The 72,089-nt window shown below is 39.9% G+C and overlaps 1 long non-coding RNA gene across 1 annotated transcript; it reads left to right on the top strand.

Annotated features, from left to right (window-relative positions):
- The first annotated feature begins 44,773 nt into the window (after positions 1–44,773).
- LOC122464319 lies at positions 44,774–70,092 on the top strand. The gene is made up of 3 exons (XR_006288259.1): positions 44,774–44,939; positions 65,571–65,575; positions 70,077–70,092. It is a non-coding gene; the product is annotated as an uncharacterized LOC122464319 (long non-coding RNA).
- The last annotated feature ends 1,997 nt before the right edge of the window (positions 70,093–72,089 follow it).

Here is a 72,089-nt window from a genome sequence, read left to right as displayed (position 1 = left end):
ATAGAACAGTCCAGTGGCCGAAGCAAAAGACTAGCCCGGCAAGCCAATGCCTGATGGTCCAGTGGTCTTGTACAGACACAGAACTTGAGTCAGGTTTGCAGTTCTTTGAAGGAATCTGGGCTCAATTTCAAATGAACTTGTGCTGATTCTGTGGCTGCATTTCTATTCAACCCTGTGAACAATGAAGTGAGTTTTCTTCACTTCAGTTTATATCAGCTGAAGAGCTGACCCAAGATGTGAAAATTAAAACCAAATGAAGTTGGCATAACCCTTTTTGAATAAAAAAGTATTGACTTTTGCACAGCACTGCTTATGCATATATAAACTGCTTTCCTGTACTTTTTTTAGCACTACTTTCTTTTTATAATATAGACGTAATGAGGCACTAATTAAAGCTTTGATATCGATACACATTTAGTTACAATTTGTGACCTTTTGCAAACTGATTTTAAATGTAGGAATTAACACAAGATCTCAGCGTGAATGAGCATTCTCTGAATTAATTTGTCTGGAAAAAATAACAATGTTGGCAGGGTTATTTAGCTGAGAAAAAAATAAATGAGTTGGATGAAAATATAAACATATGTTGTAACAATCTTAACAGCTAATGGTATTTAAATCCTGTTTGAACTAGGCTAAGATAAAATTTCCCATAAGAGTAAATTGGGATAGGAAGCAAGTGGAATTTGAAAAGAAAAAATAATTAGATAAAAGTCAACTAAAAAGCACTTGGCTATATATATATATAGGTATGTGATTATCATGTTGCATATCTTGGTGTTAGCTGCACAATTATTCCCTCTGAAGAATGGACTCAAACTGTAGCAAATTAAGTTAACTGTTGCTGTTCCTTGTGTCATCTACAACATAAATGGCTTTTTAAAGTTATTGGAGGCATGATTTGCATTCACCCCATCACAGAGGAATTACATTTTATCATCATGCATTTTAAAAGCTGGAAGGTGCTGTGACTTACAGTAGTGTGAACATCAACATGTAGGATTTCTGAAAGTTCTTCAGATATAGCCTGCACTTCAACAGGACCTTCATCTTTCCTTTCATTTTAGCAAAGTCAAAAGAAGGTGGATGATTGTTACCTTAAGTCCCCTCTGCACATAAAGGCTGAAGACCTGAATTTATTCAGGTTATACAACACACTGATTTAATCTTCCCTCTGACACCTACGTTTATTTTCCAGGGACCTGATCAATGGCCTACTGAAGTCATTAGAAGCCTTTCCAATGACTTCAATGGGCTTTGGATAAGATCATTGGAGAACTGGAATTCAACTTCTTCTGGCTTTACGCTCTGCCTTGTCTACACTAGAGCAGGCTTTCATGAAGCAGTGACAAAAATATCCCAGCCCTGTTTATGCCAGTGTTTGGTTTTCAGCCATAATGCAGCTGCAAGATGACACAGTTTTCTAGGGCAGATACATCTAATGCGGCCAGTTTTAAGGCTTAACAGAGATCTAGTTATTATTCCAGTTACTTGTTTCTTGCTGAGTTCAAGAGCCATTATTGCCTATGGGATTTCCTGTTAAAGTAATTGAACCACTTGCAGCTTTACCCATACAGCCCAGTAGCTAACACACAAGCACATTCATCACAGGATTGATGTGTCCCCCACTGAAGTGTGTCCCACTTTTAGTCACATCCCACAATGGCAAGCAATTTTCATCAGGGTCTTATCCTATTAAGAACATAAGAATGGCCATACTGGGTCAGACCAAAGGTCCATCCAGCCCAGTATCCTGTCTACCGGCAGTGGCCAATGCCCCAGAGGGAGTGAACTTAACAGGTAATGATCTAGTGATCTCTCTCCTGCCAACCATCTCCACCCTCTGACAAACAGAGGCTAGGGACACCATTCCTTACCCATCCTGGCTTATAGCCATCAATGGACTTAACCTCCAGGAATTCATCCAGTTCTCTTTTAAACCCTTTTATAGTCCTAGCCTTCACAACCTCCTCAGGCAAGGAGTTCCACAGGTTGGCTGTGTGCTGAGTAATGAAGAAGTTCCTTTTATTTGTTTTAAACCTGCTACCCATTAATTTCATGTGGTGGCCCCTAGTTCTTATATGGTGGGAACAAGTAAATAACTTTTCCTTATTCACTTTCTCCACACCACTCATGATTTTATACACCTCTATCATATCCCCCCTTAGTCTCCTCTTTTGCAAGCTGAAAAGTGCTAGCCTCTTTAATCTCTCCTCATATGGGACCCATTCCAAACCCCTAATCATTTTAGATGTCCTTTTCTGAACCTTTTCTAATGCCAGTATATCTTTTTTGAGATGAGGGGACCACATCTGTACGCAGTATTCAAGATGTGGGCATACCATGGATTTATATAAGGGCAATAAGATATTCTCTGTCTTATTCTCTATCCCTTTTATTAATAATTCCTAACATCCCATTTGCTTTTTGGACTGCCGCTGCACACTGCATGGACGTCTTCAGAGAACTATCCACGATGACTCCAAGATCTTTCTCCTGATTAGTTGTAGCTAAATTAGCCTCCATCATATTGTATGTATAATTGGGGTTATTTTTTTCCAATATACATTACTTTACATTTATCCACATTACATTTCATTTGCTATTTTGTTGCCCCATCACTTAGTTTTGTGACATCTTTTTGAAGTTCTTCACAGTCTGCTTTGGTCTTAACTATCTTGAGCAGTTTAGTATCGTCTGCAAACTTTGCCACCTCACTGTTTACCCCTTTCTCCAGATCATTTATGAATAGGTTGAATAGGATTGGTCCTAGGACTGACCCTTGTCAGTCCTAGGACCAACACCACTAGTCACCCCTCTCCGTTCTGAAAATTTACCATTTATTCCTACCCTTTGTTCCCTGTCTTTTAACCAGTTCTCAGTCCATGAAAGGATCTTCCCTCTTATCCCATGACAACTTAATTTACATAAGAGCCTTTGGTGAGGTACCTTGTCAAAGGCTTTCTGGAAATCTAAGTACACTGTGTCCACTGGATCCCCCTTGTCCACATGTTTGTTGACCCCCTCAAGGAACTCTAATAGGTTAGTAAGACATGATCTCCCTTTACAGAAACCATGTTGACTTTTGCACAGCAATTTATGTTTTTCTATGTGTCTGACAATTTTATTCTTTACTATTGTTTCAACTAGTTTGCCCGGTACTGACATTAGACTTACCGGTCTGTAATTGCCAAGATCACCTCTAGAGCCCTTCTTAAATATTGGCGTTACATTAGCTATCTTCCAGTCATTGGGTACAGTAGCTGATTTAAAGGACAGGTTACAAACCATAGTTAATAGTTCCGCAATTTCACATTTGAGTTCTTTGAGAACTCTTGGATGAATGCCATCTGGTCCCAGTGACTTGTTCCTGTTAAGTTTCTCAATTAATTCCAAAACCTCCTCTAGTGTCACTTCAATCTGTAACAATTCCTCAGATTTGTCACCTACAAAAGACGGCTCAGGTTTGGGAATCTCCCTAACATCCTCAGCCGTAGAGACTGAAGCAAAGAACTCATTTAGTTTCTCTGCGATGACTTTATCATCTTTTAGTGCTCCTTTTGTAATCTCGATCATCCAGGGGCCCCATTGGTTGTTTAGCAGGCTTCCTGCTTCTGATGTACTCAAAAAACACTTTGTTATCTTTTGAGTTTTTGGCTAGCTGTTCTTCAGATTCCTTTTTGGCTTTTCTTACTACATTTTTACATTCAATCTGGCAGCGTTTATGCTCCTTTCTATTTACCTCACTAGGATTTGACTTCCACTTTTTAAAAGTTACCTTTTTATCTCTCACTGCTTCTTTTACATGGTTGTTAAGCCACGGTGGCTCTTTTTTAGTTCTTTTACTATGTTTTTTAATTTGGGGTATACATTTAAGTTGAGCCTCTATTGTGGTGTCTTTGAAAAGTGTCCATGCAGCTTGCAAGGATTTCGCTCTAGTCACTGTACCTTTTAATTTCTGTTTAACTAACCTCCTTATTTTTGCATAGTTTCCCTTTCTGAAATTAAATGCCACAGTGTTGGGCTTTTGAGGTGTTCTTCCACCACAGGAATGTTAATTGTTGTTATATTATGGTCACTATTTCCAAGTGGTCCTGTTATAGTTACCTCTTGGACCAGATCCTGTGCTCCACTCAGGACTAGATCGAGAGTTGCCTCTCCCCTTGTGGGTTCCTGGACCAGCTGCTCCAAGAAGCAGTCATTTAAAATTTTGAGAAATTTTGGCTCTGCATTTCATCCTGAGGTGACATGTACCCAGTCAATATGGGGATAATTTAAATCCCCCACTATTATTGAGTTCTTTATTTTGATAAGCTCTCTAATCTCCCTTAGCATTTCATCATCACTATCACTGTCCTGGTCAGGTGGTCAATAATAGATCCCTACTGTTATAGTCTTATTAGAGCATGGAATTACTATCCATAGAGTTTCTATGGAACGTGTGGATACATTTAAGATTTTTATTTCAGTTGATTCTACATTTTCTTTCACATTTAGTGCCACTCCCCCCCGTCCCCGCACCTGTTCTGTCCCTCTGATATATTTTGTACCCCGGAATGATTGTGTCCCATTGATTGTCCTCACTCTACCAGGTTTCTGTGATGCCTATTATATCAATATACTCCTTTAACACAAGGCACTCTAGTTCACCCATCTTATTATTTAGACTTCTAGCATTTGTGTACAAGCACTTTAAAAACTTGTCACTGCTTATTTGTCTTCCCTTTTCTGATGTGTCAGATTCTTTATGTGAATGTTTCTCATCTGATCTGGCCCATACTTTATCCTCTTCCATCCCCTCCTCCTGCTTAAAACCTAGAGAATCTCTATCAATAGACTGTCCTCTAAGAGAAGTCTCTGTCCGATCCACGTGCACCTCTGCAGCAATCAGCTTCCCCCCATCTCTTAGTTTAAAAACTACTCTGCAACCTTTTTAATGTTAAATGCCAGCAGTCTGGATCCACTTTGATTTAGGTGGAGTCCATCCTTCCTGTATAGACTCCCCCTATCCCAAAAGTTTCCCCATTTCCTAATAATTCTAAACCCCTCCTCTCTACACCATCATCTCATCCACGCATTGAGACTCTGAAGTTCTGCCTGCCTACCTGGCCCTGCACGTGGAACTGGAAGCATTTCTGAGAATGCCACCATAGAGGTCCTGAATTTCAGTCTCTTTCCTAGCAGCCTAAATTTGGCCTCCAGGACGTCTCTCCTACCCTTCCCTACGTCACTGGTACCTACATGTAGCATGACCACCGGCTCTTCCCCAGCACTACACATAAGTCTATCTAGATGCGTGGAGAGATCCGCAACCTTCGCACCAGGCAGGCAAGTCACCATACGGTTCTCCCGGTCATCACAAACCCAACTATCTATGTTTCTAATGATCGAATCTCCCATTACTAACACCTGCCTTTTGCTAATGACTGGAGTTCCCTCCCCCGGAGAGGTAACCTCAGTGCGAGACGATACCCCAACATCATCTGGAAGGAGGGTCCCAACTATGGGAAGGTTTCCCGCTGTTCCCGTTGACTGCTCTCCTTCTCTGGGCCTTTCATCCTCCTTAACAGCACAGGGGCTGTCTGACCAGAGGTGGGACAAATCTACAGTGTCCCTGAAAGCCTCATCAACATACCTCTCTGCCTCCTTTAGCCCCTCCAGTTCTGCCACCCTGGCCTCCAAAGCCCATACTTTGAGGGCCAGGAGCTCCTTGCACCGAATGCACATATACGCCACCCGCCCACAGGGCAGGTAATCATACATACTACACTGAGTGCAATAAACAGGATAGCCCCCACTCTGCTGCTGGGCTTCTGCATGCATTTTCTCCTACAGTTACCTAGGTTAATGATAGGGTTTTTGTTTAAATCAAGAAGTATTCCTAAAGTTATGCTGCATTTATGAAGATGTATATTTAGAAGAGAGGTTAGTACTGAAGTTCCAATTAGAGTTTTCTTTAACCGAACTTAAAGTACCACATAGTAGGAGTAGCAGCTCCAAAACCACAAATCATTAAGACAACTCTCTTACGATCTATAGCTGAAACTCAGATCTACATGCCAGATTTGCAGAAAAGCACTGTCAGAGACAGACATGTCAGCAGAATGAATGAGGACAAACAGTTGCATTGTGTAAGTGAGACTCAATCCCCAGTGGACTCTTTTACTTATCTTGTTTTTATTCCATAAATCATCCAGTGTGTAAAAACTGAATATGTCTAGATAAAAGTCAGGCCTTCAACATACACAGAATTTACCAGCTCATATCATTTGGTGTATATGTGCCATTATTGGAAGGTGTGGGGGGGAACAAAAAGTAAAACCTAACAACTGATCCCTTTCACTCCCATATATCTTAAGAAAGAAGGTGGCAAAACCAGTGCTTGATTAGGTCTTAAAATGTGCATGAGCTCACCAGATCAAATGAGTCGGTGTTCAGTCTAGCTAACCAACGGGCTGGTTGTATATTCCTGTCTAGCTGAGGAAAATGCTTGGCAGACACAGGAAAAAAGCACTTAAAATAAACTTGTCAGCTATACTGACTGAACATCAATGGAGTAAACAACAAAGCAAAAGATAGGAAATGGACTACTGACAGGCAAAACAGAGAAGCAATCTACGACCACACAATTGTGTCAAAGAAAACAATCTTCTAGAAGCAGAAAACTTGAGTGTATAACACTTTCTGCAGTTTTCTGAAAGTTCTGTTTCTTTAATGATTAGCTAGTGATAATTACATCTCTGGAGTTACCTGCGGTAGCCAATCCTCCTCTAACCATGTTTGACTTGTGGTGATGGAAAGAAATGAGTGGTTGTAAACATCTATGTTATGAATAAGACGGGTCAAATCTACGGCGTTTCCCAACAGACTATTGCTTTTTTGGCCCTTTCTACTGATAAAATCAATATCAGCGCGACTCTGCCTATTTACTCCAGTTGAGGCTCCTGCCTTGTGTATTCAGAGGTAAAAGTATGCACAAATATGGATCTCTGTAACTGCAACTGACTATTCTTAATCTCAAGTATTTTCCAATGATTAAAGTTAAAGTTTAAGGTGCAGTATTCCTTCTGCAGACATTTGCTTTTAATTAGCAAAGGATAATCTGTTATCAGAAACTAAATATTGAACCTAGTAGAAATAGATTCTGGTTCCCAAGAAGTATATAAAGTCACATGATGTAGAGATGAAATGTTTTTTGCAAGTGAAACGTAATAATGTTTTAAAAGTTCTGCGATGGTGTAATTTGTTTGGCTCTTCTGTGGGTATCAATAAATGTTTTGTTAAAATATATATTTAATATCCTTTATTTATTTCATGTCAAATGGTATTAGGCCTAAGATGGCTGCAGACTGCAGTTACAGGCTCGGTTGAGGTAAATTTAAAGAGTAGATGGGTTAACTGGGTGCATTTATTCCAGCTTTTGCCAATATCTGATATCTTAAACATGCCACCATAAAATAAAATTTAAGACAGACAAATGCATCTAGCCAAACAATTCTCCTACATAACTCAATCCAGATTAACATAGTTAATGTTTGTTGGGCAGGGAAAGCAACTGGAGAAAATGGCTAACATATCAGCACCTGTTCAAATGTGCCGTGTCTCCCATTGTTTCTAAGGCTTTTGACCAAGCAGGCCTTTAATTTTTTGGTTCCCAATTGCATCCTGAGAGTCCAGCAGCAGAAGTAGCCAAATGCTCTTGTTATCATAACCATATTGCCAAGGGCATGTATGTTTGTTCATCTGAAATGTGATGCTGTAGATGTAATCCATGCTTTTGGCACTTTTTTGCAACATTACTGTGGTGGCAGGAATGGTGTCCCTAGCCTCTGTTTGCCAGAAGCAGTGAATGAGTGACAGGGGATAGATCACTTGATGATTTCCTTTTCTGTTCGTTCCCTCTGGGGCACCTGGCACTGGCCACTGTCGGAAGACAGGATACTGGGCTAGATGGACCTTTGGTCTGACCTAGTAGGGACATTCTTATGGTGCTTTCTACATGGGTTTACACCTTTAGGTACTCATAAATTGCATCCATCTGCTTGTTCAAGCAGAGCTTCAGCACAGATCATGTTATACCCATACTTAGTCACATGCACTGGCTACCAGGTGATTTACAACAAAGTTGAAAGTATTGGCTTTGCTATCTAAAACTCTTTCTGGTTTGGGTCCCAGCCATTTGAAAGATCACCTCTATCCTTGTGTTTTACCACAGCAATTGAGGTAATCTGAAGTGACAGCCCCAACTTGGTATAAATGGGAGAGGACCAGTGCCAGAGCACTCTTGGCTCAGAATTTACTTTCCAGCTTGGTCCACAGAACATGATTTGGCAACTTTCAGGACATAGTAAGACCAACATATTTTCCCAGACTTTACTGAGGAGGAGAGATGGATGGTTGGGGATGCTATGGGAGTATTTGAGGGGGGCAGGGTAATTGTTGGGATGGGGAAGGATGGAAATGACAAGTTTTGAGTACCTGAATAGCAGTTATGAGCTATTAGAGATAATTAGGACTGTCTTATAACGGGCAGTAGGCCACTGAGAAGGAGTCAAGATGTGTGGGGTTTCTTGTGACTTATTGAGACATTTATTTTTCTATGCTACCCAGAGAAGTGGAGGGGCCCTTCACAAAATTATTAGCAGGATCAATAGAATGATTATCCTGGGTCTAGTGGGAGGTCTGAAGACTTATGTATGAATAGAATTTTCTAAGCCCCTGGAAACACTTCATAGCTGGGCAATCTTCCTCGATATTTTCCTCATATAATTTCAGGATTTGGGTCCAGATGTATTAATAATAAATATGTCCCTTTGAATATAGTTATGTATTTCTTTATTTTTTAAATAAATTGTCTTTCCTTAACAACCCACATGCTAATCCAGTATATGCAATTTTGAGATTCCCTAGCTGATATTCCATGCCTGTTTTATTAGGTACAAATTCCCCATCAATGCTCATGTTGTTTTGCATTTTTTTTTCAAAATAGGGATTAATTGACCCACAGCTTTTAAAAGACAGAGCTTTTACCCATTCCACAATCAGTTCAATTATGGAACAGACCAGGAAGTCTGATTAGAGGATTGGGCCAAAAGAAATCTGATGAGGTTCAACAAGGACAAGTGCAGAGTCCTGCACTTAGGACGGAAGAATCCCATGCCCTGCTACAGACTAAGGACCGAATGACTAGGCAGCAGTTCTGTAGAAAAGAACCTAGGGGTTACAGTGGACAAGAAGCTGGATATGAGTCAACAGTGTGCCCTTGTTGCCAAGAAGACTAACGGCATTTTGGGCTGTATAAGGAGGGACATTGCCAGCAGATCGAGGGACATGATCGTTCCCCTCTATTCGACATTGGTGAGGCCTCATCTGGAGTACTGTCTCTAGTTTTGGCCCCACACTACAAGAAGGATGTGGAAAAATTGGAAAGCATCCAGCAGAGGGCAACAAAAATGATTAGGGGACTGGAATACATGACTTATGAAGAGCGGCTGAGGGAACTGGAATTGTTTAGTCTGCGGAAGAGAAGAATGAGGGGGGATTTGATAGCTGCTTTCAACTACCTGAAAGGGGGTTCCAAAGAGGATGGATCTAGACTGTTCTTGTTCTGTCATATGCTACCACTGAGGAGTAATGGTCTCAAGTTGCAGTAGGGGAGGTTTAGGTTGGATATTAGGAAAAACTTTTTCACTAGGGAACTGGTGGAATCTCCTTCCTTTGAGGTTTTTAAGGTCAGGCTTGACAAAGCCCTGCTGGGATGATTTAATTGGGGATTGGCCCTGCTTTAAGCAGGGGGTTGGACTAGATGACCTCCTGAGGTTCCTTCCAACCCTGATATTCTATGATTCTATGAAGCCTAACTGAATAGCAAAGGGATTGTAGGAACAGGTTATGTTGTGGGTCACTATCAGATTGGATTTAATTTTAATTTTATTGCACACGACTTCATTTCTTCCAGTTTAGAAATATACAGTTTAATACAAGAATACATATTAAGGAAAACAACAATGAATTAAATTGGTATTGCCTCAAATTTGGCTTCATTTGGACACATTAGTACTTGCATTTATCCATGTCATTTTTTTTTTTTAAATTTCTGTTATAAGAAGAACTGAGAAATAGGGAAAATCTCAAGTCTAATGATTCATCCAAACAGCAATTTAGTTCAGTTAGGGCCTGATCCAAAGCATACTGAAGTTAATGGGAATATTTCAGTTGACTTCCCTGGGCTTTGGAGGAGGCCCTAAATCTGAGCATGCATTTAGTAATATATGTATATATGATATCCACCTTATCTAGTTAAATCTAGAACTGATTCCTGGACTGGTATCTAAAGGAAGTGATCATAGATCAAGGAGTCATCAGAATGCCTCAGTGACAACGTACAGTGTTGGTCTGTGGCTAGTAGATGCTTCACATATTTGTGCATGCACATGCATCTGTGTATGTACATTTAAAAACACAAAAGACAATCTTACATGTCCTAAAGATAAGGATATATAAAGTAGAAAGTCTGTATCAAGAAAAGGTGAAATCAATTATATATCCTCCATCACATGAGAGAATTCAGTTGTTACCCCAAAAGTTCAGACCTAAGGTACCCCACAATGGCCTTCCTACACTCGCAATTCAATTATAAGCTTGGTCTGCTTTGGTGGGCAACAGGAGGTAGCCCACCCTAGAGGAATTGTCCAGGTTTTACCAGGGAGTTTGTCTCTAATGATCAGAGGACTTCCCAGAACAGATTAGTTCTGTTAATGCTTGGGAGAACATGGATACATCCTTCCGCTCAAAGGTTTAACACACAGGCAGTAATTTCTTTGAAAACAAAATAACTTTTATTTAACACAAAATATTCCCTAATAAATAAATCAAATACATATACCACAAAGAATAAACCATAAACCTTCTAATATATGCGTGTTATGTTAAGAATAGAAACAACTCTATCATCATATATGCACATTCAAATACCCAATATTATATTATCTGATACTATAATAATCAATACTCAATACTATAAAACCATGTTAGTTGTTTAGTATTCGTTGGTTACATTCAGCATGCAATGGCCAGTCACGTGCAGAATGTTGACAGAAAGGCATTAAACATATAGAAACACACACATACATCCAGCTTTATTAACTCAGGCATACACATACATGCTTCAACGGGAGTCTATTAAAAATCATCAGGCTTACTTTCTCTGCTGTCTTTTTTCTAACCCTCTGATTTGTTCCTTCTGCTCTGTCACCTGATGTTGCTCCAAGCTCTGCTTCTTTCTTCTGTGATTTCAGCTCTTTCTTCTTCTTCTAATCTTCTGAGGACGACTCCTCTGCTCCTCACTGGTGATTTCCAAGTGCACGACATGGACTGACTGAACCCTGTCAGCACCTTACCTCATATACAGTTGGCCCACCAATCAGCTTTGAGCCGTTTAGAATGTGGACCTGACTGAAAACGTGCACCTTTGGAGCTGGACCTGTTTGAAGACCTGTGTTCTACCTGCCTCGCTCCTCCTTTCAGATGTTGGAGTGTCTCACCCCAGTCTGCCTGCTCACCATTGGCGGAACATTTTAAGGTCACAATTTCACAGCTCTGATTCCTTTCAGGTGACATTTTGTTTTCCCTCTCTGTGACCACCTCTGTGATCACCTCAAACTATCTTTATTAAATTCCTATACACCTGAACAGTGTGCTTCACTGACCCCACTCCAATTTCACTAATTGACATAAATCCAGATCTAGATCTCTCCCTGCTTCAGCTCATGACACCAGATTAGCACCATTGATGCTGGACAGCGCATAGTGCTGAACAGCATTTTCAGCACACAGAGAGCAGCTGAAAAATCCTTTGCATCACGATATTCTGCTGTCATGCGTTACGGACGTTACCCACCAACGGTGCAAAGAGATAACGGGGTTGCAATAAGATGCCAGCTCCAGATGGAAGCACACTGATCATCAGCTCTATCAGAGGCTGCCGTGTATCTGCTGAACGTGCTACTATGATGTCATGGATCAGTTTAGAGTCAGGGGGAGTTTACTAACAGTAACACAAAGAATGCAATCAATGTATAGAAACTGTGTTCTAGTTTGGTATAACATGATAGAGCCTGCAAACCAAATGAGAGGGCCTTCTTCTTGGAACCTAATCTGCAGAGAGGAGAAATCTCAGGGGAGTTGCTGGGAAATCATTATGTTTGCAGAGAGCCCACTGCAGGAGACTGCTGATTAAAATCAAGAGAACATTACTATCCTTGGACTACACCAAAAAGGAAAGGGAAATTAACAAAGTTAGACCTTTTTTATACGATGGGAATCTACTTCTTGGCCCTGAAGCGGATGTTCTCTTAGGTTCAGCAAGATGAACCTAGCCACCACAGTCATCTGCAAACAAGATGAATCATCGCTAGGAGATTTAAGATTTGCTCCATATTAGAATAGATGACATTAAAAGAAGTTCATCTTCACTGAAGGGAAATGAGGCTTTGATGAAAACATGTGCACAACAATGAAGCATGGGTCATGATGAGGGACTGGACGTGAAAATATATCCATGCAAAAATTAAAATGACTAATATTCCTAGAATGGTGGTGTGATGCTTTCCCGGGGCATCCAGAATTGTAAATCACTTTGTTACCGCTCTGCCTTAGCTAAACAAATTTGCTGCTGCTAAACTGAGTCACATCTCCATCACCCTAGTTTGTCTGCTAGCCAAACAAACTCCTTAGGGTCTCTACCAGCCTTTACTTTGCCTTGCAGGTAACACTTGGTGTTAAAAAACAGTTCCCAAACCCCAGGTTCATCTGCAGTATCCAGCCCCTGTTACTGGACACTCACAGCAAATACTAAGTCTGCTGTCACCAAAGAGGCAATATACACACCGGCGTGTTAGCTCAGCAGTGTATTCACAGTTTAGTTTAATATTGCAGCACTAAGATGAATTAACGGTAAAAACTAAGAATAAGTTTATTAGAAGTGAACAGAGATTTAAGTGATACCAAGCAAAGATAATAGAAACAGAAAATAGTTGCAGAATGAAAATGAAAGTATAACATGCTTTCTAGTGTTTAAAACGTAACCAGATACAATCCTTGTCTAAGATAGTTTCTTATCTAAAGCCACCTCTCAGCGTCACCAGCCCACATGGCTGGGGATCCACTATTCATCGATACAAAAGCTGCTGACTTCTTTGTTCCCTCAGTGATGGTTACCCAAGGGGTTCCTTCTTCTTCTGAGAGTCCAGAAAATCTGTGGAATGTATGTGTTTGAAGTGTACTTCCAGACAAAGTTCTTCTCCCCCACTGGTGTGCAGATGCCATGGTGTCTATGCTGTTTCTCATCCTTCTGTTAATTTACTATTCCTGTTGACTTCATATGCAAACAAACCTTGCTATGCATTGGCTTTTACCATGATCGATTTACATCTAAGAGCTTGACAGAAAGTAAATCAACATTCCTTTGCCTAGGAAGATCTTATCTATCTACGCTGCCTGGTTTGCTCTGTTTAAATATATACATACAGCTTTTTAATGGTCACCCTACATATATCACACAATAATTAAAATGACCAGTATGATATATGTTTTCAATTGATACCTTAGATGGCGTTCTTTATGGATGAAAACCATGACAGCAATGTGTGAGGTGCAGTGAGTTTGTCAGGCAAGATAGGAGTTGCTGTTAATGACAGTGAGCATTGAGGGGCTCTTAGGGTCACAGGTATACTTGATAAGAAATTCTCATTCGGATGATCATCAACTAGACATGCTGGAGAATTAAATATGTTTGAACACTAGGGATATTGGTCTGAAGAGACAATATAATAATCAAGTTGTGGTTATGGAGTGTTTAACTACAGAGACTTGGAAAATAGACTCAATCTATAAACACAGATCAGAGTATAATGATCAAAAGCAAGATAGCACCATGATTTCAAAATTATTTGGATATCCAGGGTCATGAGAGTTGCAGACAGGAAAACTAGAGAAATTCCATATCTGCTCTGATGGAATTTTCTTCCCAAAAGGGAGAAGACTGATTTGTGATACTTGTCCTGTTGAAAGTGACAGTTCAGTTCAGTCTCTGAATGTGGTTTTGTTTGAACAAGGATTTACAAAGGTCAAGATCAAGAGAAATTTTCTATGTTTTTTTAAAGAGTCCACTGACCACAGTTGTGTTTATATTACACGTTATTAACGCTACTCTACTCCAGTATATTCTGCTATTCTGAGTGTGGGTTATGAAGGTGGCTGTTTCTCGGACAAATATTGCATGATGAAATTTCTGGAGAAAGGTTCCAATACTTGAAAGTGCTGAACAGTTCTTGTAAAGCTCCGAGTCCCTTAACTCCTACTAAATGTAACCATAATTGAAGGTGCAGAGTTTCTGGCAGGACTGGGCTCTAAGAAAGAGGAAAATAAACTGATGTTGGCTCAGAGTTTGGAGACTGAGGACAAATAACCATTACATCCCACTATATCTCAGCATGTCAAAAATAGTGACCTTCACCACTCCTCTCCACTGCAATCAGATTGTCAATCTATTGGGAAAGTAGATTACCCTTCCCCAGCTATCCGTAAAGGAACACAGCATTCAGCCTGTTCACTCCTGCTGGGAAATGATAAAGCTGTGCAAGGACGATGGGAATTAAGATTTTTACAGCAGTTCTCCAATGCCTGGTGTGACGGTGCCCCCCATAAGGCTTTATGGAAATATGCTTATGAATGTAAATATGACATAACTAGAATATGTTTTATGCTACATATGCCATGTAACATCTCTGTAAAGGTTATGATCTACTGAATCTATTAATCTTATTTGTATGCATGTATCATTTTGTATTCAAAGTTATGAATATTGGCAGTGTACTGGCTTGATTTTTAAGTAACCTTTGTGAAGCATTTGGTCAGCTTCTTAAGAAAGGAATGTCCAAATTAAGTATCCAATCAAGAAGCACTTAAGGGACAATGGATCTTGGAAGGATCCAATCCACATAAGAAGTCTACATGAGGATGTTCAAGGTAGCAGGTAAGCAATGGCACTTGCCCATGTGACTCCAAAACTCCATCTTGGAGCTGGACTTTGCATAGAAGAGAGGAGGGGGTCTCCACCCACAAGAGAAAGTCTATTTAAGCCCATGGAAGACCCATCCATTTTGTCTTCAGCTGGCTGAAGAGAGAGCCTCTCCAACCCCAAGGATACAAGAAACTGGAACAAAGGACAGTAATTAGAGGGGGTGTGAATGATTGCTGGACCCAGACTAGAAGGAGACTAGTCTGTAAAAGGAAGCTTAATGGAACACCAATGAGAGTGAGATTTTGTCTGTATTCAGTTTTCTTACACATAGATTTGCATGTTCTATTTTATTTTGCTTGGTAATTCACTTTGTTCTGTCTGTTACTACCTGGAACCACTTAAATCCTACTTTCTGTATTTAATAAAATCACTTTTTACCTATTAATTAACCCAGAGTATGTATTAATACCGGGGGGTGGGGGAGGGAACAGTTGTGCATATCTCTCTATCAGTGTTATAGAGGGCGAACAATTTATGAGTTTACCCTGTATAAACTTTATACAGGGTACAATGGATTTATTTGGGGTTTGGACCCCATTGGGAGTTGGGCATCTGAGTGTTAAAGACAGGAACACTTCTTAAGTTGCTTTCAGTTAAGTCTGCAGCTTTGGGGCACATGTTTCAGATCCTGGGTCTGTGTTGGAGCAGACTGGCATGTGTGGCTCAGCAAGACTGGGTGCTGGAGTCCCAAGCTGGCAGGGAAAGCAAGGGCAGAAGTAGTCTTGGCACATCAGTTGGCAGCCCCAAGGGGGTTTCTGTGATCCAACCCATCACACCTGGTAATTAGCAATAGAATAGGAACCATTTTGTCAAGTTATAAATTACTTGGTTAAAATGAAAATATAAGTTTAAAAAAGTAAGTTTTTAAAACACTCTCTATTAGAAACATGACTTCATAGCATTCTTTAAAAATATGTCTAGAACAAATAAGAGAGACACAGCTTTTTAATTTAAAAATTGCTTAATTTTGAAACCTTTTTCATAAAATGGATAGCTCCTGCTATAAATTATTCCCGATAGAGCATAGTCAATAAAGAAATGAATTGTTTACATAAGTAAAACACCCAACCTGAGCTCATACTAGTTTAATTTAATTAATCAGTGGGAGAGAAAAATATTGAAATACTAAGCAAATTTTGTATCTCTGCCTAACCAAAGTCAGTGTACTTTTGGTTTGTTCAGAGGCTCAGCTTGCTCAGTCTCTGCATTGTGGTTTCTGCTTCCTTGCTGTATGTGCAGAGAACACATGCTCTCTAGAAAATGAGTTTTAACATAGGGAAAGAAAGTCCACTCAGTTTAAAAGAAAAAGAATACAAATCTAATGGGGGAGGAGGGATTGGTGAACCTCCAATGGATCTCTTACCTTTCTCATCTATTCCAGTATTTCTAAAATGCCCATTCACCTTTGTATCAGGTTGCTTGTACAAAATTATGAACCACAAGGGACCAGCTCCTCAGCTAGCGGAGCTTTTCTTTCCATTGACTCCAACAGAGTGATAAGACACATCAGCTGAGGAGCTGGCCTAATGGGTGGAGCCTGAAGAGGTCCTGGGTGAGAACGAACTGTCTACTGAAGTACGATGGCACAAGACTTTGTGGTAGAGCATTGAGCAAGTCAAACAGTCCTGAGCTTGCACTTCTTAAACCAGATATGAAACTGCTAATTGCATCATATGGAGATGTGTTGAGTACAAAGGTATATTTACTAGTGACATACATGGTACAGTTACAATGGACTGATAGTACCCCTTCCAGACTATTCCAAAAGTGGGCACTTTCTTCCTTCTGCTTCACCAAGTGGAAGCTGTTTGGCCAATTCACCTTCCCACTTCCTAGGGCAATATTTGATAGTCCCACCCCAATTCTGCACAGAATTCAGTACTTAACATCTTCTGGCGCCACAAAGGCTAACTGCCCCAAATAATTCAGGAGTAGGAAATTCCCTAGCTAGCCCTACTGCAGTCATTGCCTTCAGCCTTCTAACTCTGGGTGTATTCAGAGTGTAAAATCCCTTTTCACATCAGCTGCTTAGTCACTGAAAATGAAGGGAAGAGAAACTGGCTAACAGGCTGCTCCAGAAGACTATAAGAGGTGGATTAATGGCCCTCTATGCCTTCTCCCAACAAGATCTCATACTGGAAGTTATGTTATGGCTTGATGAACAGAGAATGAGCAATGCAGAGGAGATTCACTTGGCTTGCAAAATTTGGAATCTCATTTGAAGCTTCCCAAAGTTCACTGATATTTATATTGGATGTCCTGGTTCAGTTCCACATCTAATCAAGATTCTGCCACAAGAATTCTAATAGGAATTTTGACAGGTTTCAGAACAGCCGTGTTAGTCTGTATTCGCAAAAAGAAAAGGAGTACTTGTGGCACCTTAGAGTCTAACCAATTTATTTGAGCATAAGCTTTCTTGAGCTACAGCTCACTTCATCGGATGCATCCGATGAAGTGAGCTGTAGCTCACGAAAGCTTATGCTCAAATAAATTGGTTAGTCTCTAAGGTGCCACAAGTACTCCTTTTCTAATAGGAATTTGGTGATGATGCATGAGTCAGAAAAGAAGCCCAGCTCAAAGCTGGATTGGCTCTGCAGTCCTAACAGGAGTAAAAAAAAAAATTGTAGTCAAAACTTACTTTTCTCAGTAAAGTCAATACAGTAGGTACCACTCTGAATACACACAGGGAGCAGATTAACTGAGTTCTGTAAGAAGGTGCCATTTTTAGACAGAATTTTGATCAAAACTGCATTGTAATATTGTGTGTGTGTGAGAGAGAAAGGAAGCAGAGGGAGAGTCTATCATTTTGGAATAGTCTCGAAGAAGAACATACTGTGTGTGTCTCTATGTGGAGCTAAACAGCACATATCATTATATAGATAGCCAAACCAAACCAAAAAGAAAGATTCATAGAAGACCCAGCAAATCAAACTTTATTTTCCAGCAACTGTGAGAGATCTAGTAGGAAGATCAGACTAGAAAATAAAACTGAAATGGAGTGTACAACAGAAACATCATGCCCAGACTTCTTGCTGGTGTAGATAGGCATGCATCATGCCAGTTAAAGTGGATGAAATAAGAAAGCTCTGGATGGTTTTGACAGCCAGTTACTGGAGAGAATTCAGATGGCAGCAGTAGTGAGACTCCAAAGGAAATGGCAAGCCAACCATTTGTATCTGACAGAAATGCCTACCTTGTTGAAGGAACCTGCCACGCTCTTCTCATCTAAGTGGCTATAAAGAGAGTCTGAGATGAGGGAGAGAGAGGGCACTCATAAAAAGGAAAGGAAGGCAGCAACAGGGGAAGCGTAAGATGTCTGGAGCCAATGAACAGGGGCCACAGGGATTATCTTGCCACTGGGTGCGAGTGACTTTAATGGGATTTGCTCATATTAAATCAGGCTCCAGTATGTTAAAAATGATGTATTATTTTCACATGAGGTATGCTTGATGAAGTATGACGTAGAAGTCGTTGCTCCGACAGCTGATCTGTTCCCTTCAGTTTTTTGTATTACACACATTGTCTTTAGTATCTGAGCACTTAAGGTAAAGATGCATTGACTCATAGGAGGTTTGGTTCAGGTCTCTATTCTTATCTGTGGGCTACACTCCCTGGAGGACTGCATCTCTGATAGAATAACATAGCCTCCCTATTGATCAAACTCTGTGCTGTATAGTGGATGATATTGTTGGCCGGGAATCCTGGCCCACAGAGAAAATGGAGGCATCTGACTCCCAAACTATAGTCCCCATGAGATAATGCACCATAATGGAGAACTACAGTTTAATGTTGAACTGACTCAAAATTAACCATTTTGTGTCGGTTCAACAAACTCAAATGAAACATTTAGGTTTCAGGAATGTCAAAATATTTCTTGAAATATTGAAAATGTTGAAATGAAATGTTTCAACATTTCCATATGTAAATTTTTCAGACTACTTTGGCAAAAATATTGATATGGCAATTTTCCATCTCAATTTGGGAAGAAAAATGTTGAAAAATTGAAATTTCCCACAGTATATAATTTCTGAATTTCATCCAGTTCTATTTCCATGTTTGCATGCCCCACATGAATGGAGAAGCTGTTGCAGTAGTATTTCTGGGTTGATATTAACATTACCTTCTCTCACTAGAAAACCTTTTGAGGTTACAAACTTGGCAAATCAGTGAGTCTGGTTAAAATCTGAATCTTCTATGGATGTATATTCAAACCAAGCCCAAACTTTTAGAGATTTGTCTATCAGTAGTTGTCATACCTACTTGTATGTAGAGTCAAACAAAAATTTAAACTTTACCCAAGCAAAATGTGGCTTTCAATTACAATTTCTCAGCGGTAATATTTCTTATTGATTTCAAGTACCATAGTCTTCTGTTTATGGGACAAATAGCTATACTATATCTATGTATTATATATACACAATGGGACAAATGCATGTACCAAAAATCACAATTAGAGCTCGTGAAACTATTGATCATCAACAGCTTCTTCACTGGATCCGGCCAATTTTTCTATTTAAGCTCTCCATGATTCCATATCACGGATTCCTTGACTTATGCAACCTCTGTAACTAAATCATAGTCTTACCAATCACTGATTGAACTGCAATTCAGATTTAACAGATATTTTCATGAATGCTTTTTTCACCACCTCTAACACAGCTATAATCACACTTAAATTGAGATTTTTGGCTTCTGTTAATTTTTAACATGCATTTCCAAGACTGTTCTCAGGAGCTTGTTTCTCCTTCTGCCATCAAGAAGCTGCACAACAGTATAACCAATGACTAATGCAAGAGGAAAATTACCAGATTCATCAGCTGTCAGAATTGAAGCCATATGGTCTAGACACGAGAGGGGTGCTAAATGATGCACTAGTAATTCAAAAATGCAGAGGAAACCTTTTTTACAGTATAACCTTGATGCATGGCAAATATACTTGCTGTGCAAGTTAGTGTCTAATAGGTATTCATATTTAAATGTCTTTATTTGCGGGGGGGGCATACTTTGGTTTAGTGTATTAAAGGTTTTCCTCCCAAACAAATTTAAAACTAAACTTGCTAAACTATTGCTCTATTTTATAATTTGCTCACCAGGCTTCTACAAAAATACTTATCAAGACACTCCTCCTTTGTTTCCCCACCCCATTAAGGCCAAGCAGCAGGGTTATGTCAGCCCTCGAAGTGCAGCAGTACTCATGCCCTATGCAATCCTTAGTTCAGATGCCAAGGTAACAACTGGGAATTGTGGGGCAGCAAGCATCCTTATTTTTGGCCTTGTTTAGCAAGACATCCTTGCCTTTGGATAGGCAGACAGCAGCCTCCCTACTTCCTGAGAATAATGCATGTCAAGTCCTGGTATGACGTCTCACCAGGAGAAGGCCCTTAAACTGTGTTAATGATTGATTCCATTGTTCTGTATTCCACACACATTTCTCTGATTCTGCATAGATAAACATTGACACGCCCAGGGGTTACAGTTGGGTGAAAAAAGTTAGAGGCTGGGACAGTGAAGGCTCCGCCAAGGAGGAGGGGAGGCAGCACAGCATACCCAAGCCACAGAGAGGAAGAGGAACTCTCCCTACGAGTTTAGCCTCCTCAATGTCTCTGCGTACAGCAGTTAATTTTTAATATACCTGAAGACTTTCCACCATCCTTCCAAATGGATCACTTTTAACATGATACTCTTGTTGAGCAGTCAGCAATGGATCCCATATTGTGCTTATTAATTTATCACACCACTTTAACTGTTCACACTGAATTTCTTCAAAAGCCACATTATTATGTCTTCAGCTAAACATGCTCTTGGGGAAGATACCATAGCTGAGCTTGGGAAAGGTTCTGATTGTGGTCAAGGGAGTTAAGAGAAGGAAAATTAGTGGAACAGGAAAACTGAGGATCTTAATGCAATTTTCAATGTATTTCCTAGTTTCTCTATATAAAAACCTTGCATCTTTTCTGCCTAGTGTATGCATAACTGTGAGTTCAGAATTTGAATCATTTTCCCCTCAAGGAAGTCCTAAAGGTTAAAAAGCTTGGGGGAGGGAGGGACAGAAAATATTTTTTATTCTCTCTGCTCTATTACTTAATGGTGTTTAATATAATGTCTCTCCCCACCAGTATTAATACCATGAATGTGTAAATTAATGTGTTCCCGAGTTTTGGGGTTTTGATCTTTATTCGGGAGGTTTTAACATGAAGGGAAACAGACTTAATTCAATGCTGTCAAGAAATAAGTGTAATTTGCTTCAGGAGTAAATTTTTGCCTCACAAAAAGACACTTTAAGTAGATGTTTATAAAACACTATGTTAAGTGTTAAAATGATAAACCGAAAGACCCTCCCAAGAGATTTATAAAGGAGAACATGAATTAAAAATACTTACTGTCTGCTTTACTTGTTAGAGATATATTTGAAAAAAAAAACCACACTTGGTTTAAATCCATTTACTTAAAAAGAGTTGAGCCAAGATAGTTTGGCTTGTGTGTCTGTGTGTGTGTGTGTGTGTGTTTGTTTTCAATTTAAAAAAAATCAGTTTGAAAAAATTTAGCTTATGCGGCTGAAATGATTCTACTTTCTTTCTAAAACCCAGCAGTCCATTTGTAGGCAAAAACAGACAGCATTACTGTAGAGACTGCAGGATCAGGCCCCTAAGGCTGTATGGAAAAAATCCTCCCTGCCTCAAAACTGGTGGGGGAGAAAGGATGATGTAAGGCAAATAATTTAGTAGGTTCAGTTTACAGCGATGAAGTGAATTTTCTTAGTTGGAAGTTTGTACAATTGAAACTGTATTTCCGTAAATATTTGTGGAAATGAAGAGCCATATGTACCTGTTGAATTGAAACCCATTTTCTAGTTTGACTGACTTTGTGAAGAGCTGTTATCATCATGATGAAGTAAAATGGGAATATATTTAGGGATGTGCTTTATACATGGCCTGATGGATTGTTGTGACGTTAATTCATACTGGGGCTTATTTAATGGTCAGAGTCTCCCATGTTACTACGGAAGGAGTCCAGTTGATATCAATGAGACTGTGTGCCCTGCACACTAAGGTACTACTCAATATGATTAAGCGTTGCAGAATCTGTCTGTAAACGAGTTAGCTGACAAACACTTCCTGGAGGTTTTTGGGCAAGTGCCTAATAAATGGGTGTGGTGTTGGAAGAAATTTTACTAACCATTTTTTTCCTGGCCTTGTATATGTAACCAACTTTGTTGATGATAGTTATGTGGAACAATTTCCCAAGCTCCATCTAAAGTGACTAGTCATTTGTGATCTTCTGCTTAGGTTACCCCTTTATTCATTTAAAAGAGCAGGACTTCTTGGCAAAAAAATGAAATCATTTGTATGTATAATAGGACAGCATTTCTGGGGTTTTTCTTTGGATAGTTTTATTTTTTATATTCTTTTCTTCTAAGTTTCTTTGAACTCCTCTTAGGAGGTAATATTATTAAATTTTGGAGCAGAAAAAAAAAAGAAAAAAAAAGCAAACGTACCTGCATGTTTACTCTACTTGACTTTCTACCATTCTCTGCCACTGAGACAACTTGATCAATGATGGGGAGGGCAGGAAAGAAAGATGTAAGCTTTATAATCAATGCAAACTCCACAAATCCACCAAAAATCAATAAAATATAACCCCATAAAAGGTTCTCGGTTCAGTTTTTCTTTTTATTTAAATTTATCTGGTGGCACTTTCCCCAGTTCCTACCTTAACTTCAGGAAAGTTTGAATGTAGAGCCAAACTCTGAATTTCTTGGCCATTTCTAATGTAGTGAGTATAGGAAAGAGAGGACTTTTCCTGTCCTGCCCATTTTTTACATCTGCCATGTTATCATGCTTCCACATAAATTGGGTTGGCCTCACCAACAAAGACAGAGAGCACTGTTCATTCCACCATTAAGCTTGTGGCTTTCTAAGCCACAGAAATATCTCCAATGAAGAGCCTTCTTTACCAGTTCATGTGAAAGATATCAGCTAGCTGAACCATATGGAGCAAGCAGGGTGGATCTGGTAGTGAGGCATATCACATGTGAGTAAGAACCTTCTTATTCAGGAACACCAAAAAAGCTTCTGAAATGGTCATTTCTCCTTACACCATATTAACCTTTAGAAGTGAGTTCTCCAAATGGCACTAGCCCAAAAGAAAGAAATACAAATAGGATGCGAGTCAGAAATATTTACAGATCTAATTTTGGTTTCCACCTTGTGATCTATGAGGGATGTATTAAAAATCTTCATAAATTATGATCTTATAAAACCCATTATGGTTGAATGACAAATCAGAATGAGAAATTATATTTCAAGTCCACTGCAGTGTTCAGAGAACTTTTTCTTAAACTGGCAATAAATTACCCAAATAGTATTTTAAGATGTCTTAATATGAATTGGTAAGTGTGAAAATAAGGTTACTATTGCTAGGTCTTTGGTCATCTTTAACCTATTGACTCTTTTTAATTGGTGAAAAGAAAAGGAGTACTTGTTGCACCTTAGAGACTAACAAATTTATTTGAGCATAAGCTTTCGTGAGCTACAGTTCACTTCATCGGATGCATTCAGTAGAAAATACAGGGGGGAGATTTATATACATAGAGAACATGAAACAATGGGTGTTACCATACACACAGTAACCAGAGCGATCACTTAAGGTGAGCTATTACCAGCAGGAGAGCGGGGGGGGGGGGGGGGGGCGGGGGGGAGGAAGGGGAAAACCTTTTGTAGTGATAATCAAGGTGGGCCATTTCCAGCAGTTGACAAGAACTTCTGAGGAACAGTGGGGGGTTGGGGGGGGGGTAAACATGGGGAAATAGTTTTACTTTGTGCAATGAGCCATCCACTCCCAGTCTCTATTCAAGCCTAAATTAATTGTATCCAGTTTGCAAATTAAATTCCAATTTTTTCACTAGGAGGGTGGTGAAGCACTGGAATGTGTTACCTAGGGAGATGGTGGAATCTCCTTCCTTTGAGGTTTTTAAGGACAGGCTTGACAAAGCCCTGGCTGGGATGATTTAGTTGGGGATTGGTCCTGCTTTGAGCAGGGGCTTGGACTAGATGACCTCCTGAGTCCCTTCCAACCCTGATATTCTATGATTCTATGAAGACAGCAATAGTGAAAACTTCTATAGGTGTATTAAATCTTTACAACAGCAAATTGACGAAGATGGTTAGGCTATTAGACAAGCTGTTCTATAAATTGGACTCATTACTCCAAAAGCATATGGAAAAGATGGAGGCACAAATCACTTATCTTGAGGTTCTGAAAAAAAGTGATCCAGGCCTGGTTGTCCGGTTGTTGAAGTAGAATGTGCACTTCCTAAAATCCCTTTTGTAGGAATTCGTACAGGAGTTGTTTTGATATGATGGCATTCTGCCATAATCCACTTCATCTGGCTTAAAGCACAAGAAATGCAAGTGATGAGTCCACCCATACAACCTTGAGTTCCAAGAGAAAACCTGAAGCATTGCTATGTGCGGTGATAACCATGTGTTCACACTTCATAAATAAACTGTGAATTTTTGCTGGAGACTAGGAAAACAGTCTCAAACAATATGTAGAAATCTTCTTTTTCAACCTAGACCTATACGTGAGGAAAATGAGTAAGCAACGATAATGTAACAATTGTAGGGAGCAGCTGATTAAAGATGTTCTGTAACCACTATATGGTGCCTTGAGCAGCTGACCATGTTCGATGGTTTAGTTTGTTGTAAGGAAATAGATGCTTTTATCTAGCCTCATGCGTGTAGTCCATCCAACCTTGTCTACATTGGAGACCTTACAAAGAACATTCCAATCAAGGTAGGAATCATAGCATAGAAAAGACTCCTGAAGCCCTAGCATAAACATCTTCAGAGATTAACACTTTACAGTAGCCAGGATTCAGACAGAACTTGAGAGCTAGGAAATCTCTGAAAACTATTTTCATTCTACTCCTTGCTGTTTCCCTGTTAAAACTGCCTGCAATCCATTCTGTTATTTGTCCCTGATGAATAAAGTAGATGCCGATGAACCAAGATAAATACTAGGATAACAGACTTTGATGGCACAGGGTTGACAGTCATGTTCAGAGGCTCTTGAATCTGAATGATCTAATTTATCACAGCCATTGACCAATGATATCCTGGAGACTGAAGTTAGAAACAACAATTTTATCATTGTTAAAATATTTAGTTATTGTTCGAAAGTTTGTGATTTGTTTATTCAAGCAACAGAAAATGGAATGGTTTATTTTTCATAATTGTCAAGGTCAAACGGATTGGAGATCACTGGGAAATCCTCATAACTGGGGCAAATCTCCAGCACCTATTTTTCCCCCTTTCAACTTGAATGCATGTTCTCTGGCTTTAATGGTGTCATCATAATTGGTCAGATTGCTTTGCTGGGATGATATTCAACATAATTGCCCTTTTAATTCCAACTATAGGTGTTAATATGGCACTTAAAGGTCGGAAATTTCTCCAGGCTACTGCTGTATGACTGTCTCATACACTAGCAACCAAGAAATTGACCTGTCAATTATAATTAGAGGTGTTAATATAGTGGTTAAAGGTCACAACAAATACTTTAATACAATGAATTCAGTTGAAAAGATATGTAGTTATAAATAATATTAAGTAATATTTAGATACATTTTGTGTAAATGGGACAACTACTTAACCGGGACAAATTTGGATCTTCCAAGGCCTCTTGATTAAGGAGTTTCTACTCAAATATATCTATTTTTCAGTAAGGAAAAACAATATGTTCCATTCCTCCTTATGCACAGATGCTTCATATTGGTTTGATTTAAAACGCAGTACCAAAGAATGCCCATCCAGAAAGTAAATGCTCTTAAATGTTAAAATACGGTAATTAAGTCAAGTCACACAATCAAAGGAACAGAAGCACTTCTCATTTTCCCCAATTTCTAACCACATATCGTTCTAATCAGCAGTCATCAATCAGACCTACTGTGAATTAAAGTGGCCAGTTCACACCATATTTCTCCCCAAACAGAAAATTCATCCCTAAATGCCTCAGTCCCTTCTTAATGCTCACCAGTATAGGTGGCATTTGCAGTATATCAGAAGGTCACCTGGTAACATAATAGCCTGGCTTGTTTAAATCTTTGAAAAATAAACAGGAACTAATTCATCACAATTAAAACTGCCTTCCATTTATCTTGCCACATATTTGTATCCAAAATGCACAATAAAGCCCTATAAAACGGCTTCCATGTTGGCATATAAATACACACTGGTCATGTACTGGTTTAATATGTTATATACTGAAATCATGGTCTGGTTTTCATAGTTCCAGAACTGACTGTACCCTTGAAACATGATGCCAGCAATGGTCCCGCTTAGAATTACAGAAATGTAGGTCTGAAAGCAACCTTGAGAGGTTATCAAGTCTAGCCCTCTATGCTGAGGCAGCACCAAGTGTGACTAATCCTCTGGTTTTCAACCTGTGGTTTGTGGGCTCCTGGGGTTCTGCAGACTATGTCTAAGATTTCTAAAAGGGGCCTTCACCTCCATTCAAAATTGTGTACAGTCCACAAATGAAAAAAGGTTGAAAGCCTTTTCATCATCCCTAGATCATCCCAACAGGTTTGTCCAACCTGCTCATAAAAACTTCCAATGCCAGGGATTCCACAACCTCCTTTGGAAGCCTATTACACTGCTTAACTATCCTTATAGTTAGAAAGGGTTTCCTAATATCTAACCTAAATTTCCATTACTGCAGATTACTACTTGTCCTGCCTCCAGTGCACATGGAGAACAATTGAACACTTTATAACAGCCCTTAACAAATTTGTAGACTTATCCAGTCCTCCCTCAGTCTTCTTTCTGGGCTAAACATCCCAGCTTTTCCTAAGTCATGTTTTCTAAACCTTTTCATCATTTTTTTTGCTCTCCTCTGGACTCACTCTAATTTGTCCACATTTTCCCTAAAGTATGGCACCCAGAATTGGACACAGTACTCCAGCTGAGGCTTCACTAGTGCCAAGTAGAGCAGGACAATTACCTCCCGTGTTGTACATAACACACTCCTGCTAATACACCCCAGGATGATTTTTAGCCTTTCACAACTGCATTACAATGTTGACAATCAATTTATGCTCCATTGTAACCCCCAAATACTTTTCAGCAGTACCACTGTCTAGCCAGTGCATTTGGTTTTTCATTCCTAAGTGTAATACTTTGAATTTCAATTTGTTTATTTGACTAGTTCTCCAATTTGTCAATGTCATTTTGAAATCTAATCTTGTCTTTCAAAGTGCTTACAACCCCTTCCAGCTTGGTGTTATTTACAAATTTTATAAGCATACTGTCCACAAACTTACTCATTTTGTCCTCTTCATGCACTAGATCTGCTGCTGCTGCTACCTTCATATGAAGTCTCTTGTATTCTGTCATTTTCTTCATACCTCTGAGAGGTTTGTTTACCAAAAAGGCAAAAATCTGCTTTCCTATGCACTTTCTGACACAGGCAGGCAGTATGGGGAAAAACAGTAAGTAGACTTTGTGTTGGTTGACCAGTTACCTATTCATAGTCCTTTGTTTCTTGTATTTTAACCTTATCCATGTCTCCACTCTCTCTGTTACCCTTCCCCAATCAAAATATGTTCTCAGACTATTTTCAACCCTGTGTTTTGTCTCAGTACAGTTTGTATAGGTTGGATTAACATGCAAAGCTAATGTCACCTTGTTATGGCATCCTCTTTAGGACCATCAGGAAACAATTCTTCAATTGTAGATACTAGAGCTGGTTAGAATTTTCCCTCCCATGAAAATTGTTCACATGAGTAAAAAGAAAAGGAGTACTTGTGGCACCTTAGAGACTAACCAATTTATTTGAGTATAAGCTTTTGTGAGCTACAGCTCACTTCAATGGATGCATTCAGTGGAAAATATAGTGAGGAGATTTATATACACACAGAACATGAAAAAATGGGTTTTATCATACACACTGTAAGGAGAGTGATCACTTAAGATGAGCTATTACCAGTAGGAGAGCGGGCCGGGGCAGGGGGGGGACCTTTTGTAGTGATAATCAAGGTGGGCCATTTCCAGCAGTTAACAAGAATGTCTGAGGAACAGTGCGGGGTGGGGGAACCTTTTGTAGTGATAATCAAGGTGGGCCATTTCCAGCAGTTAACAAGAATGTCTGAGGAACAGTGTGGGGTGGGGGAATAAACATGGGGAAATAGTTTTACTTTGTGTAATGACCCATCTACTCCCAGTCTCTATTCAAGTTCACAGGAGTGACTTTCTTGATATTTCTGGTAATTGAAAACCAATCTGACATTTTCAGCCATCAAAAAGAGAAATTTCAGCCATTTCGGCAAAATATTTTACTTTTACTGAAATTTTTCACTTGACACTCCAAAAGTTTTCAATACAGAACCCACAACATATATGGGGGGGGGGAGTTTCCAGTGTTTTTTTTGGGGGGGGGGTCGGTGGGAGTGTTTCGTTTTGTTTTTAAGAAAAGAAACTTTCCAAAAAATGACATTTCCTACTGAAATTTACATTGGTAATTTAAATTACAGGTAATTTAAATTCATAAAAGTCAGGAAATAAAAAAGTTAAAATTCTCAAAGCAAGATTCACTTTCTTCCACATTGCAGTATGGAGTGTTTTAGATTTCTGCCTTTTCGTATACACAGTCTGTGCAATGTGGGTGAGTGCCAGAGACAGACTGGACTTGTGTCTCCTCCAAAAGGACAGGAACATTAATAGTACATTCCTCCCTCCTCAGTACTGCACTGAAATTGGGTGTGAGCCCAAGTTTTAGTCTGTGTAAGAGTAAGGAAGATATCACTACTTTTTAAATAAACTTGTGATAATGTATTCCTTGAACAGATAAGAAGCAGGCTATTAATATTTCCATTAATCGTAGGGCTGTCAATTAATCACAGTTAACTCACATGATTAACTCAAAAAATTAATCGTGATTCATCGCAGTTTTAATCACACTGTTAAACAATTGAATACCAATTGAAATCTATTAAATATTTTGGATGTTTTTGTACATTTTCATATATATTGTATTCTGTGTCGTAATTGAAATCAAAGTGCATATTATTTTATTACAAATATTTGCACTGTAAAAATGATAAACAAAAGAAACAGTATTTTTCAATTAACCTCATACAAGTACTGTCATGCAATCTCTTTGTTGCGAAAGTGCAACTTACAAATGTAGATTTTTTGTTATATAACTGCACTCAAAAACAAAAACAAACAATGTAAAACTTCAGAGCCTACAAGTCCACTCAGTCCTACTTCTTGTTCCGCCAATCGCTAAGAAAAACAAGTTTGTTTACATTTACAGGAGATAATGTTGCCCTCTTCTTATTTACAATGTCAACAAAAAGTGAGAACAAGCATTTACATGGCACTTTTGTAGCTGGCATTGCAAGGTATTTACGTGCCAGATATGCTCAACATTTGTTTGACCCTTCATGCTTCGGCCACCATTCCAGAGGACATATTTCAATGCTGATGACACTCATTAAAAAAATAGTGAGTAATTAAATTTGTGACTGAACTCCTTGGGGGAGAATTGTATGTCCCTGCTCTGTTTTACCCGCCGTCTGCCACATATTTTTTTTAATCGCGCAATTAATCATGATTAATTTTTTTAATCACTTGACAACGCTAATTAATAGCAATACAGGAATCACCAATGAACTTTTTTACTCATTAATTATTTTTAAATGCTGCACTGCTAAAGTAGAGTTCAACCTAGATCAAAGAATCACCTTAAGGAAAACATCTTCTCCCTTCTCTCTTAAATACATTGTTATTAAGGGAGGATGAAGTTATAAAATATATGCAAATGTTAATAATAATACTTATGTCTTATAATAAAATACCCAGTTATTTTAATAAGTAGAGCTCAAAACACTTTATAAAGGAGGTCAGTATCATTATTCCTATTTTACTGATGGGGAAACTGAAGCACAGGGAGGTGAAATAACTTGCCCTGGGTCATCCAGCAGGCCACTGAGTGAGCTGGGACTAGAATTCAGGTCTCCTGAGTCCCAGTGCAGGCCACACTGCCTCCTACAACATATCTAAGTATTTATAGTGAAGTCACTACTCCAATTGCATATAGCTGTTTAAGATGTCTCACACTGGGGGAAATGCCAGAAATATTCAACAGATCTCTTTTAAAGGTCTTATATGTTACTGAAAGAACTTTGCTCCCTTTCATTATTTTAACCATAATTATTTGGTGTTTATCTAGAGTCACATGCTTAGATACGAATGTCACATTTAATAAATAAATAAATAAATGAAGCTAAGTTTCTAGCCTTCAGCTTTGCTGATAAAGCTGGAAGAGGCAAACCCTGAAGGCACAAAACCCAGAAGGTAAATAAGATGACCCCAGTTTTTTTTTTTTAAATGTCATTACTTTTAAGCCAATCTCATTATTTTGAACACAGGATATTGGCAATACACATGCACAGCCCCTGTGAAAACACAAAACCAAGGCCCCACATCACTGGTCCTACTATACTCTCCCTCCCCCTTCTTTTTAGCCCTCTGGTGGCTGTGTGTGTGTGTGTGTGTGTGTGTGTGTGTGTGTGTGTGTGTGTGTGTGTGTGTGTGTGTGTAATCCCACAGAGCACTGAGATAAGCAGAAACTTTGCTAAGGACCTTTTCTGGTACTGCTACTCAGTATAGGCTACAAACTTAAGGATATCAAAGGGAAGAAGGGGGAAACCAACTGACAATGAGAAAAACCAAACCAACCTCGAGCTTTCACTACTACATATTTCATATTCTGTTAGACAACGAGAATTCTAGGGAGCCTCAAAGAATGCAGCTGCCCCAGTTATGCAGGTTCTTACTGAAATTTAGAGATAAGCTACTCACTTTGTTAATATCCTAAGTACTTTTTAATCAAATTTTAAAAGGGAAAGAGATGGCTAAAGGAAGAGTAAGAGAGCAATGGACCTTCTTGTGCATCTGACCTAAAGACTACGTTTACCCTGCTTGTCACACATCTGAACTTCAAATGTAAGAGGCAAAAATTAACAAAGTTGGTACCTGTGCATGTTATAGAAGTCTCTCTTTTGCATGTTTTATTGCCTGTCTGAGCCATATGCTTTAAAGGCCAGGGGGAGACACTTGGTTGTTGGATGATTCAGAGACATAGCCCCACCCTTCAGACTGCAAAAACAATTCAATTAAAAGCAGGAGACTGGTAATGCTAAATCCTCTCGAGCCATGTGACCCTTCCCCACCAGTTAATAGTTTGGGCCATTAAATAGAAACACAATATTTTTTAAAGAGCCTAATATGCCTTTATAAAGCAGCGGGGGGGGGGGGGGGGGGAAGGGGAAGGGCTGAGCAGTAGTTGTTTCATTTGTAGACCCACATAGCCTGCATTGTCTTGCTCTGCTGACACTAGGTGATGCACGATTGACTGGGGCCATGGCCATGCCCTCTCTGCATGGGCAAACTTCACACATGTGGGGTAACATATACTGCTGGCAGTGCTAGCAATTCCCAACCACAGCCACTTTGTGATGTGGAGCACTTTCAGCCATATTATGGCTGTCTCTTTGTAGGAACAGTAGCACAAGGTAGAAGATTCCTGTGCCTTCTCACCTCCCTGCGAACCCATGAGCAGTGGGCTGTAATGTGTAGATACGAAAGCCTTCTTAACTGGAAGTTCAGTTTTGAGTACAATTGTTTACATTCCAGCCAGACCAGAATACAGTTTGAGGAATCCCCATGCATGGAACAAGCTGTACTGGTAGATTTTTATACTGGGTTTGAATGCTACGTACAAAAGGAGTTGAATGTGGTAGATACTACAATAAAAAGTATAGAAAGACTATTTCAATTTGGAAACAGCGTATTGAATTAGTAATTGTCCCATTTTAACATGGAATCTTAAGCAACTCTTTACTACAGAAGGTTTATTAACCCCATGCCACATTATTTTTTTCAGTATTGCATTATAACTACAGAGCCTAAAAAGCTGAAGTTATTGTTCAAAGAAATTAAAATAAAAATTGCAAAGTAACCTTAGATTGTAAGTAAAGCTTATTGTCACCAGTTGTTTAGCTACCGTTTTTGAAAGATGGGACAGTTTATGTTGCAAGTTATCCTTACTGTAATACAGTAAAATATAACCAATGTCAGCCTTAAAAAAGAACCATTTAAAATCTAATCATTATGCTCCATTTCAAATTACTTTTGTCAGCATGTTGCTTTTCTTCGCCAGACTGAAGATGTAGCATTATGAGGTGAATATGAAATAATTGATTGTGCTCCAAATGAAAATGTCCTTGATTTGAAAGTCATATGTAGAGTCGCTTTGGTTGTAAAGCTTCCCTGGCATATAAGCAAGAAGGGGCAATCAGTCAAGGAAGCTAAATGCAATAGCTCTTCATTAGATGGGACATTTTTCTTTTTGACATCCAAAGTTCTCCCTGCCCCACAGTGGAAACATATGATAACAATATGTCTGATGTTTAAGCCAAAAGTATCCCTAGTTAGAACCGCGAGGAGTGCTTGCTTTGTAAAAGACTGATTCCCAATGCCTCTGACTATACTAAACGACAGATCCGCTGTTTTGCAATGCTGACAGGCAGCTCCACAGCTTTTGGTCAATTTTTTTTTTTTTTTTGCTAAAACCATGTTACATTAATATACTTGTTATTGTTGTCATGAGCGTGGATTCCTGCTGGGCTTTACACCACTTCCTCATAGGATGTTGAGGCAGTAACTAGGAAGAAATAGAAATGGCCAGGAAACTATGAGAACATTCAGTGATCCTTTTACAGATGATCCTATTCCCTTTTACAGATGTGCACCAAACAAACATGTCTTATTTCTCATGTGTTCTTTGGAAGTTAAAGTATAACATCACTTCAGAGATCTTTATATTGACATCTTATGTGGGGAAGGTGCTGGGGGACAGTATCACTGGACAGCTGTTAGAAATCGTGGAAAATCTGAGAGGTCAGCAAAAAGGAAAGGTTATGGGGAATCTCAAAAATAGCTGATAAATAGGTATTAAAGTCATTGGACAGAGCATTAGGAAAGGCTCTAAATTCAAATCGGACGCTAGCTCTGAATATTTCAGGTTTAAAGGTAAACACAAAAGACCCAACTTTGGACTGTCACAAGAGTCTGACGTATGTTAAATTCTGAAAAAAATTATAGCAATGTAACTTCAACTGGGTGCTGTTCTTGAGATGGGATTCATTTAGGGTTCTAGGTCCCGATACAGCAAAGCACTTAAGTGTGTGCTTAAATTTAAGAAGGCAGGTAGCTCTAGTGACATCAAGCAGAGCTGTGCACTTTTACATTGTTTTGAGTACTATTAGATTATAGCCCCGTTTCAAACACGATATGCAAAAGAGAATTTCTTCCCAAACTGTAATAATGTACATGAAAAAATATGCATTTGTGCTCCTGCAAATGAAGAGCTCTGTCTAAGCTTGAAAGCTTGTCTCTCACCAACATGAAAGATATTACTTCACCCACCTTGTCTCTCCAACATCCTTGAAATGGTCATGTTGGCAAACAAATTGAGCAATGGTGCATCCAAGTTCCATATACAGTTACAAATAAGATTTTTAGAAATTTTTGCAGGTGCAATCATTGCATCTAAGATTTAAAATATTTTAAATACTCAGGAGTTCGGGTGTATTTTAGCTACCAATTGTGGATTATATATGTGGCCATGGGGCAGCAGCGTGGACTACTGGATAAGGCAGTGGATTACTAGTCAGGTGACCTAAATTCTATTCCCAGCTCTGATCTGCTCTGTGACATCGGGCAACTCACTTCACCTCTGTTTAACTTCCCATCGTTTGACTGTCTTGTCTACTTTCCCAATATGCTCTTTGGGATACAGACTGTCTCTTATGATGTGTTTGGGATGCCATTGTGCTAGGAGTTGTTCGGTCTCAGTTGTGGTCTGTAGGTGCTGCCATAACACGAATAAACTAATAACCATAATATAATGGAAAACCATACACACTGTTATACACAAACACAGACATCTCATTAAGTGCCTCATGGATCTCATAGGCAGGCTTTGTTTTCTTTTAAATGGCCTCCAGCTCCCAATGCAAAATATATATCCAATTCCGTTCAAACACAGATTGTTTTACCTGTTATTATCATAAGTGCAGTGAGTTTGGTTGACTTTGTGTGCTTCTTCCAAAACCACCAATTCCACCCAATTGGTTGCCCATGCTCACGAGAGGTCTAAGTTATGAAATAGCAAAGCTGCTGCCGGCCAGGGTGGACACTGCATAAGGACAGGCCTATTTGGAGGCCCATTGACTTCTGTGGGCTCTGCACAAATACAGAGCTCTGCCAACATGGATGCAGCAGCAAGAAGGGGGCCAAAAACGCAATAGGACAAACATCTTCAGTTGAGCAGGGAATCAATATCTACAGTGTCTGTTCCCCCTGGGCCTGGCTTTAAGGCATGGTATCAGTCCCTCACTTTCAAGAGCATTATAATCAATGCAAAAATGGCATAAGAAACCTAAAGAAAAACCCCCAACATTCCCATATTTCTTTAAATGTTACTTAGCAGCCCAAGAATTTTAGATTAATAGCCACTAATGGACTTTTAGGATAGAGAAGTGAAACTACATATTATTAGTACAGTGAGCCTTCACGAAAGGAAAATACCATAAAATAATATTGAGCACAGAGAATAGCATTTTTCACATTTTTTTTCCAGTTTTCAAACTTTACATTTTAGCAGTCCTTTTATGAAGAAATAGAATTCAAATATAATACACATGCTCCATTAAAGCTAATAACTATGGTAAGAGGTCACTAAGATTGCACAGGTAAATGCTCAAAAGTCAGTCAAATCTGCCCACCTTGACTTTTCCTACCATGCATATGCTTTACCATGTAGTCCTTAATTATAAACTAGTTTACATATTATTTCCATGTCACTCCTGCTAACTCTGTGTACAAGTGGATAGTATGCAGTGAATGAAATTACTTCAGTTTGTGAGTGGACATGGGGCTCTTCTGTTGAGATGAAGCAATACATTAGCTCACTTTATTCCATCAGGCATGAGTTACAACCGAGTTCCTGTACTATGCTTTCTGCTCTGCAATCAGTTGCTTGAAAGAATGACTTTTTCAAATGTACTAAATGGAGAACCTGAATTTTGAATTCAAAAGTTATTGCTTAATCTCAGTACAAGAACCCCATGTCAAAGCATAACCATAGGTCTTTCAGCAAAACTACAAAACAAAGCTAGTAATGGAGCTTACTAGCAAGAGGAAAAAGGCAGTAGTTTGTTCATGAAAAAGAGTCAAAAAGAAAGAAGCATGAATGAATAGCTTGAATTTTTTTACTCACGCTCAGAGGCATTCGAGAGAACTCTCTCTAGCAGATAATAAATACATCAAGCATCAAAACATTACCTGTTGCTTGCATCTTCAGATTCCCAGTATTCAAAGGCCTCCATGGTTTACTTCAGTAAAAGATATTAAGGACACAAGATACACCTAACTCAGTTACAGGCTCATTAAACAATCCTGAATGTGCCATCAAAATCAGGTGATTCCAACACCCTCCCCTTCCCACACGCATTTCTCTTTATAACACTTTAAAAAAATCGGTTTCATTAGCTTAGAATAATGCACAGAAGGAAAACAGAAAATGAAGGTACTTTGAACTTGAAAGAGGAAGAGAAAGTAAAAGAAACCACAGCTATAAATGAAACATAAACTCTCCAGTAATGAAATTAAAGTTCCGCATGCACAGCTGAATTTCACTCTTTGCTGTGAGTCTTTACAATATTACACATACAATTTATCTTTTCTGTTTTTCTGATCCTGCTAAAAAAGGAAGTCAATGGCACAGCTTCTGCCAAGTTTAGTAGGAACAGGATAAGACCCATGGTGTTTGTTGTTTTTAAATACAAATAAGTTGGCTGCCTTATGATCTGAAGTTCCAGTTTTTGTCTATGGTACATAAACATTTAAAAAATCCTAACTTTTTTAGGCAGGTGAGCTGAAAGGGAGGCATAAAATGTAAGCTACTGAGTGCATAAGAAGGATAAAATGCTGCTATGGTGTATTACTTCCGTGATGATTGAGGCAGGTTTCAGGATAACGTAGTTATGTAGCTAACATTGAAAAATGTAATGTAGTCTGGCTGTATTTTATGTATTTTGGATCTTTTCTGGCCCCATAGCATAGTATAGGAGCACCTTACAATCTTTAATGGCTTTCTTCACACCACTATATAGTAGGGAACTTCTATTATCCTCATTTTACAGATGAGGAACTGAGATACAAAGTTTATGGGCCAGATTTTCAAAGGTATTTATGTGCCTAAAGATGCAGATAGGCACCTAGTGGGATTTCAAAAGCACCTGCAGGTTAGACAGCTATTTATCTTTGAAAATCTGGTCCTAAGTTACTTGCCCATGGTCTCTCACACACAGTCGATGGCAGAAGAGGAAATTGAACTCAGGACTCCCAAACATAAGGCTAGGACCCTAACCACTAGACCATCCTTCCTGTCCTTTTACTGAATCAGTCTCTGGTCCTTGTGTTGGTGAGAGAGAGTCTGTGAGCGACAACATGAAGTGTGGTACTGAACAGTGTACTATAGGATGAGCGGCAACTTTCTCAGATTAAGTTTGTACAGGACATAAAGTTTCCTCAAACAAAACAATATTTTATAAAATATAAAAATGGTGAATTTTCTCATGGGAAAATGTGAAGTGCAGGCAAGGAAGGCCCACTTCCTCACACATTTTTGACAGTTCATATATGTTAGGTGCAGTATATACCACATTAGAAGGTATTTTGTGCCTGGTTTTAAAATATACATAAATAAAAGTGTTGGGAAGTTATGTTAACTGAATTTATTATGCTCTCCCTGCAATTCTGTTCACCTATGTTGAGTACAAGCTGGAGAGGTACCTTCACGGACCAGTTCCTGTAATGGATAAGGAAGGTACAGAGCAACAAGTTAAGGAACTGGTACAAATGGGTGGGTTGAATTTTAGGGATGTGTAAAGAGTTTTAGAAAATCATCCTATAAATACTACTAGCTGAACTGCGTATCTTGGAAGCACACCTTTTATTTAGGATGAACATGCTGTGTGAATTTGCTTCCTGGAAAGAAGATACGTATGTCTCCTTTTTGTGTTGTGCTGTTTTGTCTTTTGACAATACAGTTGGATAATTTTGGTTATTTGGTGTCTGAACACTTTTAAGAATGAACTGCTAGTGTAGTTAAACAATTGTCTATACATTTGATCCAATAACTTCAATCCTGCATTATCCCTCAACTTGCATTAACCCTCTCCAAACATGCCTTCTCCTGTCCTGACCAGAGAATGCTACTTGTACCAAATCACGTGATGGGTTTTTGTGATGTGGGTTAACATCTATTAGAATAACAAGGATGAGACCCTCCCAATTAATACCCTCTGTGAGCGTTAGTCACATTTGAACTAAGGTCTTGCTGACAGGGAAAGCCTAGTGCACTTTAACATCTACTTCTAGCCTTCTACTGTTTGTTATATTGGTTAGGAAGATCACCAGGTGATTGCAGACACTTTAATGGAGTACAGGTCAGATTCTGCTCTTAAGTATATTTGTGTGAATCCAGGATAACATCACTGATGTCAATGCCAGATTTATTCTAGTGTAACTGAGAAACTGAGATCAATGCCAGATTTATTCTAGTGTAACTGAGGTCAGAATCTAGTTCTCAGGAAGGACACTTCTTAGGTGACCCAGAGAGAGACAACAGTACTTAAAGCTACTCCCTCAGCTTTCCCCCCTGCTCTTAAGACTCAACACATTGACCTCCCTCCATCCTCCTTTTTCCTCCTTCAGTGGGTGGTTTCTCTCTTGGTGATAGCAGAACATTGATGTCCTGTGGCCCACCCTCTCTGATTGGATTGACAATGACGGAGCAGCGGGTACAAATACTTTTTAAATACAAGGCAGCCTCACTAATGACTAGAATTTTCAATTCTTAAATTTTCTACTATCAAGCTTGGATAGATGGCAAATCGCACGTAAACTACCAGATGCCACTCTGTGATCTGACGTTTCAGGCCATTTTAGTTCTATTCAATTTTAGGACATGTAGAGACATGCACGTACCACTCGATCTGCAGAGTGGCAGCAGAGCCACTGCAGTTATTACTGCAGCTTCACGCTGCTTTACTGTAGTCAGATTCCTATGCAGCTGGGGGGACATTTTGATTGGGGAGGGAGCATCAGAATGTATTCCTTAATGTCTCACAAAGAAAGAAATGTGTCACTTCTGGGCTTGATTCCAGTAGTCTTTCTAGAGGTAAAGCTCCTATTGAGGCCACCAGGAATCTCACTTGCATCTGGACTGCATATGTGCCATTTAAAACAAACATTCTACAAAGATGCTGTTCTACTAAGAACAACACAGAATCCTGCGCTTGGCTGATATCTCAGTGTTTGATTTGCAGGGTGAAGAAATCACCCCGTTGCTGTAATAAAAGCATGCTGATTCAACTAGTGCTGACTAGGTGATGCATAACAATAAATCTTACATGGAAGAATAGATCTTATCAAAGATAAACACTGGAGCAGAGTGCAAGACTGTAAGTGTCATTCATTTAAAACTGTAGCTCTGGCTCATTCAGGGTTGTGTTGAACTCCTCTGTGTTCATTTAGAGCTCGCCAATATAATACACCTTAGTCACCAATGGCAGGCTCGGAAACAGTATTTCTCAATAAACCTACATTATTCCATTAATTGCAAGCTCATTGTCTTGGCACAATTGTAATGCTTCCCTGAATGGGAACAACTCTGAAACAAAACCAAACATTGGGCTCAATCCTGCAAGGTGCTGAGCATTCTGTAAAACATTTGAGCACGTGTTTAACGTCACCTAAAACCCCTTGATTATGTGTGTGTCCTCTCCTCCTCATATAGGAAAGTGCCACGTAAGGGACTACAGAGACTATTTTGTGGATGCTATTGTAGGCCAGTGGCTGAGCAGCTCTGTGGCTGGGGGAGGAGGATTCCCGGCTTGCAATCCTAAGCATCTGCCTAGTGTGCGGATGGGCTACTGAGTGAGTTCTTATCTGTCAGAGCATTGTTCCAGGTGCTTTACAGTCAGCTGCTTTGGTTACACTTTGTCACATTTTTTTGAGGTTTTCTTTATAACCATAAGAGCTAGAGATTTACTTAGACAAAAAACAAACAGTCCTCTCCACTCCCACCCAACCCCAAGATTTTGGAGAATGAGACAGTAGCTTCAGAGAAGTGCTGATATTGCATATGGGTAATTGCCAGCTGTTTTCTGAGCACTGATTTTAATATATAATATAGTCTAAAGCCCTACACAATTCCAGTTTAAAACCAGAGCTAGGCCCACTTAGAGAAATCAAGATGCATAACCATGAAAGGAATCTGAGTTTCAGTTTTGAGAACCTCCCCAAAATAATTCCCAGATAATATCTTTTGGCAAAACATCCACTCTTCATTTAAAAATTGCCAGTGATGGAGAATCCACCACTACTCTTGGTAAGTTGTACCAATGGTTAATTACTCTCCGTGTTAAAAATGTACACCTTATTTCCAGTCTGACTTTGCCTAGATTCACCTTCCAGCTATTGGATCATGTTATACCCTTCTCCGCTAGACTGAAGAGCCCATTATTAAATATTTGTTTCCCATATAGGTATGTAGACTGTAATCAAGTCACCCCTCTCAACCTGTTCTTTGTTGAACTAAATAGATAGCTCTCATTGAATGTATTACTATAAGGCATGTTTTCTCATACTTTTATCATTTTTGTGGCTCTTCTCAGAGCTGTCTCCAATTTACCAGCCTTCTTCTTGAACTGTGGACACCAAAACTGAGCACAGTATTCCAGCAGTGGTCAGACCAGTGCCAAATACAGAGGTAAAATAATCTCTGTACTCCTACTTGAGATTTCCCTGTTTCTGCACCCACATATCACATTAGCCCTTTTGGTCACAGCGTGACACTAAGATTACAGGTAAACTAATTATCCCAAATATTTTTCAGAGTCACCCATAGAGTCCCCCATTAGGTAAATATGGCCTACATTCTTTGTTCCTATATATATACATTTATATTTAGTTGTATTAAAACGCATTGTTTGCTTATGCCCAGTTTACCAAGCAATCCAGATCGCTCTCTTTTAGTGACATGTCCTGTTCATTATTTACTACTCCGCTGATTTTTGTGTCATCTTCAGACTTTATCAATGATGATTTTATATTTTCTTTCAGGTCATTAATAAAAATGTTAAATAGTATAGGGCCAAGAACCAATCCCTGTGGGATCCTACTAGAAACATACCCACTCGATGGTGACCCAACATTTACAATTAAAATTTGAGGTCTATCAGTTAGCCAGTTTTTAATCCATTACTGAGTGTCGTGTTCTAGTTTTCTAATCTAAATGTTGTGAGGTACCAAGTCAAACCCCTTATAGAAATCTAAATATATTACGTCAACACAATTAATGTTATCAACCAAACTTGTAATCTCAACAAAAAAATATATCAAGTTAGTTTGTTAGAATCTATTTTCTATAAACCCATTTATTTGCATTAATCACATTATTCTTCTTTTATTCTTTATTAATTGAGTCCCATGTCAGCTGCTCCATTATCTTGCCTGGGATCGATGTCAGACTGACAGGCCTATAATTGTCCAGGTCACCTTTTTCAAATACTGGTACCACATTAGCTTTCTTCTGAAACTCCCCAGTGTTCCAAGTCTTATTGAAAATCAAATTAATGATCCAGTAAGCTTCTCAGCCAGCTCTTTTAAAACTATTGGATGCAAGTTATATGGACCTGCTGATTTAAAAATGTCTAACTTGCATAGCTGCTGTTTAACATCATCCTAAATTACTGGAATGGAAAAAGTATTATCAGCAGCATGTTATACATCTACATCATCTGTTCCCTCCCCCGCCCCCACAAATACAGAAGAGAAATATTTATGCTGCTTTTTTGCATTAGTATTGATAATACTACCATTTGCCTTTAGTAATGGACAAATTCCATTGTTAAGATTCTTTTTGTTCCTAATATACTTCTAGAAACTCCTTATTTTCCTTAACTCTAAAGGCCATAGATTTCTCTGATGTCCCTTTTCATCCCATATCAATTTTTTACAAGTCCTAGGTTCTGATTTATATTCATTACTATCAACTTCCCCCTTCTCCCATTTCTTATATAATATTTTATAGCTGTCTTGACTTCCCTCTAAACCAGGTCATTTTCAAACTAACACAACCTTCTGCTTTGATTGTGGGATTATGGTATTTTGGCCATTTAGTGAAGTGTTCTTAACCATTTCCCAATTATCATTCTCTCATTCTCATTTTTCTGATTTAAATTCTTCCTCCAGCTGATTTGGCTCATATGTTTGTGAAACTGGCCATTTTAAAGTACCAAGTAGATATATTAGTGGTCTGGACTTTATTCTTTTGGACTTTATTTATTACACACCTTTAAGTCTTCTGTGACTTGTGTAGCCACTTTCTCTCAAGTATGGGCACCAAGTTTTTGCAAAAGCCAATTCCAGTGACATGGGTTCCATTTCCAGGTTTGCAACTGAGCTGCTGTGTGACCTTGGGCAAGTCACTTCACCTCTGTGCATCTCTTCCCTCTCCCACTCTTTATCTGTTTTCTCTATTTAGAAGTAAGCTCTTCAGGGCAAGGACTGTCTGTTCTATGCATCTTTAGAGTGCTTAACACAGTATTCAGAGTAGCAACTGTGTTAGTCTGTATCTTCAAAAAGAACAGGAGTACTTGTAGCACCTCAGAGACTAACAAATTTATTTACGCATAAGCTTTCATGGGCTACAGCCCACTTCATCAGATGCATGCAGTGGAAAATACAGTAGGACGATTTTATACAACAGAGAACATGAAACAATGGGTGCTACCATGCACACTATAATGAGAGTGATCAGTTAAGGTGACAGGTTTCAGAGTAGCAGCCTTGTTAGTCTGTATTCGCAGAAAGAAAAGGAGTACTAGTGGCACCTTAGAGACTAACCAATTTATTTGAGCATAAGCTTTTGTGAGCTGCAGCTCACTTCATCGGATGCATTTACGCTCAAATAAATTGGTTAGTCTCTAAGGTGTCACTTGTACTCCTTTTCTTTTTTCAGTTAAGGTGAGCTATTACCAGCAGGAGAGGGGAAAAAAATTGTAGTGATAATCAAGATGGGCCATTTCCAGCAATTGACAAGAACATGTGAGGAATAGTAGGGCAGGGGGAAATAAACATAGGGAAATAGTTTTACTTTGTGTAATGACACATCCAGTCTTTATTCAAGCCTAATTTAATGGTGTCCAGTTTGCAAATTAATTCCAATTCAGCAGTGTCTCCTTGTGTTTATTCCCTCCCTCCCTCCCCCCCCCCCCCCACTGTTCCTCACAGGTTCTTGTCAGCTGCTGGAAATGGCCATCTTGATTATCACTATAAAATGTTTTTTTTTTCCCTCTCCTGCTGGTAATAGCTTTACTTCAGCTGGCTTTTGATCAGGACCTGAGTGCATAAGAATGGGAGGCAAGATCCCCCTGTACCTTTTTCCCAGGGGCACAATCTTAGTCATTGTGCTCTGGAATTACAAAGAATTGTCTAGTGTATTATCTCTTCAAAGAGTGGGTGGGAAGAGGTGGGGAGGAGCAGGTAATGATTTTTGGACAAGTTCCCAAACAGTCCTTCAAAATGGGTTCTCTTACATTCACATGTTCACTGTGTCATGAATGCACACGTGTGCTCACACAGAAGCACACATTGATGAATATATACAGCCACACACACAATCACATACAGACTTAGCCATTAAATCATCCAGGGGGCAATCTTATATTATGGTATCAGGCAACAGGCTATTGGACCTTCAGTTCCTTTTCTGCGTGCTGCCAGCTACTAGTTCTCTGTGCTCGGAAGGGATTAAAGGAACCAGGAGCTGAGGAAGAGGAAGCTCTAATCCAGCTCTGATTTATCAGTGGTTGCCTCTAGTGGTAGTAGCCAGAACAGCAACAGCTGCAGCTGAGCAATGCTAAGATTGGGCTGCTGAGGCGGAGTGATGAGAGTAGCACCAGTGAGCCCCCTTCCGTGTTGTGCCCCCAAGCACTTGGGAGCTGGGATTTGTGCTCTTGTTGCCAGCTGTTGGTGCGATTTGTAGAGCTCACTGGTTCCTTATGTCTTCTCATTGTCTGTCCGCAGTGTGTTCACCGACTTTACAACCATACTCTGGTCCTGAACAAGGACCTTGAGATTTGGCCCAGATTTTCAAAAGAGTGTACAGCAAGATTTTCAAAGAGCTAGCACACTACATGGGCTAGTGCCCAGCAGCTACCATTATGGCACTAATTGCCAGGCTTTCAAAGGAGCTGAGGCGGCTGCTTATTTTGGTGCCTAAAGAGAAGGAGAGCTATTTTTAAATTGGCTTTTATTGACTCCCAGTAATGAAAGGTAAACTTCCGTCTGTTCCCTGCACATTGTGCAACACTTCCTATTACAGATCTTCCATTCATCCTGGTTCACTATTTGCATACTATATAAAGAGCTAATGCTTCCTTTATACCATTTGCAGATTTTATTCTTATAGAAATCGGATGGTTTCATGGTAAGAAAAAACTATCATTTGGTGCTATGTCATCAGTGCATGTGTCTCAAGAAACAAACTGAAGTGCACAACACCCGTCTCCAGCAAAAGGGGGAAAACTCATGAATAATCTGGGTCTGAAAAGGCTTGTCTGCCCAAAGAATGGCTATTTTACTTTTTGTTCATCTTTTGAATGTTGCAGCTTTTTCAATTTGTGCTCAGCATCCATTGTGATCTCTTAGGACAGCTACAGAAATGCTTTGTGCCCCTGGTTAGTCATAAGAGCTCATAATGCTATATCATTCTGGTAGCTGAGTGTATGTGGGCAATAAGTGTACTAAAGAACCAGTTTTGTTATTAATCATTTGCTGGAACCAAGGCACTGCTACAGTATGAGCTACTCAGAGACATAAACTGCATAATATTTACTATAATAAATCAGTCTGCACTAGATACCCTAAGGGACCCCAAACCACTGGACCAGATCCAAAAGATTCTAAGTGAGATATTTTACAAATCCATTAATGGTTGAAAAATAGAAGAAAAACTGCTGTTTTTGACAAATATGTGAGTCATATAGAGGCATATGATTTATTATTTTGGCAGGTCTGTAATGCTGTGTATGTTCATTAAAAGAATCAGTTTTATGTTTAAGTCTATGATGGGCCATGGCTAGGGAAAGCATATTTGGGTTTCAGTTTGTTACAAACCTTCAGTCTGTTGATTTACTACACATAGAAATGCTCCATAACACAAGTAAATCTATTGGAATAAACAATTATGAGTAAAAATGACAAATAATAAACAACAAGATAAGAATCAATTGAAAGTACAATGTACCTGCATAGCTTAATGCAGTGGTTCTCAACCAGGGATACATGTACCTCTGGGGGTACGCAGAGGTCTTGCAGGGGGTATAACAACTCATCTAGATATTTGCCTAGTTTTATAACAGGCTACATGAAAAGCAATAGTTAAGTCCTTATAAACTAAAATTTCATACAGACAATGACTTGTTTATACTGCTCTATATACTATACATACAATTTTATATTCAAATTGATTTATAATTATGGTAAAAATGAGAAAGGAAGCAATATTTCAGTAATAGCGTTCTGTGACACTTTTGTATTTTTGTGTCTGATTTTGTAAGCAAGTTGTTTTTAAGTGAGGTGAAAGTTGGGGTACGCAAGAGAAATCAGATTCTTGAAAGGGGTACAGATGTCTGGAAAGGCTGAGGACCACTGTCCTAAGGCATTTTTTTAAAAATTGAGGTGGAGGGGAATGGGTTAATACACAATATGTTGACAGATCTGTGAATATATTTATTGCACACACACACATGCGGTCACTTGTTAAAAGAACATTATTAAGGTTTCAGAGTCAAGCACTCAAAAAATTTAAAAAATGCAAGCACTACGGTTGCATGGGCAACCTTCATTCAGCCCTCTGGTGTATATATATTATGATACAATCATTAATTACATGATCACAGACTGTTTTGTCCAGAGGACCCCTGCCTCATTCAGTGCACAAGATGGATGGTGTTCAATTAAATATATTAATAGACAATCCTTTGTTCAGTGTGAGGCCCCATGCCTTATTTACTGCACACAACTTAAATGCTTCTCTGAAGACAGTACTATTAATTTCCCCATGGGCTCTGTATGGCACTCATCCGTACAGTATCTGAATGCTTCACTTACATTAATTTATCCTTAGAACACCACTGTAAGATTAAGAGGTGGTGTTATTACCATTTTACAAATGGAGAGCTGAAGCACGGAAAGATTAAGGCGGAACATTACCACTAATTATGGGTGCCCAATTTGAGATGACTAGGACCCGATTTTTCAGAGTACTTACTGAGCAATATATACCACTTCCTATGTTAAAAGCACAGCTCCCATTGACTTCAGTTGAAGCTGTGAGTCTCAAGTTGGGCACCCAGAAAATGAGGGACACACAGTTAGTGACCACCTGTGAAAAGTTTGGTGTGTGATTTGACTTGCATCACATAGGGAAAGATTGGGACAGAGAATCCAGTTTTGCAGGGCAGCATTCAACTGCCTCAAACACGACATTGTCCTTTCTTTTCCTGCAATCCTCTGCCTCATTCATTACACACCTTTCAACTTCTGCAGCAAATCAAGCAAGAGTTCTGCAGCCAGGGGTAAAAGTAACTCCAAAGACTTACCGGTACGGGGGCTGGCTCCAGCCCCCGGAAGGGGCGGGGTTTAGGGCAGAAGGGGCAGTGCTGGGGAGCGAACGCCTTCCATGCCACCTGGCCCCGCCGCCCAGGGCTCCAGTGGCGATTTAAAGGGCTGGGGGCTCTGGCCACTACTGCGGCAGCAGTGGCCGGAGCCCTGGGCCCTTTTAAATTGCCGGCCCTGGGGTAGCTGATCCCTTTGCGTCCGCCTCCCCCGGTCGGCAGCCAGGGGGCGAAAAAGTGGCAATGATGTTAAAGTGCTACCATGGCAGCCTTTAGGCCAATGGGGAAGGCAAAGAGGCAGGGATGTTAAAGTGCTGCCATTGCAACGCTTTAATGTGGGCTGCATACGGGCCGGTACCAGCTTCTTACTGGTACGCTGTACCAGCTCACTTTCACCCCTGCCTGCAGCCAACAGTCTCCTTCACTGTGCTGCCCTGACTCATTGCCATAGCAGCTCCATCTTGTACACTGAATGATCTAGGCATGCCGTGGAAAATAGTATATGATCATGTAATTAAAGACTGGCATGTGCACAAGGAGTAGAGTTTAGGTTGCAAGGGCAACCTTAATTCTGGCATTTCCTAATCTGAGTGGTTGACTTTACTAACTTAATAATCTTTTTTTTTTAATGTAGGTGGTGGAAGTATAATTTCCTACCTTTTTTAAAAAACCCTGAAAAAAACAGAAATTCCATATTGCAAACATCATATTGACTCCCAGGTGAGTCATTGGCAGGGTTGGAACTAGACTTGGTCAAACATTTTCCAAATGAATGTTTTTCTATTGAAAAATGCCAATTAGCTTAAAGTAAAAAGTGTTATTAAAATATACTTCGTATGACAAAAATGTTCTGTGAAATGAAAACTGAACCCCCCCCCAACACTTTGGTAGTTCAAATGTTCCGCTTCAAGCGTTTCAGAATTAAATGTTTTGATTTTCCATTTCAAAATTACTTATTGCCTCAAATTTTTAATTTTCTATTATAAAATGTAATATCGAGTAAGAAACTGAAATCAGAACAAAATGTTTTGACTAACCAGAAACACATTTTTTTCACTATTTCAGTTTGTGGGCAATTTTGTTTTTGTTCCATTCCAAAACAGAATACGTTCAGAAATTGCAAAATTTCCCCTGAAAGGAAAACTCAGTTCCCTGCTCAGTTCTTGTTGAAACCTTTAGATCCTCTGTTCAGATCTCTGCCATTTAAGCTAACAGAGTAACTTATAATAGTTGTAGTAGTAGGCTGTCATCCACTATCATTAGTGGAATAAGATGAGACAAACTTTGCCAGTGGCTTTCACAGCTGTTTGCTGACAGTGGAGGAATGCTGAGACTCAGAAATCTTGGTTTCCATTCCAGGGTCTGGAGGGGAGTGTGTTCTAGTGGTCACAGACACTTCTTGTTCCCTCCAAGGCTGACTTCTTCTGCCCCATTCCCCTCCCACCTGTTGCAATCCTGTCTTTCCCCCAACCCTGGCTCTCTGTCTCATTCTCTTTACCAGTCTCAGTCTCCCCCATCTCAGTCTTCTCATCCCAGTCCTACTCCCTTTGTCCAGTCATTCCCAGTTCTCCCCCCTCCCATCTCAACACCTTGTCCCCAGTCTCTTTGCCCACCCAGGCCCAGTTCCCCCCTTCTGATTCCTCATCTGATCTTTCTCCACTGGTTCCCCATCCTAGTATCCCTCCTCAATCTCATCCCCACCCTTTCCCTCGCCACTTGTCTCAGTTTCCCCCATCCATATCCTTGCCCCAGTCTTTGCCCAGCCAGTCAAAGTGCTCCCCTGGTCCCCCTGCCTCCCCACTCTCAGTTCCATTACCCAGCCCAACCGTGGCCCAGGGAAGCAGGGAAAGTCTGTCTTCACCCCTGTAGCCCTTAGCTGGAACAAGCTCAGTTGCTCTTTGGGGACGGCCTATGCACAGCCTGGTCAGCACTAGGAGCTGTGAGAAGCTGGAACATATTCACTGAAGATGGACTCTTTGGAGATTTAAGCTGCTAAAATCTAAGACGTCTCTACTGATCATGTGCTAACTATGACTTTTTCAGAGGCTGTTAATTTGGCCATATTTTAGGTGGATTTTTACAGGGACCTCAAAAGGTACATCCGTGACAAAGGCCTCTCCCCATCTCATCCCACCCCACCTCCTACCCCTAGCTAATTTCAAATCGATGTTCAAGCTTGAAGGCATTATTTCATTATTTAATAAAAAGCAACCACCTTTTTTTAACCTGGGAATAATAATGTACTTTTCCTAGGCTCATTTTTTGAAAAAGTTGAAGTGTTTTGGCTAAAATGTTCCCCAAAATTTTAGCTTCAGCACACATCTAGCATGTGAAATTTCTGCCCAAGCACTTAAAGTTAGGCAAAGTTGTGAGCAACTAAAAACAGGGTCTTACAATATGAGGTGTCAGGCAACCTTAATAATAGTTGGTGCTACCTCATAATAATACCATTTTGCAGTGTGACGTGGTATGGCAACCCTTCTTAGATCTACATTCCAAGCAGCTCTTAATGTTGAGGTTATGGCTCATCAGGTACTACAAAACCTGCTTTATGATCCAGTACTGGGGATATTGCTTGTACCTCCAGAATGTGCTTCATCTGGATGTAGGTCAGACAGCCTTAATTAATTCTGACACTGTTATATCCTTGTAATCTCTGTCACCTTGCTATTTTCATCTTCTCTTCTCACTTTCTTTCTGACTTTAAACTTCTTTTACTAGTTCAGAATGTCAAACAAACCTTTTAAAGAGGTATCTTTTTGCCAATAGGATGCTGTCTCATTTTACTTTGTAATAATCCTATATTGTTGGGTTTCAGTGGGGAAGTATTTGAAATATAATTAAACCAAACAATAAGAGAAGTGGAATAAAAGTCTACTTTGAAGGCATATGCTTAGTTATCTACATTTTAAATTAAACATATCTAACCTTATTTTTCTTTTAGGATAATGGGTATATATTTTTCTCTTTTATATAAATGTTGGATTGATTATTTTGCCACGCAACATTCATACTGAAGGATTTGCCACCAGGTGAAGTTGCAAGACTCTTAACTTTTTTCCATTTCTTTGTAAATTCCAAAAGTACATGGTGACTGCAAAACTGCCAAGCAACTCTCAGAAATACAGTACTAATAAGCTAAACAGACAGATTAAAGAACATTCATTCTGTTATAAGATGAATAATGGAGATGATTTTACATCACTTCCACTGAAAGATGTGATGTTCCTATATATAAGGAATGGGAACTTCTCTATAAAAGTTTCTGGAATTCATCTTCACGACTCACAGCTCTGACACTCTAAAGGTGTAAGATGCCAAATTCTCAGCCTACATACTTGTACTATGGACATACTTAACACTTGATAATTTTGTCTTTGATGAAGATGGAGCTTAAAATAAGGGAGAGGATGGAGGAAAGTGTTATCCCTTCATCTGCTAAAAGCAGAGACACAAAGCGCCCCCTCTTCTCTCTAGATTGGGAAGAATTATTTCCCCAGAGCTTCCCCTTGGAACACCTCTCTGCTGGACTGTGAAGTAAGGACTTACCAAGCAGGAGAAACTATATTGGGAGTAATGCGAGGAGTATGGGTCCCGCTGGGGACTTCCCAGACAGTGTTCCTGGGGTCAGGATGAATTGGGAAACAAAGGAGAAGAAAGCAAGGGAAGGATGACTGGGGAGACTGGGAGTGGGATATGGTGGATAATGGAAGAGAAGAAATGTAAGAAAGATTTAGAGGGAAAAAATAGAACAAAAGCTATTCATAGGGAAAATTTTAAAAGTTGAAAGACTGAGGAAAACAGATTGGCAGCCAGAAAAAGAGAAAATACAGTGAATTAAGGAAAAAATTGAGGTAGACTAGAGCTATTGGGGAACATATGCAATAAAGGGAAAATATCTGTAAAAGTATGTAGCCCAGGTGACAAAATATTAGGCTGAAATACCTGTTTTATTTAGATGACAGAGGGAATGACTGTATGGGAGGAGATGGTTCCAGAGACATGGTTGAGGAGGAGAGAGAAGCACAGGAGCCCAGAGAAGAGAATAACTTGCTTTGATTTGGTATGGGTTTTTTTATATTGGTAATGCTGGCATTTGAGGTGATTTTATCTCCTAACGTGAATGAGTTTGGCTACTGTTTTTTGTTTGTTTGATTGAGTCCCCATTTGTTGTTTTAGTAAGGCAGAACTTCCCAGTGATGAGTTGAAACAGGTAGGTTTACTATTTTACTTTGCACACAATTATTTTCTGAAACCCCTTAAAATCTTCTGAAAGTCTAGGAATTGCAACAGGACTTGCTCAGTTTAGGGGTTTTTGCCCCTTAGATCCTCCATTTTGATGTGACTATTTATATCTACACAGGCTCTCCATCTTGTTCAGGTCTATATGGTGCCACATATTGGGGTGTGAGAAGTGAGATTCAGGGATGTGCTGTGTTAGTAAGACATACAAATATTGACTTAAATGGATAAGGATTTCACCCCTGATACTTCTGTTTGTCTGGGCATGGATCTGATTGGGGACATGGACTTCTGGTGCAGGAAAATCTGCATTAGTATGGTGGGGTTGCATCATTCTGGAAACCTGGGATGACTGGCAGTGGCTTCATTAGTTCTGAATAAGGAATCAGACCATCATGGAGCTGTGTGATGAGCTTGCACCAAACCTCCAGCACCAGAACACTTGATTCAGTAAAGCCATACTGATGCATAAGTGGGTTGTAATTGCTTTGTAGAAGCTGATAACACCAGACAGCTGTAGGTCTGTTGAAAACCACTTTGGGGTTGTAACGTCCACTGTTGGGATTGTGGTTATGCAGGTTTGTAAGGCACTTAACACTGTGATCTGCCCCATGGGTGGTTGCCATAAGAAAAGTTCCAGAAATAATAGCTGGATTTCAGAGGATGGGATTTCTGATCTGTGCAGAGGCCACCAATGGGACCTATATCCCAATACTTTGCCTAACACAAGGGGTAAGTGAGTATTCAAACAAAAGAAGTCACTATTCTCTTGTTTTGCTGGACTTAGTTTACCACAGAGGCAGATTAGGTAATACAAACATAGGAAACACTGGAAAGGTTCATGACATCAAGGTGCTGAAGAGAACAGGTGTCACTTGAAGGGGGGAGAAGGGATTTTATTCCCCCAAAAACAATATTGTTCTGTACGATTTGTCTGCACCAATTTACTTTGGGGGACCCTGTATACCTGTTCCTGCCTTGGCTCATGAAACCATACCCTGACATCATTGACCCTGGAAAAAGGGAATTCAGTTACCAGCTCAATAGCTGCAGAATGGTTGTGGAGTGTGCATATGGTAGGCTAAAATCTTGTAGGCGCTGCCTATCCACTCATTGGGATGCCAATGAAGATAATGCTGTTTGTATAATCATCACCTGCAGTACATAGCATAACATTTGTGAGGATAAAGGAGTGTGTTTTCATCCTGAGTAGGCTCAAGACAAGTTTGGTTTATAAATTCTGTACAGGCAGCCAGATCCCGCCCATGTGCACACTGGTCCTGGTTCTCAGTGGGCAAGGGCAATCAGGGATGTCATATGTGCACACATCTTGGCACAGAAGGGATGCAGAGGATTGTATGTGCCTGTGCCAAGGGACATTTTTACATCCTAAGTCACTGGAAATGAATGATGAAACATTGGTACATGTGGGACTACATAGCTTTGTGTGGGTTTTGTTCCCTTGTAATCAGGTCATCCATTTGTGTGACATTGCATACACTAAAGAATTATAGCAAGATACATCCATTGGGTTATCACCGTGGGGTTGGGTTTGTTCTTTGGAAGATTGGTGGCCAAATTGTTATGTGGTTATTGTGCAATGTTTTTTGTCTTTGCTATTCACACTTGTTTAGAAACTTCTGTTATCGATAGCACTCAATCTTTCTTAATGACCAGGGCTGGAGGACTGAAGGCAGAAGGAAGAGAAGAGGGAAATACCTGCTGGCTCTAAGCTGGAGAGCTGGAGCCAAGGGCCAGAGAAGGCTGAAGAAGGGGGGACAGTGGAGGGCTTACTTGTCTCCTTGCTGGAGAGTTGGATTCAGAAGAACAGTGAGAGAGGTGAGGGAGTGAGGGATGCTCCCCAGCAAGAATGCTCCCAGCAGAAAGATTGTGGGAATCCCAGTGAGCAGAATGGGGTTGCACCCCCGAGGAGGGCTGCAGTGGCAGTCCTGGCAGAGGCACAGAAGTGTGGCAGAAGACACCAGGGTATGATGAGATCAAAGTCAGGTGTCAAAGACTACATATACTGGGGGTGATATGGACTATGTTTTGAGACTTTTGCTATTAACTATTTGCACTATGTTTTGTGAATGAACTATGTTAATGGACTAGAGGACCAGCTAGCATGGAGTTACTGGGGAACCAAGAGGAATAGTGAGTTAAGGGGACATCTGCAGGGATACCTGAAGGGCAGAAGAACGTGCCTGGGAGAAGACAATGCATTTACAGAAGAATTTGGTCAGCTATGAAGATGGACCAAGCAGATTTGCGCTGCCTTTGGAACCTCAAGACCCAACTGGAGTTTCTGCTACACCAGAAATTTGCTGGAAAAGGCAATTCAATTGGAAATTGATTATATTATCGGCTAGCATACGGAGTTTCAGTGCAAAGGTAGATGCGAGCCATGAACACTGCCCTCTCTACCCGCATCCCCACCCTGGCATCACCAGAAAATTCTGCCCTTGTGCCTGCCTAACATGAACTGGACAGGGAAAGAAAGAGGCACACCACAACTTTATTTATTCCCAGAATTTTCACATCAGCAGCACAAGTCTCTCACCTCTCCACTACAAAGGAACATCAGATTGCATTTGTCAAGCTGCCAGACCGAATCCTTCCCCCACCATCATTTCCCCCAGCTTGTACAGAATGGCTCAGTGAAGGGTGAAGCCAGAGACAGGCACAGTAAAAATGTAATCTTCCAAGGAAGAAAGGTCTTCTGCAACCAACTTTTTCTTAGACAACCAAAGTGTTCTACAACTGTGTTCTGTTGCCTTCCCCTTCCCAGACTTTACTGTGGGATGCAGGGGGGTTGAGGGGAAGAGGGAAGACGGACTGAAACTGTGTAATCTTCCAAGGGACAAAAGACAGCTGTTACTAGCTTTAGACAAGCAAGTATACATTTTCTACAATTGTCCCATCCCCAACTGTGACCTTTCCAACCCAACTCCCTTCTCTTCCTGGGGCATTGCTGCCTGACTGTTGGCTGAGAAATGCACAGACATAGGGGCACAATGATTTTTCCTTAATAATCTGTTTTTTTTTAGAAATAGCTTTAGCCAAATGCCTAACACTGGTTCACCAGAAATCAATAAAAATCATTCATTTATAACAGTGCCTTGCTTTAGGATCATTTCAGGGTAGAGCAGATCATGGGCTGGATGGAGTGGGGAAATCTGGAGGAGTTTGCTAATGGGGTGCAGCTCAAATGCACAGAAATATAGGATATGCATGGCATATTATCCAGGGAGGAAAAGTCAGTGTGCAGTATTTCTCATGTCCTCAATATTAAAAGCAAGAATTTAGCACCAGAGAAAGAGAGGATATTGGTGGGGCAGGTGGGGTTCCAATGTAACTTACCAGGCTCAGGTTCTGGTTTCTCACCCAGCTCCTCTGGGTAACGGTGCAGAATCACATACTCCTCAGCATACAGGAGCATCGTACACAGTCTCTGCTGCCTCCTCACCATGGACCTCATCAGCCTCCCAACAGACAATGAGGCTGTCAGATTTGAGTGGGGGGATCATAAGTCACTTCAGGCTCCGTACTGGGTGACTTTGATAGCACCCGGTCAAACGCCTCATAGAAGGGGCATATATGATGAGCCCTGCTGGAGAGACTCTGGCCTTCCTGTACAGAAGCCTCAAGTGCTTGATGAGTTCCCTGCTCTGGGCTGGAAGTCACTGAATGCCTGCCTGCTCCAGTCTCCATAAAATTTCCCAGCACAAGTGAATGTTCCTGCCGTTCCAGGTGAAGTCATAGAGGACGATGTACGCTGACCACATATTGATCAGCACCTTGGGATGTTTGGTGGGCCAATAAGCTGCTCTCAGAGCTGGATCTATCTTCACCTGTATTTATCTGTAGAGTGCAGCAGAAATCTGTTCTAATGTGGTCACTGCAGCAGACTACTACCATTGAAAATGGGGGGAAAAGGACATTTATGGACTGGGTAAGGGTTGGGAAGAAAAAGGTTCAGTGCATGATGGGGATGGAGGATGACTACTGAAACTCAAGACCTAATGTGCACCTCTTACACCCATCCACACTGCAAACTGGCATGGGTTTGGGGCCATGCCTCAGATGAGGAGTGTACTTATTCACACCCCTTAGGCATGCTATCTTAGTTGCCCTCTATTCTCCTTCAGACAATAGAGGGGGTTATGGCACAACCACATACATGGACACTTGAACAGTTACTAGTGTAGATGTAGCTCATTAGTGATCAACAGTGCTTTCTGAGCAGCTAAGAGCAGGTCAAGGCCCAATTCTGTGTTACAGAGTGTATACTGTGCCCTTTCTGTAGCAGGCATCAGGTCTTTCCAAAGAGTATCTAGGAATGTCATCTAGATGAATCAACCATTGCTGTTGGTTCCTTGGATAACAAGCTGCAATGCATTCAGATATTCATATAGTCTTCAACATGAGCAGAGAGGAAAAAAAGGGCTTTTATATTACATACATTTCTGCTAATGTTTCTGTGTGAATGACTTTATTACAGCTCTTGCTATGACCCTAACTGAGAATGAATGCAGAGATAAAGCGTTACAGGAAATAAAATCATCAACACCCTATGAATCTGAGGGATGGGGAAAGAACCTCAGCTTTGCTCATGACTTCTTATATCTTTGAGGTGTCCTTAATTAACCTGATGATAAATACTGAAATAATCAGCTCAAGATGCTTAATTTGTATGGATGTTTGGGGCTTTTTTAAATACTGATTTAATTAGGTGCAATTGATCCATATTTAGAGGATAAATGAGAGCTACTGAAGACTTATTTATTGACACCATATGGCAGTTCTTAAAAATGATGCTCAAATTATGTATAATGAGTCATACAAAAAGGAGGACATGCCATAAAAAGGACTCTCATTCTAAGATGATGTGAATGTCTCAGGATTTTAGTTCTAAAATGCGGTTTTAGATATCTGCTACATACAGAAGTGCCCTACAGTTCACTTTGCCTGACAAGCTCAGTGCTGGGCATAGCATGCATATTGAATGATGTGGTTCTGAAAAGACAAAGTCCTGTGATATAGTAAAAGCCACATAGTCAATGGGAGAAGTAGACGAAGAGAGAAACAATATAGAAGCAAGACATAGACGAAACGATCAGAGGGGAAAAGTCAGCAAAATGTGCTGCTAAACTTTTCAGAGATAAATATCTCTCACTTCGAGTAAACTAAGTGAGACACCACATCAAGGTGCAATAAATTATTCCAATTTATGAGAATGTGACTGAAGAAAAACAATGTCACTTCATCAATTAACCCTAATCTCTGACAGGTCCACAAAGGATACCAAATTATTCCTCTCTTACGAATCAGGTTTCATCCTGGCTGATCGTTGCTCATCTTTTGCTCTAAGTAGGCTTAGATAACTAAATAAAGAGACAGGCAGTCTTTAGTAAAAATTACATTAAAAATTATATTGAAATAATGTTAAGATTGTGAACTCAAATACTCAGAAGTAGGAAATGTCAGAATCAAGGTTGCCTGTGCTACCTTAATCCTCTGCCGCTTCAGTGTATACATTATGATACAGTCTTTAATTACATCATCACATGCTGTTCTTTCCACAGGACCCCTGCTGTTTTAGTAGCCAGGCAAGGTACTAACAAACTTCAACAGGACTTTATTTTTTAAAGTGAGAACCTCTTTTCCAAGCTGCTGCTGCACCCTCAGGAGCTCTCCCTCAGCCTCTTCAACTCCTCCCCCCTCCTTCCTGTTTCCTGTCCTTTCAGATGCCCAACAGCTAGTGCTCCCAATTCTAATAATTACAAGCAACATCTAAACACCACATTCCCTCCTTTCTTAAGAAACTCTCCCAATTACAATAAACATTGTTGTTCTAACCACAGGAACAAATAAGAAACAAGGCACTATACTGTTGACAGAATTATTAAACTATAAACACTATTAGATACTACATAACATAGTCTCTAGTCCAGACACGTGGTTGTCTGGGTCTGACAGGCCGTCTCTCAAGCCCTAGTTCCAGTGCAATGTCTTGTTGTGTTGATACTACGGTGAAGTCATCCAATGCAGACTGGGTGTTGGCATAATCTCCTCTTGGTGCATAGGCAGGTGCAAGATAAGAAGCATTCCATACCCACACATCAGAAAGTCGATAGGTGTAAGGTCTCTTCTTCTCTCTGATTTTAAGAGGAGCTATGAATTTATGGTCCCCTTTGCATAAAATTCCATGTTTTCGTATTCTAACAAAGGAACCACCCTGAAACTTTGGTTCCTTAGCACCCCGCCACTTGTGTGTGAAAACCTTATACTTTGCTTGGTTCTGTTCAACTGTTTTTCTCACATCATCCTCGGTTGGGGCCTCAGATCGTGCCTTTAACAATCCAGCAATGTTCAATTTAGTATTCATCTGTTTCCCATGCAGTAATTCTGCGGGTGATCTTGTGTTGTGGCATGTCGTGTAGCCCAGTATGCTTGCAAGAAATCAGTAGTGAAGGTTATCCACAATCACCCTTCCAGTTTAGCCATTTGCAAACTCTCTTTCAAAATTCTGTTAAACCATTCCATTTCCCCATTGGCTTGACGGTAGTTATAGGAATGACCTTCTGTGTAAAATGTTCCTCTCCGCTAGAAAAGTTTCAAACTCCAGGGAAGTAAATTGACTACCATTATCTGAAACCAGTTCTTTGGGGTTACCTTCCCTGCTAAAAACTGAAGAGAGGAACTTAATTACTATAACAGAAGAGATTTGCGATGTAAACGCTACCTCTAGCCATTTACTGAAATAGTCTATTAAGGTGATGGCATAACGACAGTCAATTGGAGCAGTATTAAAGGGTCCTACAATGTCAATTGCCACTTTTTCCCATGCAGATTCAGGAAAAGGAACAGGCTGTAATGGAGGGGTACATATCACTGCTGTCTTATCATGCATTTGGCAAGTAACACAAGATTTTATGACTGCTTCAGTTTGAGGGTCCATCCCTGGCCACCAATACAGATCCCGTAGTCGTTGTTTGGTTCTGACAATTCCTTGATGAGTATTGTGTGCCAGGTGTATGAGTTTTGACTGTAATTCTTCTGGCACAAGTAGCCAGTGTGTACCTTGTAGCACACAGCCATCGAGGAAAGAAAGTTCATCCCAAACTCTAAAATAAGGCAGCAAAATTGGGTCAAGGTTTTAAGGGTTACTGGGCCATCTCTTTGTCAGAAATTCCCATAGTTTTTGTTGAATTGGACACGCTGAACAAGCAGCTTGAAATTGTTCTCTTGTAACTGCAGTAAGAGTGCTTGTAATAAGTGCAAATACTACATCCTCATCCTCTGGTGGACCATCTGGTGAAGACAAAGGCAGGCGAGAAAGGCAATCAGCAACCACATTTTGGTTTCCAGACTTATATTCCAGTTCACAATTGAAAGAGAGTAGTCTTTCATCTTGCAATATGATATCCTGCTCTTCCCAGTCCTTTCATGGTGAGCAATGTCGTCAGAGGGCTGTGCTCTGTGTGCAACTTGAACGTGCGGCCCCACAGGTAAGTTCTCCATTTTTCAGTAGCCCAGACACAAGCAAGTGCTTCTTTTTCAACTGTAGAATATTTTCTCTCAGCAACTTAGTGCCCTTGAAGCAAATGCAACAGTCCTCTCTGTGTTGTCCTCATGAAGTTGTGTGAGGACAGCCCCAAGTCCATAATCAGAAGCATCAAGAGTTACAATTGTGGGCAATGCAGGACTGAATAGTGCAAATACTGGACTATGTACAATCAAGTCTTCCACCGTTTCGAAACTAGCTTGTGCATCTGTTGTCAACACTAAGGTTGAACTTCCCTGTAGTAATTCTCATAACGGTTCAATGACAGAAGCATAATTGGGAATGAATTTTGCATACCAGGAGGTAAGACCCAAGCAGGAATGTAAGTTTTGCAAATCTGTTGGAGGAGGAGCATTTGAAATTGCCAGGATATGATCTGGATCAGGTTTTAGTCCAGTCTGTGAAATTGTATGCCCCAGAAAGGAGAGTTCAGTTTGTCTAAATTTGCATTTGGACCAATTGAGCTTGAGGCCTGCTTTGCTGATGCAGTTTAGTACAGACTGCAGGTTATTGTCATGCTCCTCAGAAGTATTTCCAAACATGATAATATCATCCAAATAGCACTGATTCTTCACCATGTTGATTCTTCAAAAGCAATGACATCATTTTTTGAAAGGCACATGGGGCTGATGCAAGACCGTATGGAACACGTTTAAAATGGAATAGTCCCTCATGTGTAATAAATGCTGTGAGGTCTCTGCTATCTTCACGCAACATAACTTGGTGGTATGTGCTCTGCAAATCAAGAGTAGAAAACATCTTTGCTACATGGAGTTCTGCAAATACTTCTTCTATGTGAGGAAGAGGATGGCTGTCAATCACAATGGCTTTATTTGGCTCCCTTAAGTCCACACAAAGGTGAATGCCTCCACCCTTCTTCTGCATCACTACTATAGATGAAACCCATTCCGAGGAGTTAATCTCTTCAATAATGTCCTCTTGAACAAGTTTTTTAAGTTCCCCTGAAACAGCTTCCCGAACTGAAAATGGTAAGTGCCGTAATTTCTGTCATACAGGCATCACATTATTCCGCATTTTAACTTTATGCAGAAACCCATAAGCACAGCCGAGTTTCTCCTCAACACGGTATTGGGTCCCACCTGAAACTGGTTTGTGTACCGCAAGACTGCTTTGCTGAGGAAGATCAATTAGTCCATTAACTACCCTGAGATTTAAAGCAGCCAATAAATCTCTGCCAAGGATAGGAGTGCCTTTGTGGACGATGTAGAACTCTGCAGTTACACAGCAATCACCAAAAGTAACTATTGCTGGCAGGCAGCCACATACCTGAATTTGGTTTTTCAAATAGACACCAAGTGAAGCTTGGGTTCAGTAAGAGGCACATCTTTAAAGTAATGCAGATAGATGGAATCAGGTAGTATAGATACTGCTGAGCCAGTGCCCAACATTAGCTGAATAGAGTGTGATTTGCCTGAGGGTATGGCGAAAATGTTTACCATGCACTTTATTTGTTCTGGAATATGTGCAGTAGTGATTTTGTCCACGCTCAGCACAGTAACATCTGGTATTGTAACTGCATGTACCTGTTGATTGAACTGGCTGCTGTGACATACTTTAGCAAAATGCCCAATATTTTTACAGTGATTGCACTGAGCTACTTTTGCTGGACATCCTGTGTAGCTTGCAAGGTGTTGTGGGGATCCACAGTGAAAGCATGCTTTTACTGTATTTTGGATTTGCTGATTCGGTGGTTTTTCATTAGTTTTCCTCTTGCAATTGTGTGTCTGCAGTGGTAGTGAACTTTTTTGCAAAGGAGTCACAGCCTGGACTGTGCCTCCTCTATTCATGCTCATTATTTTGGCATCAGCTGTAGCTGACTCAATCTGGGTAGCAATGGTTATTGCTTTTTCTAGTGTAAGTTGTGGTTCTAGAAGTAAACGTTCTCTTACACGAAGCATGGTTGTTTTGTCAATGAGCTGGTCTCTAATCGTCTCATCTGCCATATTCCCAAAGTCACAAGTTACAATCAGACTCCTCAGGGAAGCAATATACTGCATTATAGTCTCCCCTGGTTTCTGCTCACGCTGGCGAAATCTGTAGAGATTAGCTACTACATTCACTTTGGGCACAAAAAAGTTCTTTAATGCAGTGAGTGCAGTCTCACATTTATCGTCTGCAAGGGGAAAAGTGTAAAATATATGCTGCCCTTCTGGTCCAAGGCAGTGGATTAGCAGAGCATGCTTTCTTTCTTCAGAAATCTCTGTAGCACTGATTGCAAGCAGATAAGTCTCAAACATATGGATCCAGGCAGTAAAAGCACTTGGAGGCTCACCTGGGCTTTGTAGAAAGGGTGCAGGTGGGTTCAGAGGCAGAAGATCCATCCTCGTCACCAAAATGTTGTAGTAGCCAGGCAAGGTACTAACAAACTTCAACAGGACTTTATTTTTTAAAGTGGGAACCTCTTTTCCAAGCTGCTGCTGCTGCACCCTCAGGAGCTCTCCCTCAGCCTCTTCAACTCCTCTCCCCTCCTTCCTGTTTCCTGTCCTTTCAGACTCCCAACAGCCAGTGCTCCCAATTCTAATAATTATAAGCAACATTTAAACACCACACCTGCTTCACCTATCTGCATTTCAGTCAAGTGGCTTCCTCCTTTTCCAACAGGCTGCCTGAGCGCCAGTAGGGCAAACATTGGGAATCCATGAGGAACAGGCTCCCCATTCCCAGTGCTAGTGCCCAGTACTACCACAGCCCCTGACAGCCAGGAGGAGCAATTGCAAGTCAAGTTCTTTTCAGCCCTTCCAGCCCCAGGCTGCAGCAACCTCAATCACTCTGTGGGGATGGTGCATACGCAATTCAGTTGGCACTGGAGCATGCTCAGTGCAGATGGAATCTTTGGAGAATGTAGCTGCTACATTCTAAGTCTCTATTGAGCATATGCAAACTGAAGTTTTTCATAGTCTTATGACTTGGCCAAAGTTGAGTGGAGTTTCACTGAAACAGCAAAAGACATCTATGACATAAAGGCCACATCCTGCCAGATTTCAAGTCCCTGCTCCAAAGCAATGAGGGGTCTAGAGCTTCTCAAGAAAAAGTTGTAAGAACTTTATTTCAGCAAGGGCAAAGTAACAGTTTTTCATTACCCTGTTTTCGAAAATGGTTAAGCCATTTTAGCAGAGTCTTTCCTCAACTATTCAGTCTGAGGCAGACACCCCACATAGAAAATTTCATCCTGAACAGTTTATGTTTGGCAAAGTTACAAGAAAATAAAAACAGAGTCTTATAATGGAAAGTGCCATTTCACTGCAGCCTTTTCTACCCATGCCTTCTATAATACAGGAAAGTGATGGGAATATTGCAGGTACTGAAAAAAAACCCACCCATTTATCCAGTGTCTTAATCAGATCAAAATAGGAATGGAAGCTCACCAGTGTTGGTGAGCATCTTCACATGGTTGAATGTTTGACAATAGGCATACTGTGACAATACTGGCATTCATCATATCTGCTCCATAGGAGATGAATGAATTGTCAATGACTTTCAAGATCAGCTGTCTTCAACATGTCAGAAAATTCTTCCAAAATTCCATTCAGCATCTCGCTGATTGTTTACTCCACTGCATACCCATTTGTCCCACAATAATGAGCAGAAGCAGATCCAGATCATCATCCCATTGCTGCATGTTTTCCACCCAGTTTGGCAGAGATCACCATTTAGGGGCATTGTGATTAGGAACTTTCACCCACAATATATGAAGCCAAGGGACAGTACCAACAACGCACAACAAAGCAATTCCTAAACTGTCTCCCTGTGATGCAGAGAACCTTGAAATGGCAGGACTAACATCGGTTAACAGCAGATACAAGCATACACAGTGTTAGACATGTGTCCAGCTCAGCTTATGTGGACAATCAGTGCAGACATGGGGAGCGTACGTAAGCAGGTGCCTGATTTAGTACTCGAGTATGAGTGCTAGTGTAGACATAGCCATAGACTGATGTAAACTCTCTGGCCTGGATCCAGTTGCTTTGCTCTGACTTAACAGGAAAACAAATTTTAACAGACCTTGAACTCCTAAGATCCCAGATCCAGCCTGTCTCACTCTACAACCAGCAAAGCACACCCTCTCCAAATCCAAAGACCCCACCTGGTTCCCTGTACTGTCCAGAGGACAATATCCCTCCCCAGCCTTTCCACCTCCCCAAACAAGCCAGCTCAGGCATCTACCAGACTACCTCCCCCTGCCTCTGCACCCTAGCTTTAACTTGTTTCTTCAGCCCATAGGCCTGTTCCCCATTAGTTACAAAAACTGTCCATAACCACTAAGATGGAGACCTGTGACCCTCTCCCTATCTGCCTCAGACCCCTGCTCTCTGTTGATGCCTTGCTCTCACTTACCCTGAGCTTTCATTTGCCTTCTGATGCCTCTTATATGACAGGTTTGAGAGGCTGTTAGTGAATGGGGTACTGCAACAAGATAGGTATGATCTCACCATGACTAACTCTGCTTCTGCCTATTCTGAAAATTTCATTCCTTTACCTCCAAACTTGTATTTTGCACATTGGCAGCCTATGTCATCCTAGCAGGATCTTATAAAAATCTCTTGGACATTAAAATTTCCTCACAGTTAAAGAGCAAGATAGTAGATTAGGTATCTTTAACAGCCTTACATAAAATCACCTAGGTGCTGGCATTCAGGCTCACGACTAAATGGATGCTTAGAGCATACATAGATACCTATCAGCACAATTTGCTCATGTGTCTGAACAGCCATTAGACATCTTCTTGGGTGACTAAATGCCATCTTATCCACCCAGATATCTTTGACTGTATCGCCCACTACACTTCATCTATTAGGCTACCAGCTGTATAGTTTAATTAATGATAGTAGCACTCTGGTATTGTTATCTGTAGAATCACATTGACATTTACAAGGAACTAATTAATTGAAAAATCAAATACAAGAGCTATTGAGATTAAACAATTTAAGATCTAAGTGCTTGAAAAATATCATGCAAAGCCATGTCATTAAATATATATATATATATAGCTACATGGCTACAGAACTATCATTTAATGGTAGATTTAAATTGCTGTTTCTTTTGTTCCTACAGGTAAAAAAAGTCTGTATACATTTCTCCAAAGTCAAAACAGCCCGTAGAGTAATCTTTCATTTGTGTTATTAGAGTGATGCCTTGTGTGGAAACACATACATGGCAGTTTTAATATTTTGTATTGGGTGGTCTTTGGCTAAGCTGCAGGAGGTCTGGGTTCAATTTGTATTTTATCCACTTATCTCTCTGGGTGTTAGTTTCCCAATCTGAACAATGGGGGATGATAATGCTTCCCGACCTTACAGGAATGTTATGAAGATAAATCCATAGACACCTGAGAGATGCTCAGTTCACCGTGAATAAGACACGGGTCCTATGGAAAAAACAGTAGATGATCATGTAATTAAAGACTGTATCATAATGTGTAAGCAGAGGGGGTAGAATTACTGTTGTGTGGGCACCTTTAGTTTTGTCATTTCTTAACCTTGGAGTACATGACTTTGTGACGGGGGGGGGGGGGGTATTATGGAAATAATTTATAGCCAGTTCAACTGAAACAGATCTGTGTTAATGTTTCTAAGCAATGTTTATTTTCCCCCTTCATTTACATTTTCAAATAGGCTAAGTATTTTTTTAAAAGAAGTTGATTAAAGTTAATTGTCTCATTAATTACTTTCCACTGGGATGTGATGCCTGATGGTTCGAGGAGAAAAGGGTCAATATCCTCCAATATCCAATAGAAGATAAGGCAGCTGTTTTGGCATCATTTCAAGAAAACAACCCATAGGGTCATCAGAGGTGGCTTATAAGTTTAGAATCAGTTTAAAGATCTAGTATGTGAGCTTGCTGTTAGCAGCAGCTCTATTATATTAATTATAATTAAACTTGTCAGCTCATAGCGAGTTTGTCTATACCACGTCTGGGAATGAGCCTCCCAGCCTGAGTTCACAGCCTTGTGCCAGTGGGGCTCATGTTAAAGTGCTAAACCCAGCTGTGAAGATGTTGCTTTGACATTGCTACTTGAGCTGGAGCTCAGGCTCTCTGGCCAGGGCAGAGATGGCTAGCCCAAGCCGTGCTCAAGTCTGTGTACCTGGACTGGGAGGCTCCCTCTCAGATGCAGTGTGGGTCAAATTAACATCCACATTCCCTTACACACAGCCTGTACATGAGTGTGATGTGGAAAAATCTGGAGAAGGGTGGAGGGAGGAAATACACCGCAAACTGGTGGGCAGGGCAGTGAGAAGGTCCACAGCTTCTCTGTCCTTATGGAAAAATCCTAAAGGAATTGATGATAGTCAGGATATAGAATCATTAAAGCAACCTGTAGAATGTTATAGTATGGATATAGTAATCTATTATTTTTACAGGAGGATTTACAAAACCTATGAGGTGAATTTCATATTTTGTTAAATTATATGGGGGTATAGTGTAATTTCTATAGAATTGTATTAATTTGTAGTGGAACCCTCTTGGCTTCATCCTTTAAAACATTATTTATGAGACATTTTTCCATAAAGGTGTGGACATTTTTTTCCAACCCAAGTGGTACAGCAGCATGTGTATCCAGTGCCACTGCTTCCCCTGTGTGCAACGGTTCCCAACCCCTGTTACTCTTCACTAGAAAATATGTGTTGAGAAGATTAGGTAGTGGGTGTGGGGGTCTTGGCCCTGCCCCGTGTGCTTGCTGGCCAGGTGCAAGAAGGCTATAAGGGACAGAAGTTTTACCCTTTTAAGGATTGCAGTAATTTCCTCCACAAGCCAGAACAAGAGGAAAGCAGGGGCGGGATTGTGCCTCAGAGAGTTATCTCAGGCACAGAGGGCCAGATTTTCAAAGATATTGAGGTGCTAAAGATGCAGATAGGCACCAAGTGGAATTTTCCAAAGCACTTTGGTGCCTAACTCTCATTGATTTCAATAGGAGTTAGATGCTTAGGCACTTTTGAAAATCCCACTAGGTGTGTCTCTGCAACTGAAGGGGCCTAAAATCGAGTTTAGTGTCTCCTATGGCTACTTTTGGGGCAATGCAGTTTATGAACTACACCTTGCTCAGGTACTTAAAGGGACAGTAGCCCTTAACTTCTATGTGCTTCAGTTTACCCCTAAATAAAAAAAATGGGTATAATGTTATAATGTGTTCATGTGTGTCTCTCTGCCACCTAGTAGGTGCAATGTGAACTGCTCTGTTGTGTGTCATCGGATGTGGTAGGAGCTTGGATTTTTGTGGAGGCAAATAATCTGAGTTTTACACCTTTTGCCCAAGTCTGTGTTCCATTGTGTTGCCATGACATTCTGAGTGAGCATGGGGTGCAGTACAGTGACAACTGTGAAGTTCCTAAATGGCCCCCAAATTTGTTGTCCTATTTATACACTTCAAGGGAAGTTCTGCAACTTAATTAATATTTGTAAGGCATTTTGAAATCCTTAGTTGAAAAAATGTGATAGAAATGTGAAATATTTGTAAATATTATGTAATGCCCAATTCTCATTTTCTTGCCTACCAACAATAAATAGGTTTAACTGTAGCATTTACATTTTTTTTTTTGCTGTTTGAAATAAAAAGGAGAATATAAGTCATCTTCATTTTTTTGGTTGAGAATGTTAATCAAAAGGGATTTATAGAGTTAGGGTACAAAGGGAATAGGAAAACTTTTACCACTTGTTATGGATCTTATCTTCTCTTGATATGTGCTTAAGCCCAGATCCAGATAGATATATGGGCATCTAAATCCCATTAAAATCAATGGGAGTTAGGCACCATACCTTTGAGGCTCTGCGCCGTATTTCCTCCAATACATAGGTGTGGTTTACATACAGTTTTATACTGGTACAGTTATTCTAGATAGGGTGTGTGTCACAAAGCAGTTGGCCCCTGTAAATGAAGTTGGTCCACATGCCTGTGCCAGATCAGATGCTCCCAGTTGGGCCAATTAAGAGGGTGAGGCTACACCTTGGATTACATAGGGTCTGAGAGAGCTATAGGTGTGAGTGGAAACTGGCTGAGCAGCTGTAGAAAGCGGTAGAAGTTTTCAGAGAGTCCCCCGTGAGGGAAAGCAGTCAGAGCCTAAAATGTGAAGGGTGAGCTGAGCAACTGTTTGTTGGTTTGGTTGTTTACGCTGGGACAATAAACTTGCCTACAAGAGAGTATAGGCAAGGTATAGTGAGTCATTAGCAAGCTGTGGGGAAGCCCTGCCTTGTTGCAGTGTGATTATTACTAAATTAGTTACACTGGTGCAAATACCTATTGTGGATGGAGTTATAGTGGTGTAAAGGTGCCTTATACTGTTGTAGCATATCCCCCTTCCCATACAGGACTGAGTTATAGCTGTACAAGTACCTTTTATATCCTTAAAACTGACTATACTAGGGGGGTTATACTGCTTTCACTATACAGATGTAGTGAAAGCAGTACAGCTTTTGTGTCTAGACAAGCCCTTAGGAGAGTGAACATGTCAGCAATGGGAAAACATGCCCAATTTAGTTATTTGTACTGTGTGTGTATGTTACTACGGAGAAGAGTTTGGTGTATTAACCAAAGGTCCTTGGAGAGAGTCTGTGGTAGGTTTAATTTACAGAGTACAAAACGTGAAACAGTGGATATAGCTGTAGCTCAGTGTATTGCAATTAGGGAGAGTTACGTTCAGGAGAGGTTTAGAATCAGTAATGACAAAATGATGGGTGAGTCATGGAGGTGGCACCTTTATTTTCCAGAGGTAGAGGAATTTGGGATGGAAAGGATGGCTCTAGTCTTCAAGCATTAAAACATTTCCTGCTTTCCAGCCAAAGGAGAGAGACATCCTATTCCCTTCTTAAATAGCAGAAAGCCAGCAATTAAAGAAATGGGAGGAGCACAGCAATGTGAGCAAAGAGGGTTCATGAAAAAGAAACAAGTTTAAGAAAAAAACAGTAATTAAGAGTTTTTACAATTAATAATGCCTTGCAATAGTATACAGCCTCTATCATCAGATTATTATGTATTTGTATTGAAGTAATGCCGAGAGGCCCCAACCAGGCTCAAAGCCCCACTGTTGTAGGTGTTGTATGTACAGACAGTAAGAGATGGTCCCTACCCCAAAGAGATTTCCTTGTCTATTTAGACATCTGACAAAGCGTCTGAGAAAAAAAGTGTTGTTATCCCCATTTTACAAATGAGGATTTGAGGTGCAGAAAGATCAGATGTTCTACTCCAGGTCACACATGAATTCTGTGGCAAAGCCTAGAATTGAACCTTACTAACAAGACCATTCTGCTTTCAAGCCATTGGCTATAAGTACAATTCACTTACATTGTGTGGCAGAAAAATGGAGACCCTTACCTTAGAAGGGAAGTACAAATGATAAGTGCTGTGATAATGCAAATAAATAATATGAATAAACTCATTTCATAGATGGGTAAACTGAGTCATAGCAATTAAATGGCTTACCATTTTGTAACACCAAATAGTGGTGTTAAACCAGAGAAGGGTCATAACTTTCCACCCAAAGTAAGGGAATTTTGTCAGACAAGCGGGCAACATAGTCACTCTTACTTTTATAATGAATGTTTTACATACCCATTTTATCAAAGTGAATGAAACATTTTCAGAAACTGAGCAGAGGATACTTTCATTCTAGAGATAATAACAGCATATTGTGGTGTTTCATAGCTTTAGTAATAATGGAAAATGGAGCTTGCAATGCTTCTGCTTGAATTATTTTAATTTGTTCCTCTTTCTCATACCCAATAGACTGGGATTTATTTAAAATCACAAACACTCATTCAATTTTTAATTAAAAAATGTTAAATTCATTTCTTGCCAGTGAAACAAATATGTGTTGTTCTTAATACATTTTAACGGAAAGCATAACACCTCATTCTGTTTATAGGAACAGTGTAAGTACAACACTGTTTCAGTATGAATTAATGTTAATCATTTCACCATTACCCTAGAACTTCTCCTTAAGCATTTTCCCCCCTGTTCACAAAGGAGAAATTGAATTCTTTAAGAGAATTCAGGGACCCATGACCATTGGACCTTCAGATGTAAATGCTAAGAAAATACATAGCATTTTCTTATGATGTTAGTAACATCAATCACTCCCTAAAATGCAAGGACATTTTCAAAAACTAACCAAAAAATTGAATTGAGTTGGGCAGCCTAGATCAGCAGTGCTCCATCACCTACCAACAATTAAGGTCACTACTATTACTGCTCGTGTTTCCATGCTTTTGCGTTAGTCTCTGTCTTTTTGTCAGCTCTCCCTTTCTTTCTCGCTTCCTGTACCATGTAATGGCTGATATGGGAGCTGCACCCATGTATTAATGCCTATTAATGTAGTAGCCAATGTATAATGTACCTATGAAAGATAATGTTTAACTTTTTGAAAAACTGGCCCCTAAAGTTTCTTCTGTGATGGCAGTGTTGACTTCTAAAGGTTTTTTATCTATAACTAATTATTAGATTAAGAACTTTCTTTCTTTTTATTTGTGTTTTGTTGTGTTTTACAAATGGTATGTGTAATATTATTCATAGATTACAAGGCCGGAAGGGACCATTGTGATCTGACCTCCTGTATAACACAGGCCACAGAACATCTCAAAATAATTCCTAAAGCATACCCTTAAAAACAAAACAAAAAACCTTTCAATATTGATTTAAAAATTGTGAGTGGTGGAGAATTCATCACAACCCTTCATAAATTTCTCCAATGGTTAATTACTCTCACCATACAAATTTACATTTTAGTTCCAGGTTGAATTTGTCTTGTTTCAACTTCCAGTCATTGGATCATGTTTTTTCTAGATTGAAGAGCCCATTACCAAATACTTGTTCCCCATGTAAATACTTATAGATTGTAATCAAGTCACCCCTTAACCTTTTTGTTGTTAAGATAAATAGATTGAGCTCTTTGAATCATCACTGTAAGGTATGTTTTCTAATCCTGTATTCATTCTTGTGGTTCTTCTCTGAACCCTCTCCAGTTTATCAACATCCTTCTTGATTTACCGGCACCAGAACCATACACAATATTCCAGCAGCAGTCACACAGGTGCAAAATATAGAGGTAAAATAACCTCTACTCCTACTCAAGATTCCTCTGTTTATACATCCAAGTATTGCATTAGCTCCATTGGCCACAGTGTCACTTTGGGAGCTCATGTTCATCTGACTATCCACCGTGACCCCCAAATCTTTTTCAGAGTCATTGCTCCCCAGGTCAAGTCTCCCATCCTGTAAATACGACCTATATTCTGTGTCCTCGATGTATATCTTTTCATTTAGCAATATTAAAACATATACTCTTTGCTTGCACCTAGTGATACAGATCACTCTGGATCTGTGACTTTTACTCTTCATTTCTAACCTCTCCCCCAATTTCTGTGGCATCTGTAAACTTTAACAGTATAGATTTTATTTCGTCCATGTCATTGGTAAAAATGTTAAATAGTTTAGGACCAAGAACTGATCCCTGTGGGACCTTGCTGGAAACACACGTACTTGATGTCAATTCCTCATTAAAAGTTACATTTTGAGGCCTATCCTTTAGCCAATTTTTAATTCATTTAATGTCTGCCATTTTAATATTACATTGTTTAATTTGACCTTGTTGTTGTTTTTTAATAAAAAATGTGTGTGATAGCAAGTCAAACGCCTTACAGAAGTCGAGGTATCTTACATCAACGCTATTACTTTTATCAACCAAACAAGTAATCTTATCAAAAAAAGATATCAAGATAGTTTCATAGGATCTATTTTCCAGAAACCCACATTGATTTGCATTAATTATATTATCCTCTTTTAATTTTTTATTAATCATGTCCCATATCAGCTGCTCCATCATCTTACCCAGGATCGATGTCAGCCTGACAGGGCTATAATTATCCAGGTTATCCTGTTTACCCTCTTTAAATATTGGATCCCCATTAGCTTTCTTCCAGTCTTCTGGAACTTCTGCATTACTTCAAGACTTATTGCAAATCAACATTAGCGTTCCAGTGATCTTCTCAGCTTGCTCTTTTAAAACTCTTGGATTTGAATTATCTGGACCTGCTGATTTAAAAATATCTAATTAATTATAAATATCCTCTGTAGAATTCTGATGTACATTGATACCTGGAATGGGCAAACCAATTCAGAAACAAATAAGAACTGATCTGAATCTTTCTTGATCACTCATACCAGGCCTGAAGCCATATTTCAGAATAGGATTGGGGCAACTTCTTAATGGACTTCTGTTTCCATAGTCTATTTCTGGTTTCCAGTTAGGACCTGAAATAGTAGTGCTGAAATACCACAATGATGACAGTGGATGCAGTATTTTGACTTGACCATGACTATAAATAGGAAGTGTTGTAGCTGTTTTGGTCTTAAGATATTAGAGACAAGGTGGGTGAGGTAATATCTTTTATTGGACCAACTTCTGTTGAGACCTGAAGACCTCTGTGCAAGCTGGAAAGCTTCTTTCTCTCACCAGCAGAAGCTGGTCCAATAAAAAATATTACCTCACCCACTTTGTCTCTCTAAAGAGGAAGTTATTTTTACTACACTGGTGAATCTGGACACAAACAGCCCCTGAACCTCTGAATGAAGGGTAAGTTGGGGAGAGTAGCAATGCAGACCCCAGGATCATAGGCTGAAGGTGAGAGTTCTGTGAGCACCTAAAAACTCTTTCCTTGAATGGAGGAGAGCTGCAAAATCATGGAAGGGAGTGGGAAGATGCATCCCAATCTCATGAATTCAGAGGACTTCTGGATTTGGGAAGCCTTGCCCCCGCACAAAAATGTTTGTAGGATTTTAGAGACCTCCCTCAGGAAAGCATGAGGTTGAGGCTACCACAGAATTCCTGGAGAAGGATACCACCAGATCTCTTGAGCTCCTAGTCCTGTCTGGGTAAATGCCCCTTTGGCAGCCCAGCTTTGTCTGTATTCCACTGAATGCACTCACTAGCAACTGAGAAAGGAGATTGCACAAGGCTGAATGTTGCCTGAAGCAGCATAAATCTCCATGTGGAAATCTGGGGGTGGAGCAGGCGATGATGCATGGAGAATGTCACCTGATGAGCGTGCTGAGAATGTCATCACCCCACTGATTGTAAAGGCTTCTTTGAAATCCCCAAGAAAATGGGGGGACTATAAACAGAGTATAAACTATACTTGCCTTTGGTCAGTGGGACTCAACACGCATACACCCTCAGCTCACATAAGCAGAGGAATCAGTCTTCTTTTTAGACAAAAAAAAAAAATGCCCTGTTCATTAACCACAATAACTTTTTCTGCATCTTGGTATCCATCCAATAACTTTTCACCTTCCTCTGACCTTTAGAAACAGAAGGTTTTCAAGGGGAGACTGATATCTGAGGAAAGAGGAAGGGGCTTTGAGAATGAATGTTGGAGTACATTCAGCGGTCACCTTATGAACTGATTTAATCTATTGTCCAACAGTATATTTTAAACTGGTGCAGGAGCGAGGCAATTTACAATCAAAGTTTCATTTCTTTTCTTTTGTCCCAAATAAGAGTGATTCTCGTTACTCAAGACTCAGTCTTGACAGGTCTGCAGATGCTATTTATTCCAAGTGCCTTTCAATATCATTTGTTCTGGTCTTTGACTCCACTATTTTGATTCCTAAATTAACTCTTTGAATACCAAGGGCACTCTGCTTTTAAACGAAAGAGATCTCAAATTTGTAAGTGCATTAATATGCCTTCAAATTATATTTATAAATTTGTATAGTGAAACAGGCTTTTCATTGGTGAAGTAATAATTTTTTCTTCTAAAAACAATGTGGTCTATGACAAAAGGTAAAAAATATAGTATGAATATGCCTAGAAAGACAATGAAAGCATATCCTGCATTTTGTCTTGGTTGACAGGCTGGAGTCAAAATTTAAAAAAGAAGTTTAAAGATCTGTGCAAAGATTTTTATTTTTATTTATCCTTTTTCTTCCACATCTACACTTTCCTCCCTCATACACTGTAGTTCTTCCTCCTCCTTGTCTTAGGTTTATCAGCAGCATTTCAAGCACGAGCACTCAGCAATAACTGGCACTGCCATCAATTCACATTTCTCTTCCTCATTTTAATGACCTCGAGCATAAACTCCACTCCGTGAGATCCCTGATACAACCTTCACTGATTTACCTTCTACCCAGGAAACACTTAACCCCAGTCAAACACATTTTTAGTCATCTTTTATATCCACTTCATAAAAGGAAAAGGTGAACTAAGGAGGAAGAAATTACTACTTTAGTTGTAGAGTAGTTGTTTCTGTGTTTTGCATTGTCTAGCTTTTTAATACAAATACAATCAAGTTCTTTGCTGTGTTCCTCAGTACAGAAACAAAATCACATTACATATCATTAATGACATCTTCAAAGCAGTCTAGGG

The sequence above is a fragment of the Chelonia mydas genome, chromosome 2, assembly GCF_015237465.2.
Source record: "Chelonia mydas isolate rCheMyd1 chromosome 2, rCheMyd1.pri.v2, whole genome shotgun sequence".
Taxonomy (NCBI): Eukaryota; Metazoa; Chordata; order Testudines; family Cheloniidae; genus Chelonia; species Chelonia mydas.
Note: the sequence above shows the minus strand (reverse complement) of the source record. Positions and strands in the feature narration are given on the sequence as shown.